This window comes from Oncorhynchus nerka, linkage group LG1 (genome assembly GCF_034236695.1).
Source record: "Oncorhynchus nerka isolate Pitt River linkage group LG1, Oner_Uvic_2.0, whole genome shotgun sequence".
Classification (NCBI taxonomy): Eukaryota; Metazoa; Chordata; class Actinopteri; order Salmoniformes; family Salmonidae; genus Oncorhynchus; species Oncorhynchus nerka.
In genome coordinates this window covers 11,001,741-11,062,688 of record NC_088396.1, presented here as the reverse complement: position 1 = coordinate 11,062,688, position 60,948 = coordinate 11,001,741, and the positions used below count along the sequence as shown (strand labels likewise).

At 41.8% G+C, this 60,948-nt stretch overlaps 2 protein-coding genes across 2 annotated transcripts; one reads left to right on the top strand and one right to left on the bottom strand.

Moving 5' to 3' along the window:
• Window positions 1-266: 266 nt before the first annotated feature.
• On the top strand, window positions 267-15,660 carry LOC115138997 (chondroitin sulfate synthase 2-like). Its single transcript, XM_029676206.2, has 4 exons — window positions 267-906; window positions 2,525-3,089; window positions 8,302-8,484; window positions 9,205-15,660. The coding sequence occupies exons 1-4, from the start codon at window positions 617-619 to the stop codon at window positions 10,465-10,467; spliced, it is 2,301 nt and encodes a 766-aa protein (XP_029532066.1). The 5' UTR covers window positions 267-616; the 3' UTR covers window positions 10,468-15,660.
• A 1,489-nt stretch (window positions 15,661-17,149) lies between these two features.
• Window positions 17,150-39,560, bottom strand: LOC135573452 (acid-sensing ion channel 4-A-like). The gene is made up of 10 exons (XM_065022939.1): window positions 39,213-39,560; window positions 28,359-28,503; window positions 26,512-26,639; window positions 26,247-26,400; window positions 23,832-23,885; window positions 22,160-22,313; window positions 21,563-21,654; window positions 21,245-21,324; window positions 20,651-20,758; window positions 17,150-20,332 (listed from the first exon to the last, which is right to left on the bottom strand). Exons 1-10 carry the CDS (start codon window positions 39,558-39,560, stop codon window positions 20,201-20,203), a joined length of 1,395 nt encoding a protein of 464 aa, XP_064879011.1. The 3' UTR covers window positions 17,150-20,200.
• Window positions 39,561-60,948: the final 21,388 nt, after the last annotated feature.

Here is a 60,948-nt window from a genome sequence, read left to right as displayed (position 1 = left end):
CCTACTTAAAACCGGGCCAAGGTCTCCAGGTCAAGTCAAAAACATATTTTATGAACAGTCTTGGAGCGAAATATTTGATTTATTTCACACATTAATCATGTATCGTGACTTTATAGTAAAAATATATATGTTTGGTTTTAACCCGCAAATCTGGACTTTGTGGTTGATTGAATGTGACTAGGTTGCCCTCTAGTGTGGCAACGCACCTCTAATAGGCTTTTCAGCTGAAGAGAGGATTTTCTTTTCTATAGCTCTTTATTTAAACCAACATTTATGTAGGCCGCAGTATTGTGATCTATTTGCCCATGGGCGAGGTTGATGGGTTTTATTTAACAAATTATGTGATTCAGTAGCATACTGAAAGGGTCCTGGAAACGCCTGCGCTTATGCATCTCTGACGGTTGTTTCATTGGGGTGGAGCTAGAGACCATTGACACGTAAGAATCCTGCTTTAATTTTATGGAAGAGGCTACGTAGGCCTACATCTTTTTAGTAGCGAAGGATGGTATTTTTTTATATAGCCAGCTACTAATATTTTGTATTTGGTTTGATGTACATAATTATCCAACGCGACTAAATTAGGCTGTAGAAAGGGCCTACATAGTCAACGTTGAGAATGAGATTCTCAATGTTTATTTCTCTGCTGAGGCCGATCGGGCCGGTTATTATCGGTATTTCTTTGGGCTTTACCTTAAGTTTACTTAGTGTGAATTGGGTGGAGGAATCTTGTTTCCTCAACGGGAAAGCGAGTGAAGAAATAAGTTTGTCCCAAGATGGGAATTCAAAAGGAGCAAGGAGACCCAATTCGATATCGACGGTCAAAGATGTGGACGCCGAGGAAGATTTTGAGCCAAGAATAGTGCCATATAAACCAGTCCAACAAAGCAAACCAAATCATTTTTTTCGGTAAGGATTCAAAGATCATGGTTGAAACCGGAATAGGTGAAATGTATTATTATAAACATGCCACCCTAGATCTTGTTTTTCCAGTTGACTGTCATGTCTGCCATTATTGCCCCCGATATCTTCAGCATGGATATTAGGCTATGTTACCAGTTAAACTCGTTACGATGTTGCCAATTGTCCTTCAGCAGTATGTGAGCCTAGGTTAATTAGGCATGGTTGTTTCCCCATCTTTATCCGTTTTTCAATTGGTTTGCAGTGTCTTTAACTCCTACACCTATTAGATGTCAAGCACACTTAAACAACATCAGACAGCAATTTATGAACAATATGCTTTTTTTATGTAGGAAATTGGCACAATGACATGTAATATCACATTGGAAATCAGTCAGTATTGGAGTAGGCTGTTATTGTGCCCACAAAAACAAAAATATATTTGAAAGGCCAACATTCCTGAAATGTAGAACTCATTTTTACATCCTTCACCCTATCAGTGGCATTCAGTCTCCAGCTACCAGAGTACACACAGTATTTTTCACCATAACAAACTTTTTATTGATATAGTCTACCTACTGTATGTGGAAGAATATCCTAAAAATGGCTTGCTTTGAACTTTGAACCATGTGCTTGACTGACCTTGTGTAGCATGCACAGCCAAGTTGTTCTGGTGTATTTACCCTCGACCATGAATTTATTTTCAGCAGTATTTGGGCAAATAACGATGGCTTAGGAGTAACTATAACTAAACAATGTTATTTTACAACTTTATTCTGTGCTGTAACATGACTGACTTACTTAGTCCTCCGGGTCCCTGGTGGGACATAAAGGCTGTAGCAACTTTCTGCCACTGGATTCTATCTTTGGCTACAGCTTGAAGAGAACCACCTCTACGAGCCCAGCCTGTAACACGAAGAACTGCCTAAATGTTATTAGACAAAATATGCAAGGATGTTTTCTCATCATAACCTTCACAACCGTGTCCGTGTAACACTGTTTGGTTTGATCTGAATAAAATGTAAAAAACAACAACATAAAAACAGGTATTTTTAGTTTTCAATTCATTTCATGAGGTTATAGGATTTTTTTTGCCCCTACTCCTCATGGACAGCTAGCCAGTAAACGAGATGTACTGGGTAGATACGTTTGTATTTCTATTATCACACAGACAGGTTGCTCCATTGCATGAGATAGAGCTTTGAGCTGCTGGGCCGGGGCTGTCCTCTGGTACGGACTCTTCAATCTTGGACTCTGTCCAATGACCAGGTTTCAAAGACAGACAATCCTTAATCATATCCCAGAAGAACACTGGACCTTGACTTCAATTAACCATAGCAAAACAATTACTGATAGGCATATCTACAGTGTGAATGATTGCAAGTGTTGAGCACAAGAACATGCATGAAAGGGTTGCTTTTGCAATGATGAACGAAGACTTTAAAAGTAAATTCTTTAAATCATTGAAATGCTGAGCTGCAATTTAATTACTAGTATCTTTGCTGTGCTGTCTATAAATATATGGACAATAACACGTGTTGTGTTTTTGTATACTTGTTTCTCTAGCTTTAACTTTTCACATTGAACATAGCAGCAATCACTTCATGAGAGTGTGTATGTTTTCCAGGGCTAAGTACATCAGTACAGAGCTGGGGATCCGGGAGCCCCTCTTCGTCGGGATCCTGACGTCCAAAAGCACCATCAACACATTGGGAGTGGCCGTGAACCGCACCCTCAGCCACCACCTGGACACTGTCGTCTTCTTCACCGGCATGCGCAACCGCAAAGTGCCCCACGGCATGTTCGTGGTCACCCATGGGGACGAGAGGCTCATATGGAACATGTTCCAGACCATCAAGTACATCTTGGAGCACTATGTCCATGAGTATGACTGGTTCTATCTGGCCCAGGACGACACCTACACCGAGGCAGACCGGATCAAACAGCTGGTGGCTCACCTGAGCATGGACCGGGAGCTTTACATAGGCAGCCCTGAGGAGTTTATAGGTGGGGAGATGGAGGGGAGGTACTGCTACGGTGGGTTCGGATACATTCTCTCCCGTACCCTGTTGCTCCGGCTCAAACCCTTCCTGGAGAACTGTAGGAATGACATCCTGAGCGCCAGGCCTGACGAGTGGCTGGGCAGATGCATCATTGATTATGCCAACACCAACTGTGTGGATGAGCATGAGGTAGGTTATGTATTATGGTCTTGTACAATTAAGTTGCAATGGCGAGAGTTATGTTCTATGGGTTTATGTTCCCTTTGTCCAAGAGATTAGGCCTAGTCCTAGACTAAGATGCATTCTTAAGAGATTCTCTATTCTAAGTGTTTTTGTTTTGTCCATGACTAGGCTTAATCTGTGTCCGAGAAAGCAGCCCCAAGTGATTGTCAGGAAGTGAATGTTTCTTTTGTCAACGTACCAGACCTGGGTTGAATACGTATGTTAAATACTTGAGCGACACTTGATTTAGTTCATCCAGTACAATGGAACAATTGGAATAGTCACAAAGTGGACATTTAAGTATTTTACATATGCATTTGGCTCAGATGTGCTCTGAGTTGAAACCCTAAGTCAACTGTCTTTCACTGGCCACTCCCCCCAAAAGATGAAACGGAGCCTGACTTTATGAGGCCTCATAAACTTTACACGGCCCTCTAACATGTAACTCAATCCGTTAGTGTAATAGGCTGGTTCCTGCTCAGTGAAAGCTGGACACACACACACACAATATAGCAAATATTGACGACGGTATACTACAACATCAACATAAGATCCATCTTTCAAGATCCACCAGCCTCATGTTCAAACACTTTATTTCCAATCCACTTTTGTCTTGAAATAAATAAATACAAATGATAATAGTGATATCTATAGAATAAGGCATGTTGCACCGTGGTAGTGCTATAACATAGTTATAACATCCATAAAGTGTTTTAACACTGCATGTTCTATAGAGACAGAGAGTTGTCTGGCTGGCTGTCTTTCTCTTCACACTGTGGCCCCTGATGGTCCTCTCTGCTGTGAAAGGGAGCTTTGCTTCTCCTGTTCTGCACTGACAGTCAGTGCCCCAGTGGAGTCCTGTCACAGTCACACCGCTTGTCCAAGTGACAGTTTAAAGACTGTGTACCTTTAAACTAACTACACTGATTTAATTTATTTGTATATGTTACCCTTTTTGGCTCATAGTGTGGCCCTTTCACATTACACCAGAATTTGTTCCTACACTACACCATTCTATAACAATACTATTTTAGAACCTTTTTACATAATGAGTAGTTAATTCAAGGCAGTTTGAGTGTGCCTAAACCTTTCTCTGTGGTATGTTAACTTCTATACCATTTTTCTCTCCTGTGGTCTGGCATTTGAGCAGGAAAACATTTTGTTTAAGAGTCTGTAGTGGAACAGAAACAGAGGGCCTGTTTCAATTCTGCATGGTTGGTCATCATGCCTCAGGGCCAGCACGACTCCAGCAGGGACCGACCTATCTATGAAGGGAGAAGTAGGGGAAAGGTCAGAAGAAAAAAACACGGGAGAGTGTTATTTGGAAGTGTGACTCACATTCCAAAGAACTGCGTTAAGAGTATATTAAAAAAAGGTTACTCAGTTATATGTAGCAGTGACATGTTCTTTAGATCTTTGCAACTCTTGAGATGTTTAGTTAACACATTTTACAGTCCGACGGTCGGTGACCTCTGCTCATGCGACTTAATTCTTTGGTCTTTTAATAGCTTGATCAGATCGGATTCACTTTTTCTTCCGACCCCTTCCTAATTGGTTAACTTCTTAAGGTGTGTACTGTGTTTATCCTAAATGGTCGTCGCTTTAGATTAAGTGGAGTCTTATTACTTATTATGGTCATTTAGGTGTTATTCGTACACTGATTCCTCTTAAGTTGTTGACACCATACATTCTAGCAGTGTTGTTCCTATGAAGCCATTTCAAAATGTTTTTTTAATAAGGGCATGTCCAGGTAAAAGGACCCATGAGAACCAACATGTAAAGTTCATAGAAGTTCATGTCAAATCTGGTGTCAGCTAAGTCTATATATATATATATATATAATTTTTTAAAATTAAGGCATATTCTTTTTTTCAACCATTTTCTATCCTAAATATTAGGAACAGGCAAGGGTTTTGATTTCTGGTCAAACAGATGGAAAAGGGATCTTTAAAAAAATTACCAGAAATATTCTTAAATGATTAGAAATACTGCGGGGTCCAAAATGATTGACACCCTTGATAAAGTTTAGCAAAAATGACTATAAAATAAATAATTAAAATACTGAGCTATATTGTATGCTAAACAAATTGGGAAATTATATTATTTTATACTAATACAATTGCTCAGAGAATGGTTTTGTTTAAAAACGTATACTTTTTGTAAGTCAAAAAGTTAGGGGTCAAGATTCACACCCTTGTTTTCAACACCTCACCGTGCGACGATGACGACACAGCCTCTTTATAAAATCCTTCCAGATACTTGATATCCTTCGTCTGTTCTTACTGACTGCACTCTTCAATTATGTCGTATACTGATTGAGAGGATCAGGTCTGTCTGTCTAGCAGCACAGCCAATGTGCCCATATAGTGTGAGCACTGGGAGTCTAGGCTACATTATATTAGCTCCCCACACATACTGCATAGAATTTAACACACTTGAATAAGGCAATATGTAGAAATGTATTTACTGTTCGCAAAACAATGTCCATGCTGTCTAGAACACTTTACAATGCAAGAAGATACCGGTAGCTTCCAGATTTTTTTAGGCTAACTTTCCTTGCTAGCTTACAGCAGAAGTGAACATCAATTCACTACCCTAGTACTTTGTTTATGATAATGCGAGCCATAATCAAAATATGCTGATTTCAAAGCTGATTGACACCAAAACACTTTTAATTCAGTTAATTGTTTCTCCCTCGCGTCTAAAGATGGCCTACATTTGTCTGTGTCACATCCTTCCCATCACCGGTCTCAGCTGACTGTGGGAATGTGCCTTGTGAATGACGTCATTACTTGGTCTTTCAGAGAGAGGGCACTTTTTATAATGTAATACATTTCTACTTCTATGAAAATGTTGTTGATCAGTACAATAAAATAAGTCCCAAATGGAAGGGACACAAATTGTTTGTTTAATCTGTAGCCCCATGAAATCAGTGCAAACAAGCTCAAAAACTCAATGCATGCACACACTCCTATTTAATATGCATTCACCTGTATTGTTAATAGCCCTGGGTTACTTCTTGATTTACACAGTTTATCAATAGAGATTTACCACTCAAATAAATGATTACCATTATGTAATTAAGTAGCTAGTCAAATGAATAGTTTTAGTGTATAATTGATTCATTAATGCAGACATGGCAATCTCAGAATTTATTTTACATCATATTTCAAATGTAATGATATTGAACTCAAAAGATGCCTAACAATTGAACAGAGCAGTAGCTGATTTTATTTGTCTGGAACATGTGCCATTCTGTGACTTTTGCTAATTTGCCTTTTTTGCCATGGTATTGTTTTGGTATCAAGTATCATGATGGTATAGAGTAAGTCAAAAAATCTGGTATCGTGACAACACTTTCGTTACGTGAAATGAGAATGCATGAGCAGAAAAGAACCCCATGCCCACGCCTGGATCTTTGCTGTTATGGGGCTATTTTGCTTCCACTGTTCCTGGGGCCCTTGTTAAGGTTAAAACATAAAAAGAAAACTGGCCTCCCGAGTGGCGCAGCAGTCTAAGGCACTGCATCGCGGTGTTGCGGCGTAACTGCCGCCTGGGGTTTGACCGGGAGTCCCATAGGGCGGTGCACAATTGGCCCAGCGTCGTCCGGGTTTGGCTGGGGGGGCTTTACTTGTCTCATGTTGGGGGCCGGGCGCCAGCAGGCTGACTTCAGTCGTCAGTTGAATAGTGTGTATTCCGACACATTGGTGCAGCTGGCTTCCGGGTTAAGCGAGTGGGTGTTAAGAAGCTTGGTGGGTCTTGTTTCATAGGATGTATGACTCAACCTTTGCCTCTCCTGAGCCCGTTGGGGAGTCACAGCGATGAGACAAGATCATAATCATGAAATTTGGGAGATAAAGGGGGTTAAAATTATTAAAATGTTCTTTCACATTTAAGAGCGTCTGCTAAATGACTTAAATGTAAATGTAAATGTAAACATAGCGTCCCCTCCCCAATGAAGGCTGTTTTTCTACCCAATGCATTCGCCAAGTAGCAGCCTATGGAAAAAGGATTTGGCTCGTAAGACTGTTTTGAAATAAATATGAATCCCCAAAGCATTACTAAAAGATCAAGTTTGGGAGCAGCAAAACAGTGAGCAGACATCACCCTTTGATCATTATTTCAGCCAGCTCCCATTATTATTTTTATTGTGCGTTAAACCCCCTCTATGTACATGTGTCCATATGCCCATCAGTAACAAGATATGAGATGATGCCGGTGACCCTCGTATTTAGAAACATTTACGTTATTTTCCTGTAACAATGGCTTGTTTTTCATTTGATTAAAAAGCTCAACTTTATGGTTGAGAACATTCATGGCTCACATGCAATGCAATTTAGAAGCTGTCTGCTATTCCTGGAGAAGTGCAAATGCCATCTGTATGATCCTTGCATGATTTTTATAAAACATTATATTTAGGAGCAGTAGTCTGTAACGGAGTGGACATTCCTCCCTTTCTCTTTATATTGGCTCCTGTGAGAAGTTTGGATGTGTGTAAAACCTACCATAGTCTACATTGTCTGGTGTTTGTACTATATTTTAACATAGCCTATTTAAAACAAGTTGTTTTGATTTATAATATTTTTTTCCCCCCCAGAAATATCAATATGTCCATGGCTCAGACATGGCAGAAATAACATAATTTACAGTAGGCCTATCCCCTATATCGGTGTGAATGCTATGTTAAACAGTGTTGAACTCTTGCAATTACATAGAACAATGTGAACTGCAAACACGTTCAAGATATTTAGCAAAGATAGGTTAGGCCTACATTAAAAAAATGATCTGTAGGCTATTTAACAAACTAGGCTATAACGGACTAACATTCAAATTGGAGTTGATGGCAATGCAAGACATAAAAGACCAGAAATATACACAACTTGAAGCAACCACATATTTAGCCCTGGAGCATGTTCTGATTGGCCTCAACACACCTACAACTTATTTATTCATCAAAACCCAGCCCTTTCTCGCCACCGCCAGCTACTGCGCCCATAATTCCAACTGTGAAAATAGCTCAAATATTTCTGACACACCCCTAGACCTTTAGCGCTACCGCCAGCACTAAGATTTACATTGCATTAGGTTTGTTGAAATACAGCCCAAAAATGTATAACTCAGTCTTTTTGTTTTCACCCAATTCCCACTTTGCTAAATGTGTGTCGATCTTTGTTTTCAGGGGCTGCAGTACTACCATTACGAAATGGGCAAGAACTCCGATCCGAGTAAGGAGGACAATATGCAGTTTAAAAATGCCTTGACTGTCCACCCGGTGTCTGACCCTGAGCAGATGTATAGACTACACAAGCACTTCACTGAGATCGAACTGCAGAGGACATACGATGAGATTGAGAAGCTGCAGGTAAAAACAGTCGAAACCTGAACACCACAAAACATCCTCTGTTCAGTGAACACTGACTGTAGTCTGTCTCCCTGTCTGTTTTAATTGAACATCAAGCGCTGAAGGCTTATTTATTTCAGTACTGTTCGGTAATGTTTGTTTTGTGAATGACTCAGCTGTCTTGGTTGAACATAAGCAGCATTTAATTGTAGCCATACAATATCACTGAGTACAGTTACATGAACACAATTATTGTGATAATAGAATATTGTGAATAGTCAGATTAATGTAAAAGTTTGATTTTAATAATTTACATGCTTTGCAAGAATTACTTTTTCCCTAATAATCCTGTTTACAAGGGCACATCTGAAAGCATTTGATAAATGCAGAAAATCGGCAATCAAAATCAAGCGACCATGTTAGTTTTGTGAAGCCTGAGTTTGGATATACAACGTTTGTATGTGAAAACTATTTCTTAGATGCATACTTTCAGTTTTTCCGAACTCACTTCACTCGCGCGAAAGAAGAACGCTTGCGTTGTTTATGCACATGCACAGATCAAATACAATTTTAATCGACGTGTGCTTACTTCGATTATGACCTTACACCGATTAAGATAAGCAGAGTAGGGTGTTTTATATGACTAATGCCATACTCGGCCTATTGCCATAATCAGTTCAATGTCAAGTTATTAGTGTGCATACTCACGGTCAGCTTTTGATTTTACATCTGTATCCACAGACGGAGATAAAGAATGTGAGTGAAGTGGCTTATGATGGCAACCGGAGCGCCCAGTGGCCCATTGGGATCAATCCTCCCTTTGAGCCCAAGTCCCGCTTCGAGGTCCTTCGATGGGACTACTTCACGGAGGAACAGGTGTATTCGTGCATCGACGGCTTCCCCAAGTGTGAACTGCGCGGTATTGATCGTTTGGACGTGGCCGACGTCATCGAGATAGCCATGGGGGAGCTGAACAAGAAGTACAAGCCTGTCCTCCACTTGAAGAAGCAGCAGCTGATCAATGGCTACCGGCGCTTCGACCCCACTCGGGGCATGGAGTACACCCTGGACCTGCAGCTGGAGGTAGTCAACCAGAAAGGTCACAGTAGCTCCATCACCAAGAGGGTCCACCTGGTGCGTCCCCTGAGTCGCATCGAGATCATCCCCATGCCTTATGTCACAGAGGCCACCAGAGTTCACATCATCTTACCGCTGAACGTTCAGGATCGAGATTACGTCAACCATTTTCTTGAAGTGTTGGCCGCAAATTCGTTTGAGACCAGTGAAAACGCCATCTTGACTTTCCTGTTCATCTACGACCCATTCGAGGCCCAGCAGGTCAACCAGAATGACATCTTCGCCAGTGTTAAAACCCAGATCAATGCCTACGAGCGCAAGTATCCAACAGTGAAGATCCCGTGGATAAGTGTCAAGACCGAAACCCCCTCTCAAATCAAATTCATGGACATCATCTCGAAGAAGCACCCAGTAGACACTCTGTTCTTCATCACTAACGTCAACACCAACGTCAACTCAGAGTTCCTCAACCGTTGCCGCATGAACTCCATCAACAACTGGCAGGTGTTCTTCCCAATCCACTTCCAGGACTACAACCCAGACATTGCCTTCCATAACCAGGAGCCCCCACCCGCAGTAGACCTGGTCAAGGACGCCGGACACTTTGACCGCAGTTCGTTCGAGGAGGCGTGCTTCTACAACACTGACTACATGGCAACGCGCACACGCATGGCCTCCGACATGCAGGAGAACGAGGAGATCCTGGAAACCTTGGATATCTACGATATGTTTGTCAGGTACTCAACCCTGCATGTGTTCAGGGCTGTGGAGCCAGCCTTGCACCAGAAGTACCACTACCAGGCCTGTAACCCTCGGCTCAGTGAGGACATCTACCACAGGTGTGTCCAGAGCAACCTGGATGGCCTGGGAGCCCGTTCCCAGCTCGCCATGCTGTTATTTGAACAAGAGCAAGGAAATAGCACTTGATCACACCTCGCTTAGAAACTTCTCCTTGAATGTGTGTGTGATTGGGTGTATGTGAATGTGTGTGTGCATGTTTGCGTGCATGTCTGTTTTAAAACTAGTGCAGTACATTCCTATATAATTTTTTTTTTTTACTGAATACAAAAAACCATGCTGGAACCAAATGGGGTGGTTTTGAACATTGAAAGTATTTTAAACCTTTGATTTGGTGGTCATGCAGGGATGCCTATATCAATATTTTTTTAATATATTAGAAAAGTTCTACATACATTTGATGTTGCTCTCAAGGGTATGGCTTTTAACCTGCACAGCTTTTGATACTTGGTCCTTTGCAGTTTAGTAATCACTACTAAAGCACATCTCAATATGTGTGCCTTTTAATGTCTGTCGGTCCTCTTGTATTTTCATGTCCCTTGTCACATCAAGCAAAATAAGTAGATTTACATGTACACATTTATCAATATTTGAGGCCTCATATTTCCACACTACACAATTCATATTTTAATGTGTAAGCTGGCATCTGAAATATAGATTCACTCTACTCAAAGAAGTTAAACGGAAGGAAGCTTTATGGCACTGACGTAATCAGATGCACCGTGAGATTACTGTTCGGTTAAGAGGATTGGACATTATGTGTCGGTACTGTAGGTCCCCGTAGGTGAGGTAGAAAACTACCCCTCTAGGGGTCTCTTTAGGAGGTTGCAGCATTACACATTCTTTAAAAAAATCAAATAAAAAGCATATGATTGTCTGTTATTTAGAATAGGAAATCATGTCATCTTTATCTGTTACATTTCTATCTGCAACACTCTAAACATTTCACCCCTCTGAATACACAGTTAGATACTGTATGTTTCTCTGACCATATTGCTGGAGAGTCCTTGAAAATAACTGAGGCCAACTTTGTGACTGGACTAGTTGACATAAGTTGCTGGTTTCAGTATGTACCACACTAAAATGTCATCTCAATATATTAAAGTAGCAATTTGAAAGCAGTTGCATTTTAAGAATGTCGTTATTGAGGGCAATCAGGATTGTGGTTTGTAATGTATACGTTGGTAGTCAACGTTGTAACATGAATGCTATTACATTTCTATTACATTTCTATTGCATCGGAATATACCTGAAGATATACAGTTGAAGTCGGAAGTTTACATACACCTTAGCATTTCAACTCAGTTTTTCACAATTCCTGAAATGTAATCATAGTAAAAATTCCCTGTCTTAGGTCAGTTAAGATCACCACTTTATTTTAAGAATGTGAAATGTCAGAATAATAGTAGTGATTTTTTTTCAGCTTTTATTTCTGTCATCACATTCCCAGTGGGTCAGAAGTTTACATACACTCAATTAGTATTTGGTAGCGTGGCCTCTAAATTGTTTAACTTGAGTCAAACTTTTTGGGTAGCCTTCCACAAGCTTCCCACAATAAATTGTGTAAATTTTGCCCTATTCCTCCTTACAGAGCTGGTGTAACTGAGTCAGGTTTATAGGCCTCCTTGACTTGTGTCATGCACAAAGTACATGTCCTAACAAACTTGCCAAAACTATAGTTTGTTAAGACATTTGTGGAGTGGTTGTAAAACAAGTTTTAATGACTCCAACCTGAGTGCATGTAAACTTCCGACTTCAACTGTACATAGTTTGAAATCCCATTGATATTGACATTTCCCTGCAACATTTCTGCCAAGTTATAATAATAATAATCAGAATTATTATTATAATTGTTGTATATATACATTTCCATGGTACCACATTGTAGCCCTCAATATGTAATAGTTTGGCATCAAGCAAATAGCTGTACACTGCAATTTCCACTCAGTATTGTGCAAACAGAGGCCTTTTGAGTGGGTGCAGCAGGTACCAGTAACCTGAGAAGTAAAATATGTGCAATACTGTATATGTATATATGAACAAATTCTAACGGTCCATTCAAGGACAGGGATTTTATTTGTTTGACATGTGTTGCAAATTGAGAATATGTTCTAAAGTTATATTTATAAAGCTTATACCAAGCCAATATCCTTTGTAACACTGAATGTGACATGGCCTACATTGAAAATAGACAGTGAAATGACGTTGCAACGAGCAGCAGCGCAGATGTTGCGATGAGACGCAAGACTTTGTTCTCATACAGTCACACACCGTATCTGCGCGTGTGTATGGGTTCGTACGGGACCGAAACTGCTGAGAAGTTTAGCCTCGCGCTACAACGCTCTTATTTGTTGCGGAAGTTGACCCACTATGTTGTTGACTTTGTGCATCTATGTCCTTTCGCTGAGTCTATAGTACCTTTTTTAAGACTTTACTGACATTACTGTTTTGTGTATAAATGAATACACTACATTTTTAAAGATTTGATTTGTATTGTATTATACTGAAAGAAACACTATGGACACTGAATCTATCATGAAATGAATACATACTAAAAAGAAACAACCAAATGCCCTTGTAAATCTAGATTTTACATGTACAGTGCCTTCAGAAAGTATTCACACCCTTTTACTTGTGTGTAACTGATCTACACACAATATCACATAATGTCAATGTGGAATTTGGTTTGTAGAACATTTTAGAAAGGAATAAGAAAAATGAAAAGTCAATAAGTATTCAACCCCTGTATTCAACCCCCAAGCATAGATAAGTTCAGGAGTAAAAATGTGCTTAACGAATCACATAAGTTGCATGGACTCATTCTGTGTGCAATAATAGTGTTTAACATAATTTTTGAATGCTACCTCATCTCTGTACCCCACACATACAATGAATTATATGTAACTTCCCTCAGTCCCACAGATTCAACCACAAAGATGTGGGAGGTTTTCCAATGCCTCGCTAATTACACTTTGGATGGTGTATCAATACACTCGAAAGATACAGCCGTCCTTCCTAACTCAGTTGCTGGAGAGGAAGGAAACTGCTAAGGGATTTCACCATGAAGCCAATGGTGACTTTAAAATGGCTGTGATAGGAAAAACTAAGGATGGATCAACAATGTAGTTACTCCCCAATACTAGCCTAATTGAGTGAAAGGAAACCTGTACAGAAAAAAAACTATTTAAAAAAAAAAAGCCATCCTGTTTGTAATAAGGCACTAAAGTAATACTGCAAAAAATGTGGCAAAGCAATTCACTTTTTGTCCTGAATACAAAGTGTCATGTTTGGGGCAAATCCAATAAAGCACATTATTGAGTACCACCATCCATATTTTCAAGCATAGTGTTGGCCGCATCATGTTATGGGTGTGCTTGTAATTGTTAAGGTGTTTCTGGATAAAAAAGAAACAGAATGGAGCTAAGTACAGGCAAAATCCTAGAGCAAAACCTGGTTCAGTCTGCTTTCCACCAGACACTGGGAGATTAATTCACCTTTCAGCAGGACAATAACCTAAAACACAAGGCCACATTTACGCTGGAGTTGCTTACCAAGAAGACAGGGAATGTTCCTTAGTTGCCGAGTTAGTTTATTTACTTAGACAACCAAAAAAAGTAGATTTAACAATGAAAATTGTTGTCTAGCGATGAACAACAACCAATTTGACAGAGCTTGAAGAATATTGAAAAGAATAATGGAAAAATGTTTCAAAATCCAGGTGTGGAAAGCTCTTAGAGACTTATCCAGAAAGACTCACAGCTGTAATCACTGCCAAAGGTGCTTCTACAAAGTATTGACTCGGGGGTGTGAATACTTATGTAATTGAGATATTTCTGTATTTAATTTCAAATAAATTATTACATTTTGAATTCAGTCTAACACAAGAAAATGTGGAATAATTTTAGGGGTATGAATACTTTCTGAAAGCACTGTATATGATTTTCCAAGAGGTTTTGCTAGAGACCATTTGAAATTACAATACATTATGCAAATTCAGAATGATGAAGCTCAAATAGAGATTTCCATTGTTTCCCTTGTATCTGATGTGTGTAAATATAATATGTAAGGGATAATCCACGAGGGGCTATGCGTTCTATGTGGAAGGTGTGACCTTCCACGGAGTTGCATTATTTTCCAGAGAATGCATAGAGCCCCGAGTTGATTATCCCTTTTATACCATGGCTATAATTTAACATATTTGCCACTAGAAATGTGTTAATTTGCCTGTAGAAATGTGTTCAACATCCACTGAAGTAGCTAGCGAGTTTACTAGATGGCTAGTTGCCATGGTCACCAAAAAGACTTGCTAGTTTAGCTAACCAAACCAATCAGTCCTAGCTTGTTATTATGAAAATCGAATTCAACAATACCAATACTGTTTTCAATTTGACTTTTGCTTTCAAAAGCAACTAAAAAAACATGTAAAAATGAGCTATTGCCATTGAATTCTACTGCGCATGTGTTATTTAAGCAATAAGTCACGAGGGGGTGTGGTATATGGCCAATATACCATGACTTGTGGAGTGCTTGGATACAGCCCTTAGCTGTGGTATATTGGCCATATACCACAAACACCCGAGGTGCCTTATTGCTATTATAAACTGGTTACAAACGTCATTAAAAAAACATTTTTGTCATACCCATGATCTACCACGGCTGCCAGCCAATCTGCATTTAGGGCTCGAACCACCCATTTTAAAAAGGCAAATAATGCCCACTCTAGGATGCTCTTTGAGCCAATCTGGAAGGACTATTAAACAATTCCATGGTATGTCATCTAATTGTTATGACAAATCTTCAGTTAGTAGCTTTGTTTAGGTGAGGCGATGGCGTAATCGACATTTCCTGCTTTGCATTTTACACTGTTGACTATTCTCTGTTTACTACCAGTGTAAATATTGGATTCAGTCGTTTTGAAGTGTCCAGTGTATGTTTCTAATGGTAGTGTTAACCTAGCTCATTATTAATCTAATTGAGAAACAGTGACCACTTGGGAATTCAATCCATATCATCCCCATAAAGAAGCTGACCAAAGTCTGTCCAGACCTATATTAAAAAGGTCCTGTGTACAGCACAAGCTGTAAATTGTTCCACCCCCCCGCCCGTCTATAGGACATCCGTTACAAAACAAATAACCGCAGAACACTTCCAACCTACAAATGGAAAATGAAATAATTATTGGTAAATCTTCTGTTACAAACATGTTCCATGTCATATTACTGAGTACATCACTATTGTGTAGATACAAGACTCAATGGTGTACTGAAATCCTCAATGAACTGTGAATTATTGTAATGATGGAATAAACAACTAATGTGTGAACATTTTGTCTTAGTTCCTTTTTTTTAAGTGTGGTTTGGTAATGAACTAGCATGTACAGTAGAAATGGTGAGCGGAGCATTAGCTTTGGGAGGCAGTGGAGTCAGCAAAGCTAATGTTGTCCTTTAGGTGTCAGCAAAAGAGCACAATCATTCAGCCATGGTCAAATGTCAGATGTTAATCAAACAGGTGAAAGACCAAGTTACTTATATGTTCAAAACTGCACAAGTTTCAAAGCCAATACACTATATTATCTTTGGTATATTCTGTATATATTAGCATATTCTGTATATCTTATCCTTCCTATTTATACTGAACAAAATTATAAATGCAACATGTAAAGTGTTAGTCCCATGTTTCATGAGCTGAAGTAAAAGATACCTGAAATGTCCATACGCACAAAAAGGTGATTTCTCTCAAATTTTGTGCACAAATTTGTTTACATCCCTGTTAGTGTGCATTTCTCCTTTGCCAAGATTATCCATCCACTTGACAGACGTGGCATATCAAGAAGATGATTAAACAGCATGATCATTGCACAGGTGCACCTTGCGCTGGGGACAATAAAAGGCCACTAAAATGTGCCGTTTTGTCCCAACACAATGCCACAGATGTCTCAAGTTTTGAGGGAGTGTGCAATTGTCATTCTGACTGCAGGAAAATCCACCAGAGCTATTGTCAGAGAATTTAATGTTAATTTCTCTACCATAAGCCGCCTCCAATGTAATTTCAGAGAATTTTGCAGCATATCCAACTCACCACAGATCACATGTAACCACACCAGCCCAGGACCTCCACATCTGGCTTTTTCATCTGCAGGATCGTTTGAGACCAGCCACCCAGACAACTGATGAAACTGAGGAGGATTTCTGTCTGTAATAAGAGCCCTTTTGTGGGGAAAAACGGATTCTGATTGGCTTGGCCTGGCTTCCCAGTGGGTGGGCTTATGCCCTCCCAGGCCCATCCATGGTTGTGCCCCTGCCCAGTCATGTGAAATCCATAGATTCAGGCCTGATTAATTTATTTAAATTGACCGATTTCCTTATATGAACTGTAACTCAGTGAAATTGTTGCACTTTGCATGTATACAGTATTTTTGGTCAGAATACTTTGTCTATAGGACAAAAGTGTTCTTGTAAGTTTGTTTGGGAAGAAACAGTGAAAAATGCTAAATGATATGTATAGAAGATGTAAGGGCCTCATACATACTACCCTCAGGCATGCTGTGAAACCACCTAACTATAGTGCAGCTGGGAGCTAATTGTATGTAATTATTTTGCACTCCATTTTACATAGATTGTTGGACTTTCTCCTCCCACAGGGAACAGTTCGTCTGAAGAATTCAAACTCGAGGTTTGCGTCCCAAACGGCAAATGTAAATTTAAAAAATACCTGACAGCCAAGCTCCTTAGAGCTCAAGAACAAAGCAAGAACAAAATAAGTGAATTAACAATAGATCATATAGGAGGCATTTCATTTACCAATCTAAACTTTAATATTTGTACTTACCATAACATTTATAAAATGTGTTCCAACAGAAGAAACAGTCACAATAGCAGACTTCTGTACAAAATGTATTCAGCGTTTTCCTGTGAATCTTATAGAATTTCCATTGATGCCATACTGTTTAATAGAATTGCTCTGATCCATTCTTGAACCCTCAACAGTGTAACGATGCATGCTTCATTGCCATCTCACTCTATGACCGATTTCTGTCATATATGGAACATTCAGATCATGATGAGACCAAGTCGCAAAACACAAACTTATTACTGAGAACTTGATTTTGATTGTGTGAATATACAATATGCAAACAGTATTTGCGAAACAGAAAATTGTGGAACTGAACAAGCAGAGTAGAGAAATGAAGTGAAAGAACAAGCAGAGTGGCAAATTTAGAAATTGTAAAATGTTCAGATTGTTGTCAAGGGGGGAATCCGGCAAGGTCAGATCTACAGCAACCATTTAGTTCCACAGTAATATGCACAGGTGTTGTTGTAATTTGCCCATACTAGTTGTAATATTACATACCAAATTCTTTCTGAATTCCATGGACACATTCTCAGACAGGCCGTACATGTATGCTATACACATAGCAAATACATTTCGCTGTAGAGACAGACTGGTTAGGCGTTTCTGGATCTATAAATACTTGACCGCCTATAGATAACTGTAACAAGTGATGTCAAGATTGCGTTTTGACCCCACATTCACCCTTGTACAGCATCTCATCTGTGTGTGTGGCCTGTCTTTAGTGGAGAGGATAGTGTTAGTGATGACCGAGGAGAAAGTTTGTATGCAGAGCCAGTACAGGATGCCATCAGAGACTGTGATTGGGAACCTTTGAAAATGTCATAGTGACACATGATTATGAATACTTAAAAGCCATGTTTAAAAGCCATGATTACTTGACATGGGCAACAGTGGATTCTCTACGCTGATGAATGTGTAATTTCATTGTGGACTTGTCTAACAAAGCACAGCTCGGAGCACTCGACTACAGTATGGTTACCAATATTAAGATCACAAACCAAATGATTAAGAAATAGTTGATAACATCTTGACATCTATTTATGTGATCATATACGCTGTAATGCGAGGTAAAAATAAATAACCCAGCAAAATCCAACAAAATGGTGGAGGTCTTAAACCCACAGTGGATTGTCAGATAGTACTCAAAGGTCTTTGATAGGTCTTTCACGGAGACTGTTTCACTTAGGAGAGTTGACAGCAGTTTAGTCCTAGATCAGCTTTTTCTTTATCAAATTCACTATTTAAGCCAAGAGAGTGTGCTTGGAGACATAAAACAATTATTTTGGAAGTCAGTTTACTTCCAACAGGGATTTTGGGAAAATAATATTCTGGCTCTTTCTTTAAATGGAGGAGATCAGGTACTACAGTCTGTTGAATGTGTTCAACGATGTGTGTTATAGTTCCCACACGCAAATGTGTGCCGAACTACAAACTGTTCCCCACAGGACTGGCATATAGTGAAAGGGAATGGTTGTTTGTTTGGTTCCAAAAAAATTCACCCTCTCATTTGTTGCTTTGGCTTTAAACTGTGGGAGCATTAACTTGTGTCACACATCTGTTATAGAATATATAACCTTAAGCAACCTTAATGGGGACTTTGTCATTGAAATGACCACAGCATTTGCAGAAGGGCCCAAATGATTCATCCATGTCACGCTTGTTGTTATTCATTACCTTTGAGTGCTGTCCTAATTTGGACGCCATAATTGCTGTAAGAACTTCACCTTTACCCAAGTCAGTAAATCTGAAAAATATATGAATTGCCTGGAGCAATGCAATTCCAATCATCACCTTTCCGACTGGTTTCACTAATAAGCAAGAAGAAGCTACAATCATATTATTTAAAAAATAATATTCTCTAAAATATATCAATAAATTACCAACATTTGTATTAGTTATATATTAAATGAATCATTATCCATTTAAAACAGTGCTTTCTCTTTGTACTCAGGTTGGAACCATGTACAGTACATATATAATACTAAACTCTAACACACCTTTACTATAAACAAGACACAGTGTGTGTATATAGTACGGGCCCTATCATCAAAGTAAGTGTAGTAGGGGTTTAACTCGCTAAAAGATCAGTGTAATATCTTCTCTGATTTTGTTTGCTGATATCTCTATATAATGGTTAGATTGAATATGACCACTTGTCTTATCGAGTCTCATCTTGTATACAATATAAAGGGGAAATTATAATATCTCAGTAAATAATTACATCATTTACAATGATATGATTCAAAATAGTAAGTGAGAACTTATTGACAAATAGTTTGGTGGAAACAAGATTAAGAGTGGTACATACATCAAGATATTGGAGGTGAGTATATCAAGATGGCTCAAGATGACATGCAGTCCTTGTCTTGTTCCCATGTGGTGACCATGTACCAAAATAACCAGAATAGGGATCGAAGGTGGGCGTCTCCAGCCGGACAGTACTGTGGGGTCCAATCTGTGCTTACATACAAGTGGTCTATTAGCAGCACAGGTTTGGTGTTCGACTTTGGCTGTAGCTTTTTCCACTGGTGACAGCAAGAAAGGTATAGAACTGAGGTCCCAGGGTCTGAGAGGACATATTTTAATGTCATTTTATTGTCATCAGGGTGGAAAGATGGCCACTGGGTCTAGCAGGCAAAGTCCTCAAACACTCCATGTGGCTGTCCTTGGTGGTGGGGGAGATGGTGATTCGGTAGAATCGTATTGGCGTAGGCTCCTTCTGGGTGACTTCTGGTCATGTCACTGGACTCCTGGTTGCCACAAAGACCACAATGTAATAAGATATACTAAATGGGTCAGTTTCCCAGACACAGATTAAGATTTGTCTTGAACGAAGAAGCACGTTCAATGGAGATTCTCCATTGAGCAAGCTTTTTAGTCTTGGGCTAGGTTAAATCTTTGTCTGGAAAACCAACCCTAAATTATGTACAGTGTGTTGGCTCAATAAACCAAACAATATTGCTTTTGAATAAACCAAAATGATAATACCTTTGATGTAATGGTAGATATTTCATGTAGATAATTTTTTTACGTCTATGGAAAATTGATGATTTTGGATGATTTTATATGGACTCAAGGAGTAAATTTGTTCCTCATGAGAGAGGGACCTGGGAATTGAAGTTGCCTCTGGGGGGATGTAATCCTGTACAATGGGATAAAACAATATTTTTAACAAGAGATTAAACTGATTTCCCTGAAAGATGTGCAGTGATATACAGTAGCTTGTAGTGATATAAAGATTGAGAGTGATAATAGTTGTAAATATATTGATTTACAACCATTGTGCCAAATGTGTTGTACATCAGTTACACAAATCGAGTGTGTATGGGGCCAGAGAGAACTGAACAACCCCATTTCAGGAGGCTCATTCCCCTTTGGGCTCTCCCTGCATGCACAGAGATGCGTAGGCCTACAAACGGCCTGATGCAACATGCCTGCCCTCCACAAGCAAACCACTCACCTTATTGGCTTTCACATCTTGCAGATCCACAGTGGCAACAGTGGTCGTTTGTTGTTTCTTCTCATCCTTCTGTGGCCTCAGCAGACGCTGCAGCCTGTGCTTTATCACCTGGGTGGAGGCAGGATGGAGGGAGGGATGGAAGAGTGCAAGCAGAGTCAGGAGTTCACTCTATCAGCACATCTGGCATGTCCCAGAGCTCAGCGAGCGATTTTCCATATCATTAGCCTCATATGACACAAGTGAAATCCTTCACACTCATAACTGACACATTAGCAGTGATAGTAGCGCTAGTCCGCGCATAACAGTTTAAAATGTCAAAGTGCCACTAACACTTATTGAGGCAGAAATTTTAGAACAAAGTCCTTGGTGTTTATAAAGCAAGACCAGCTGAAATGTGTGTAGGGTTGTAAAATTACTTTGCCAAAATATGCAGTTATTCCAGAAATCCCAGTTGGAATCAGGTGGGAATAAGCAGAAAAAGCAGAATTCTCCAACCAGAATTTCTGGAAAACTTGGGAATTTTGCAACCCCAAATTTGTGTCACCTCTTGTGAGCTTCATGCATATACACATATTATAAGGCTAGACAATGTACCTCGTAAACATAATCCAATATTTCTAAAATGGACAAAATACTGGCTCCAATGAACAAGCCCATCTGGCCTCCAATGTCACCTGAAAAGGAAGAAATGTAATATTAAGAAGGATTTCAGGTGATGCCAATAATTACTCATTCACTCATATTTGAAAACCATTGTCTGAAAATTCCATTTATTACTAGAGCCAAAGAACCAGTGCCAAGCAGTTTCCATATTAAGACTTATCTTAAACCACATGAAACCCCAATTATTATTATCTTTGAATAAAACAAGAGCGAGAGAGAAAGGGGTCATAGTAGAAAAGAGAAACTCACCTAGTAAACCTGCAACGTCGTACGCTTTCTTTTGTTCAATTGTTTCATAGTTAAGAGCCTCAAAGAAGATATCCAACACCAGAAAGTTGTCTCTAGAGATGGAGAAAATGAGAACAATATTAAACGATAACGGCATATGTTTAGTCTACGTTGTTATAACCAATAGTAAAGTGTTATTATGGAACATACAAAATTGCACTTTCCTTTTTACCTCAACCACAGCACTATAATATTACCAGGATAATATGTAAAAAAAAAAGATATATACTGTACCATGTCATTTTTGTGGTTGTTATAAATTGTCATGATGGCACTTTCAATTCAAATTCAAATGAATCAAGTTAATAATTCACAGATTATGGGGACTTTAAGATTGTAACAGCACTGGCTGGGAACATGAGAAGCATGGGCTGAGTCTCTAATGGAACCCTAATGCCCTTCTTCTGACCAGGGCCCATAGGGTTCAAGTCAAAAGTAGTGCACTATATTATATAGTATCTATGAATAGGTGTGTAGCCAACCCCCTGAGGGTGTCTCAATTTTCTAGCACGGATCTTTTCCAGGTCATAGTAATGTAAGTAATCACGTCAGTTCTACCTGATATACTCCTCAGACTTGTCGTACTTCCTGGACAGGTAGCGAGCGGAGCCCTTGCTGGGGATCTTGACCATGGAGAGCTCCTTGCCGTAGCGGGTCAGGTTACATGGTGTCTCACAGGGACAGCTGTCCCCAGTGCTCTTCTGGAGAAGGGCTGGGAACACAGAGCAAAGTGTTTTAGCCTAGGTCTGGGACACAGCTTGGAACACAGAGCAGAATGGAATAGACTGGGTCTGGGACATAGCCTAGAACATAATCTCGGTTAAACCAGAACTAAAGTCCTTTGTAATTGGTGAGATGCTCGATTAAGTTCTGGCTGCATACATGTTAAGGGAAGAGAGAGAACGAGAATTGGAACTGGAATGAAGAGCTCCACCCTCTGTCTTTGCATGTTACGGGGAAGTCTATGGACCAAATGTCCCCTCCACTTCCCGAAATTCAAAAGATGCTAACACCTACAAAATCTGGATTTTCCAAAGCACCGGAACTAATGCTGCTCGTTATCTTACGCATCCCGTTGTATCATGACAGATCTACGGTACCATTTATGTTTACGTAGCCTGTCCACAAGAGAACACCTAGAATACAGAGCAGACAGTTGGGGGCTCTTCTCCTGGGCACTAGTCTACAAATGGGATGCAAGCACATTTCAGCTTGCAAGTTAAAAGGGAAATTCCGCCACTTTTTAACCTCATATTCATTATCTCCAGCACCATACCTTGATCAATGTTTATTTACTAGCATGCTTAGTATGCATACTGAGATCATGGCTAGTCTCAATATTTATTTTGGCCACACACGCCCATTCACACACACACTTTAACACAAACATGCATAAACAATTGCTCATTCATGGCACTAAAAGAAAAAAAATTATATACTGCATCAACATAGACAACAATACATGCCTTACTCAACTCATCCCTCATTTCAGGACAAAATTCAATTTAGTTAGAAAAATGTGGTGAGTTGTGTGTTTTATAACTCTTATAATGAGGTTATTTGTATGCAGGGGCAACACAGAATCTATTCTTAGACTGAGGCACACAACAAGTCACCTACTGTATATAATATAAATAAATAAATCATGTTTTAATTTATTACCTTGAATTTATTCGGATTGAGTCAAGAATACAGCTAGATATAAATATGAGCCATTCTTGTAAGATATATATCTAGATTTAGCGCACCCACCCATGAAAAGGGCTTGAAATCCTTTTGAAGAAAAAGATAATTACATTTCTGGCTTATTAGGCTCGAAGATCATAATTGTACTGATACATCTCATCACATAATAAAGCGTCTCTTTTATGACCGCCATAATGTTGTGGAGACAAGGCACCTCTGCACAGAGATCACCCTGAGCCTGCCAGTGGGGAGTCAGCCACAGCACATGGAGTTGGTTCAGTGAAGGAATATCAAATGTATGGTGAAAGCTCAGAGAATGAAGGTAAGTAAGCAGTTAGGTAGCTTCGTTGTCACTCACAATTTTGCGCATTTTCGACTCCAACAATTGTCATGTCAACATGGAGGCAATGTCATTTTTGCAATCTTTGCCTAGGCAATCCCTACCAGAACATTGAAACACAATTTATCCTTATAATTGAAAATAATGATTCTGCATTTCACTCAGGGACCATTTATGATAATAAAAAAGAGAAACATGTCTTACCAAGCGCCTTGTCGACACACTTGATGTTACTGGGAGTGCAGATATCAGCAGTTCCTGGAGTACAAAACATGAAATGAGTTTGATTAAGAAAAAAACAAAAATGGCCACCATCCATATTATTACCAACATGAAAAACTCTCATTGAGAACAGAACACTAGCTTATCATTCATCTACAAACGCAAGTAGATGTGGGAAGATGAGTTCCATTCACACTTTTTCGGCCACGTTGGGCATCCTCCTCTGTTTGAATTGAGAAATGGAGCACCGGGGCCCAACCCCAAAGGCATATTTAGAAAGTATTTAAAAAACAATCAATGATTCACCTCATCACAGTGACAAGCACAGCACAGGGGCCACTAATGATAGGAATTCATCAGGAGCACAATTCATCGTGGGAAATATGTGTGGCGAGCAGACAACAAAATGTTCTTTGAGTTAATGTTTTAGGAACAGTAGCCTTTTCAATTTGCATTAGGGAAGATTGATTTGGGGACATTAACGTCGGGGGCACTGAGGAGCAGAGGCATCCTTATGATCAGAGTAGCATGACTGCACAGGAAATCTTTCACCCTACTCTCAATGGAGAGAGGTCAGGTGTCTCTCTACAGGGGATGTTACATCAAGGCCCTTCATTCAGGAATGAAAATAAGCAGATTTGTATACCAAATAAGACTCCTGCCATGACTACACATACAGTTGAAGTCGGAAGTTTAAATACACCTTAGCCAAATACATTTTAACTCAGTTTTTCACAATTGTTGACATTTAATCCTAGTAAAAAAATCCCTGTTTTAGGTCAGTTAGGATCACCACTTTATTTTAAGAATGTGAAATGTCAGAATTATAGTAGAAAATGCTTTAGTTCAGCTTTTAGTTATTTCATCACATTCCCAGTGGGTCAGAAGTTTACATACACTTAATTAGTATTTGGTAGCATTGCCTTTAAATTGTTTAACTTGGGTCAAACGTTTTGGGGAGCCTTCCACAAGCTTTCCACAATAAGTTGGGTGAATTTTGGCCCATTCCTCCTGACAGAGCTGGTGTAACTGAGGTTTGTAGGCCTCCTTGCTCGCACACGCTTTTTCAGTTATGCCCACAAATTTTCTGTAGGATTGAGGTCAGGGCTTTGTGATGGTCACTCCAATACCTTGACTTTGTTTGTCCTTTAGCCATTTTGCCACAACTTTGGAAGTATGCTTGGGTAATTGTCCATTTGGAAGACCCATTTGCGACCAAGCTTTAACTACCTGACCTGATGTCTTGAGATGTTGTTTCAATATATCCACATAATTTTACCTCATCATGATGCCATCTATTTTGTGAAGTGCACCAGACCCTCCTGCAGCAAAGCACCCCCACAACATGATGCTGCCACCTCCGTGCTTCACGGTTCTTCGGCTTGCAAGCCTCCCCCTTTGTCCTCCAAACAAAACGATGGCCATTATGGCCAAACAGTTCTATTTTTGTTTCATCAGACCAGAGGACATTTCTCCAAAAATGACGGTCTTTGTCCCTATGTGCAGTTGCAAACCACAGTCTTGCTTTTTTATGGCGGTTTTGGAGTAGCGGCTTCTTCCTTGCTGAGTGGCCTTTCAGGTTATGTCGATATAGGATTCGTTTTACTGTGGCTATAGATACTTTTGTACCTGTTTCCTCCAGCATCTTCACAAGGTCCTTTGCTGTTGTTCTGGGATTGATTTGCACTGTTCGCACCAAAGTACATTCATCTCTAGGAGACAGAACTCCTTACTGAGCGGTATGACAGCTGCGTGGTCCTATGGTGTTTATACTTGGGTACTATTGTTTGTACAGATGAACGTGGTACCGTCAGGCGTTTGGAAATTGCTCCCAAGGATGAACCAGACATGTGGTCTACAATTTATTTTCTGATGACTTGGCTGATGTCTTTTGATTTTCCCATGATGTCAAGCAAAGAGGCACTGAGTTTGAAGGTAGGCCTTGAAATACATCCACAGGTACACCTCCAACTGACTCAAATGATCAATTAGCCTATCAGAAGCTTCTAAAGCCATGACATAATTTTCTGGAATTTTCCAAGCTGTTTTAAGGCACAGTCAACTTAGTGTATGTAAACTTCTGACCCAGTGGAATTGTGATACAGTGAGTTATAAGTGAAATAATCTTTCTTTAAACAATTGTTGGAAAAATTACTTGTGTCATGCACAAAGTAGATGTCCTAACCACCTTGCCAAAATGACAGTTTTTTAACAAGAAATTTGTGGAGGGGTTGAAAAACGAGTTTTATGGACTTCAACCTAAGTGTAATGTAAACTTCTGACTCCAACTGCATATTGACAGTGTATGTGCGGTACATTAAATGGGTAACAGGGAATCATATATAATACCAGGTGATTAGTGAGTAGTGAGTGAGGGCTACAGTAAAGCCTTCTTACCAGGCATGTGTACCATCCTGCAGTTGCATTCCCGGAGCACCTCCCTGGTCTCGCAGCGCAGGCGGCAGGCACTGATGCTGTAGGTGTCGTATCCCGGGATCATCTGGTCGCTGGTGGAGCGGCAGTTCCCCCAGGGCTGGGGCAGGTAGGTCAGCTAAGCACAGAGTGATTGATTAGAGCCATGTCTGAGCCACACTGCTCGGGGGTGAGGATAAGTGAGTACTGAGAGAGTGGTAATCTGGGTGAAAGCGGTGCCGGGGCCTACCCTTTGTTCCTGACATGAAACAAAGGTCTGGAATCCCGGGGAGACTCCGAAGCCCAGCTGGTGGATGTAGGGAGGCTCATCCTGGCTGTGGATCTGCACGCGGATCCCTGCCTCTAACGACGTCTCATCTTCCGGGAGAAAAGAGGCACGTGTAGGCAGTACAAAAACACACGTACAGAGTGGATTCATTCAGCCTTTTATCCATCAATCCTAGGGGAAGGCTAATTGTGACAAGGCCCATCTCAGTGATTTGAGAAAAACAAGACACTGACAATGATCACATCTACAGTGAGGGAAGAAAGTATTTGATCCCCTTCTGGTTTTGTACGTTTGCCCACTGACAAAGAAATGATCCGACTATAATTTTAATGGTAGGTTTATTTGAACAGTGAGAGACAGAATAACAACAACAAAAATCCAGAAAAACGCATGTCAAAAATGTTATAAATTGATTTGCATTTTAATGATGGAAATAAGTATTTGACCCCTCTGCAAAACATGACTTGGTACTTGGTGACAAAACCCTTGTTGGCAATCACAGACGTTTCTTGTAGATGGCCACCAGGTTTGCACACATTTCAGGAGGGATTTTGTCCCACTCCTCCAGGACCTTAATTTGCTTCTTCTTGAGCCACTCCTTTGTTGCCTTGGCAGTGTGTTTTGGGGCATTGTCATGCTGGAATACCCATCCACGACCCATTTTCAATGCCCTGGCTGAGGGAAGGAGGTTCTCACCCAAGATTTGATGGTACATGGCCCCGTCCATCATCCCTTTGATGCGGTGAAGTTGTGCTGTCCCATTGGCAGAAAAACACCCCCAAAGCATAATGTTTCCACCTCCATGTTTGACGGTGGGAATGGTGTCCTTGGGGTCATAGGCAGCATTCCTCCACCTCCAAACACGGCGAGTTGAGTTGATGCCAAAGAGCTCCATTTTGGTCTCATCTGACCACAACACTTTCACACAGTTGTCCTCTGAATCATTCAGATGTACATTGGCAAACTTCAGACGGGCATGTATATGTGCTTTCTTGAGCAGGGGGACTTGCGGGATTTCAGTCATTCACGGCGTAGTGTGTTACCAATTGTTTTCTTGGTGACTATGGTCCCAGCTGCTTTGAGATCATTGACAAGATCCTCCCGTGTAGTTCTGGGCTGATTCCTCACCATTCTCATGATCATTGCAACTCCACCATGTGAGATCTTGCATGGAGCCCCAGGCCGAGGGAGAGTGACAGTTCTTTTGTGTTTCTTCCATTTGCGAATAATCATACCAACTGTTGTCACCTTCTCACCAAGCTGCTTGGCGATGGTATTGTAGCCCATCCCAGCCTTGTGTAGGTCTACAATCTTGTCCCTGACATCCTTGTAGAGCTCTTTGGTCTTGGCCATGGTGGAGAGTTTGGAATTCTGGATTTTTTATGTTGATATTCGGTCTCTCACTGTTCAAATAAACCTACCATTAAAATTATACACTGATAATTTCTTTGTCAGTGGGCAAACGTACAAAATCAGCAGGGGATCAAATACTTTTTTCCCTCACTGTACATATACTGAACAAAAATATAAACACAACTGGTAAAGTGTTGGTCCCATGTTTCATCAGTTGAAATAAAATAACCCAGAAATGTTGTATATTTTTGTTCAGTGTATATGACTTACAGCACTGTCAACAGATTTATCCCTTACAATAATAATTTTAACGAAAGCATTCAGGATAGTGACGACATTGCAGAAATGCATCACTAGTGTCCTATACAAACATGATTCAGAGATGGGCTAGAATACTGTTGATTTATGACAACAGAAACAGATCCCGTAAACAACATGTAAGGTTTATGACTTACTTGTCTCTTTCCAGATGGGAAGATACTCATCCTGTTGAATATCCAACATTATCTCCAGCCCATTTCCCATTCCACCTTGCTTGGTTTTCCTGGATGTCGACTTGTTCCCATTGAAAGTGTAGCATTTTCCATATCTTGTATAGACCTATGGGAGAATATATTAATATCAGACATGTCATAATAAACATGACAATATCCATCTCTGCTGTAACAGACTCATACAGTACTTGTATGGTGTAGCAATGAAGTTGGAGGTATGGACCGGAAAATGAAGATGGTCTACGTGGTCTACATTCTCTGTCTGTAATGGCTACCCAGAATATTTTCAATGAATTGTAATAACTTTACCTACATGTACATATTACCTCAATTACCTCGACTAACCGGTGCCCCGCACATTGACTCTGTACCGGTGCCCCCTGTATATAGTCCCACTATTGTTATTTTACTGCTGCTCTTTAATTAATTTGACTCTTTTATTTCTTATTCTTTTTCGTATTTTTTAAACTGCATTGTTGGTTAGGGGCTTGTAAGTAAGCATTTCACTGTAAGGTCTACACTTGTTGTATTCGGCGCATGTGATTAATAAAATCTGATTTGATTTAAATAAACCTAAGAGATGTGTGTTGAAGGGAGAGTGATATACCAACAGTCTTGATCTTTATTATACCATAGAAACATACAAAATATAACTTATTAAAAATGTATACCTATATACTTTACATACTTACAGACTATGATAAAAATGTAGCTTGCTCTTCAAATTTACAGAGCAAACACCCACTAACGATCCATTAAGGATTCCACAAACTGATCACACAAAGTTAAGTGTTCCCTTTCTTATCTACGTTGATAAGAGAAGATAAAAGACAGAAGCATTTAAAATTGAGGTAGAATATCTGTTGAAAGCTTGACAGCAGCCTTTTAGGGAAACATAGAATTCCTTTGTTTATGGGCCTCATCTCGCTACAGTACAAGCCAAAGTGACACGATTATATTATTTTGTCTTGACACCGTGAACCTTGTGGAGCATTAGAATGAAAGATGAGGAAATCACATGACAAACAAAATCAGCAGATGAGACAGTGGGGTTGACAGTAAAATAACAATGGTGCCAAATCCAGGATGTTGCTGTAACAAGTCTGTTTTAACTTCAATATCAGCACACGTAGGGTTTCACAATTCCAGTCATTTTCTCAAAATGCCAAGGTTTTTCATAAATTCTGGTTGGAAGATTCCCAGAAAATGAAGGAATAAGCAGGAAATCCAGAATATCCTCCAACAAGGGATTTCTGGAAAAACCTGGGAATTCCAGAATTTTTGCAACCCTAATCACAAACTTTACAATAAGTGGTGTGATGACTAAATTAGGGTTGAACATCAGACAACACACAAGTACTAATTTACAGACCACAGGGTGTGCTCTGATCTCAGATAGTTACACACAAACCAAACCTTTACACTGTCATATGGCTCTGCAGCTGGCTGTTGTACACCATACACAACAGTCATTAAGAGTGGTTTTGGTGTTGTTTGAATCCCATATTTCCCCTTTAAGCCACTGTTTACCAAACTGGGATGTTTACTAAAACACAGGCATGTACAGTACAGTACACAGCCTGTATATGATTATGCTGTCCCCTAAATCAGGTAGGCCCATTCCCCTATATAATGTGGGAGTGCCCTGCAGTTAAATGCTTCTGGGGCAAAGTTTCAAAATTCATTTTGAATTGCATGAATGCTTAGCTCTTTGAATCGCTCAATCAATCAGGCAACAGCACTGGCAGGCCACTGGATAGGGACATGTTGGCTGGTTTGGGAGTTTTCTTTTCCTGTTTATACTGAATTCATCATCACTTAAAGTATTTCTTACTGTCTTTTTAAAAGTATTTTGAGTGAAAGCCTACAGGTACATGTTTCATAAACTTAGAATTTGAATTGGATAATGTACCTGTAATTCCGACCAAAAAATAACAAGCAATAATAATAATCGTCCCCCCAAATAATCTACTCTGTGATCCTTCAAGAAATGGGTACATATAGAATATGTAGCCTAGTATGTAGGAAGAAAAATAAGTCATCAAATTATTTAAAGCCCTACTGTGTAGTTGTGGCTAAAGCCAATGGTGTACGAAGAGGACAATAGTGTGCAACCCGCCCTCTTTGACTGACGTGCTATTTGTGTGAGTTGGTTTAATCTGTGGAAGGCGGGCACAGAGCAGCAGAGGAGGTAAGCTGCACCCCATCATTGATTTAGCCTGCTTTATTGACATACTTAAGCTTCCACCACTGCACTCGATTTACAGAGGAAGAGGAATTATAGAAAGAAAAAAACACACTTACAGGGATAGTCCTGAGTTCTGCTCTAAAACTTGTGATATCGCTGGGGTATTGGCAAATTATGTCCACAGAGAGCAGGGGAAGTTTTGCCATCGTCTCAGCCTGGAAATGTTTGTTGACAGAGCCTCCACTGATTCATTTCTCAGCTTTAGCCTCTCTCTCGTCTCTCCAATAGCCTGTGTGATTGATGGAGCGTTTCCCCCTTGTTACATCTTGCACCAAATTTAGCAAAGGTAACAGGGCTGACTATCAATTCCAAGGAGGATCATGGTATCGTCTCTGAAAAACCAAACATCCTGTAGCATAGTCACACTAACAGTTTATTCTAAAATAATCCCTCACATGTATCTACAACAATATACACCTTTACAATAAATCGTGTTGTGGACCAGTGATAAACTTTTAATGAATGTAATAGATAGCTACATTCACAACAAAGGTTAGAAACAAAAATTATTTTAAAAAAAATGTATACGCCAACACTGGTACGAACAGCTGGATAGTTACATGCTATACACATTAAAATGCAACCAGAGTCCTTAGCAGTAACTTTGCTTTGGAAAGATGCCCAACTACTCTAATTTGCATAAATCTCTCTTGTTCTAGCGGCTAGCACCCAACTTAATTGAGCTTAATGTCAGTCCATTAACTGTCTTTTGGCAGTATTTTCTCCTCAAATTGCCTTGTTTCTCCCCTGGTCTCTCCATTTGAAATACATTAAGAGGCTCACCGCTTGCCACATGTAACTCCTGAGCCCTTGTGTGGTATAACCTAAAACATCCTCTTTACGGCAGTCGTCTGACAGTTCCCGGGTGTTTTCCTTTTAAATAACCCACAAGAATCACTTGAGCGCTTCTCCTGAGGACATCCATTTCTTAGCATGTGGCCGTGTGTCAGCGGCCGGGGCTCTTCGTGTATGGATGAGGAGGAAGATTATAATTCATTTCCGATGGTGGTGGAACACGCTGCATGGCAGATTAGCAGTTGAGTCCCATTAAGGGCAGCTCATGCAGGTTTAAAGGTAAGAGAACGTTCCCTGGTTTAATGGCTTCATTACAGCCCTCTGGCAGAGTGCTAGGGATCACACAGTAGCATACATTGATGGAATATCTACATGAGCTAACTAATCTTGTCTCTTGGTTGGTTCCTCGTGTTAAGTTGCAAGTAGGGTTGGAAAACTCTGGTAACTTTCCCCAAATGCCCAGGTTTTCTAGAAATTCCCCACTGAAGATTCCCAGAATCAGGAGGGAATTAAACAGGAAATTCTGAATCCTCTGACCAGGATTTCTGGATAACCTGAGAATATTGAGAAAGTTACCAGAATTTTGCAAACCTATTTGGAGACATGTGTTGGTTGGTTGATCTTGTGTTAAGTTGCAAGACAGGAATGATTGAGTAGGGACATCTATGAAGGAGTCTCACCAACACCTGAATTTCACATACAGTAGCTAGGTGCCAGAGTAATGCAGGAACTAAGGGGAGAGATTTTACCTCACTGCTCAAGGTGCCCTCACTGCTAGACGGTAGTTTAGTCATTTAATTCTTAAATATCTTTCAATCGAAGTATGCCATTAGAGTCTATCAGAGGCAACGCGAAACAAATTCGATTTGTCATGGGTCAATACATTTAAGATCCTAACATACTGACGAGAAGGAAGCGCTCTAATTGAGGGAACAGAGGTGGTGCCCCAAATGGCCCCCTATTCCCTATGGAGTGCACTACTTTTGAACAGGGCCCATAACGCTCTGGTCAAAAGTAGTGCATTAGCTACATAGGGAATATGGTGCCAAATGGGACGCTGACAGACACTCCACTCCAGATGTTTAAAGACAACGACAACGTGGTTTGGGGTAAACGGAGTAGACATTGAAGCGTATCATCCAAACAGTGTGGATAAGAATGTGAGGCACGCAAGGTTCTGCACCATTTGCTCCTGTCTCATGGGTAAGCCACTCAACTTGGCGTATAGGGCACCACTTTGGCACACATTCAGACGCATGACATTTATTGTATATCAATTCCTAACTTAACATTAAACAACTGACTGGAAGCATCACTTTACTGGTGGCCTATCCCTCTAGCATACAGCACAGTAAGCAAGACGTGTCATCGAGGACTTGTTTGCATGGCAAATAGAGCGGACTACGGCAAAAAAACGAAAGGATTTATCTCATCCCTTTAATTGGAGATATGTAGTAAATTATATAGTTAACGGACACACGCAACAGGGGTGAAATTATCCTTAAACTATTGAGTCTGTATCCACTGTTGAATGTATGACTCGGTACACAAAGAACCATCAGTATTTGCACACCTTCAGTTACATTTTATTTGAAGAAATATAGAGAACACGTGCTGAAAGGAATGTGAACGCCAAAGTGAATACCAAGAAATGTCAAAAATGAGCAAGGTAGTTCAGCATAAAGAGTACTTTGTCTTAGCTACAGAAATGAAGCATCCCTATGCTGATAGATCAATCACTCTGTCACCATATTCTGGGACTTTTATTCGGTTTCTCATCTTCACTCAACCCAAAAATAGGAATAAAGAAAAACATGGGCGCTACACTCCCTAGAAAATACACACATTGTTCATCTCCAGAAACTAGGAGGCTGTAGCCCTCCTTCCTATCCTCATGTTGGATTATAGCACGCTAATGAAGCAGCACATGTGCACTCGACAGAGTCTCTGTCCCAAATGCACTACTTTTGACCACGGCCCATACAAAAAGGAGTGCCCTATGAAGGCAACAGGGTGGTATTTTGGACTGACCAAACAGCTCAGACAGAAGGGGGGGGAAATCTACCTTGACAGTGTTGACAGTGTGCCAACATCAAGCAGCCTACACGGATACATAAATGAGCCATTTTGGAAATGTGATTAGATACCAGTAATATAACAGAGATCAATTAATTTCTATCACCAGTGGCACACTGTTCTCTAAGCAGTCTTTGTCAGTAATGGAAATGAGTCCTCGCTTGCTTGTAAAGCTTTGTTAAATGTCTCGGAGGACTGAAACAACCGATTGGGCACAGAAACGATGCCCCCATAATTTCCTCTATAAATCAAATGATTAAATCTTCCAATTTCTTAAACACCCAAAGGCTTCTATAAATGTGCATTGCAGAACATTAGATACGTTGTTCATTTGTATGTACTGCTGTAGTCATGTCATATTTTCAGATCTGTATTCAAATTAGTTTACTGGATTGTGCATCATACACGTGTCTAAACTACACTAACCATTTGTGACAGTTGACTTATGTGCCCTTTCTTGTAGAGGTGGTGAACGCAAATGGACCCCTCGATACAATCTTTCGCTCTTTTTTTACACTTGGATGGTCAGCATCATAGCACTGATGAAAAGAGCAGGGCAGATTAACATTACTACTACGGCAGTGCTGATTGAATGTTATCATAGGTCACAAGGGTCCCTCACTAGACTTATATAATCCACGTTTATCAATGTACCAGGCTATTTCCTTTTGGGTCGATTTGCTCTCTGTTCTTATTTGTGATTTGGTTTGATAATAGCTAATAGAGCCTGGAGGAAAGAGGATAAATCTGCCCTGGGCAGAGTATGCAGCTAAAACCCTGCCTGAGGCATTTGTCTAACTGTCGACTATTTTTCTGCTGCTGTTTAGGTTTTCTATTTGAATCAAGGCACCTCTCATTAACATAGACCTTCACTTCTCCAGCTCTCAATCTTCCACCTCCCTTGCTCTCTGTCCTCCAGACTCCTCTATCGCTCCAAACTACTCCTACCACCGGCGTACCCGGGTGCCCCCTTTTGCCTGGCAAACGTTTATTTGCTATTAATCCGATGTGAGACACCTCTGGGAATGTCTGGGGAAACCATATCTATTGAGGCAAAGCCCAATGCCGAAGATTGACAATTCTATATTGGAAGAACAGCAACGACTACATTGCCATGTAAATCATCAGTGTACAATATATGGCGTTCCAAGGGTTTAGTACAGGCCTTTCTCTGGTCATTAGTCAATGGGCATTTTAGAGTTTAGACCTTGATTAAACACATTCATTCTACATGTATGGATTATGGTAATTTGGGCAAATTTCCTCACCCAGCATTAGTACACATTTATTACAAAGGTTATTAAATATGTTAGACATAGAATACGTATAGATCCCCTTAGCACCATGATGTGATCGCTAAAGAGACATGCAACCCTAACTTTATTCACAAGGTGCTGCAATAGGTGCAACATACAGTGCCTTCAGGAAGAATTCACACCCCTCAACATTACACATTTTGTTGTTACAAAGATGGGTTAAAATGGACTTCATTATTTTTATTTTGTCAACAATCTACACACAATACTCTATCTTTTCAAAGAGGAAGACAAATTATTCAATATACAGTGGGGCAAAAAACTATTTAGTCAGTCACCAATTGTGCAAGTTCTCCCACTTAAAAAGATGAGAGAGGCCTGTAATTTTCATCATAGGTACACTTCAACTATGACAGACAAAATGAGAAAAAAAATCCAGAAAATCACATTGTAGGATGATTTTTAATGAATTTATTTGCAAATTATGGTGGAAAATAAGTATTCAATAACAAAAGTTTATCTCAATACTTTGTTATATACCCTTTGTTGGCAATGACAGAGGTCAAACGTTTTCTGTAAGTCTTCACAAGGTTTTCACACACTGTTACTGGTATTTTGGCCCATTCCTCCATGCAGATCTCCTCTAGAGCAGTGATGTTTTGGGGCTGTTGCTGGGCAACACGGACTTTCAACTCCCTCCAAAGATTTTCTATGGGGTTGAGATCTGGAGACTGGCTAGGCCACTCCAGGACCTTGAAATGCTTCTTACGAAGCCACTCCTTCGTTGCCCGGGCGGTGTGTTTGGGATCATTGTCATGCTGAAAGACCCAGCCACGTTTCATCTTCAATGAATACATGTTAGAATTCCCTTTGGCAGCGACTACAGCTGAGGCTATTTTGGGGTAAGTATCTAAGAGCTTTGCAAATCTGGATTGAACAATAACTTGCACATTATTCTTTTTTAAATTCTTCAAGCTCTGTCAAGTTGATTGTTGATCATTGCTAGACAGCCATTTTCATGTCTTGCCATAGATTTTCAACACGATTTAAGTCCAAACTGTAACTCGGCCAATCAAGAACATTCAATGTTGTCTTGTTAAGCAACAACAGTTTATATTTGGCATTGTGTTTTAGGTTATTGTCCTGCTGAAATGTGAATTTGTCTTCCAGTGTCTGTTGGAAAGCATACAACGTGTTCATCTAGGATTCCTGTGCTTAGCTCTATTCTGTTTATTTTTATCCTAAATAACTCCCTAGTCCTTGCCAATAACATGATGCATGCTTGAAATATGAAGAAGGTGCTCTGTGATGTGTTGTGTTGGATTTGCCCCAAACCTAACGCTTTATATTCAAGACAAAAAGGTCATTTCTTTGCCACAATTTTGGCAGTATTACTTTAGTGCCTTATTATATACAGGATGCATGATTTGAAATATCTTTATTCTGCACAGGCTTTCTTCTTTTCACTCTGTCATTTAAATTAGTATTGTGGAGTAACTACAATGTTGTGAGCATCCTCAGTTCTATCACAGCCATTAGACTGTAAATTAGACCTTGGCCCAATCCCAAATGGACCTCTAGACCCTACGCCCTCTGCACTTGTGGAGATATTAGAAGATTTGATTGGTATAAGCAATGGTGAAACTTTAATTAACCTAGCCTATCAGATGACAAGGTGGAGCTATTACCGCATTGATTACAACGGTGAAATCCTCTCGGATTATAGGGCGAAGGGTGTAGGGATCCATTTGGGATTGGGTCCCTGTTTTAGCATGGCCAGCGCCATTGATGACTTTCACCATCCTGAAGTAAACAGCTGGGTGGGACTTCCACTGGGTTAAGCCAGGTGGGCCCTCTATCCAACTCTATGCTCAACACATCAAAGAGTGGTGGAGTAGCCGTCCAATCCAGCAAGATCCAGATATATCCTCAGCTACTGGCAGCATGACTGGGTGCCATCCTCACAGATGTTTGACATGCAGACTTTGGAGCTGCCAAATTGGGACCAGGAGACACCAGGATCTTCCCCAAGAGGCCTACAGTATGAAGCTCCCAAAACATCAAGGGTAAGTTTGTGGTCAGGCAACACCCCAAAGGAGCCTAACATTCTGCTAACAAGGTTACTATTTTTTACTGTTCAAGTCAGACTGTTCTGAGAGGATTAGTACGGTAAATATGTGAACGCTCTTTATATTTTGTTGCAGCGGCAACCCCATATACTGGTATGAATGTTGCCACATCTGAGTAGACTACTACTGTCAGTTGAGGGACTCACCTAGTATACAGTACGCAGGTTGGAAGGGCTCATGCAGTTACAGCGCTAACTGTCAACGAAATCAAATCAAATTGTATTTGTCACATGCGCTGAACACAACAGGTGTAGGACCTTACAGTGAAATGCTTACTTACAAGCCCTTAACCAAAAATGCAGTTTTAAGAAAAATAAGTGTTAAGTAAAAAAAAATAGATAAGCATAAAATAAAAAATAAAATAAAAAATAATTTAAGAGCAGCATTAAAAAATCAGTAGCGAGGCTATATATACAGTGGTACTGGTACAGAGCCAATGTGCGGGGGCACAGGTTAGTCAAGGTAATTGAGGTAATATGTACACGTAGGTAGAGTTAAAGTGACTATGCATAGATAATGAACAGAGAGTAGCATAAAGAGGGAGGGGGGACAACGACAATGAAAATAGTTTGGCTAGCCATTTAATTAGCTGTTCAGGAGTCTTATAGCTTGGTATCAGAAGCTGTAAAAAGTCTCTTGGACCTAGACTTGGCGCTGAAGTACCACTTGCCGTGCGGTAGCAGAGAGAACAGTATATGACTGGGGTCTTTGACAATTTTTAGGGCCTTCCTGTGACACTGACTGGTATTGTTTATTATTATTTATTTTTTCTTCACCTTTATTTGACCAGGCAGGCTAGTTGAGAACAAGTTCTCATTTGCAACTGCGACCTGGCCAAGGTAAAGCAAAGCAGTGTGACACAGACAACAACACAGAGTTACACATGGAGTAAACAATAAACAAGCCAATAGCACAATAAACAAGTCAATGACACAGTAGAAAAAAAGAAAGTCTAGATACAGTGTGTGCAAAAGGCATGAGGAGGGAGGCAATAAATAGGCCATAGGAGCGAATAATTACGATTTAGCAGATTAACACTGGAGTGATAAATGAGCAGATGATGATGTGCAAGTAGAGATACTGGTGTGCAAAAGAGCAGAAAAGTAAATAAAATAAAAACAGTATGGGGATGAGGTAGGTAGATTGGGTGGGCTATTTACAGATGGACTATGTACAGCTGCAGCGATCGGTTAGCTGCTCAGATAGTTGATGTTTAAAGTTGGTGAGGGAAATAAAAGTCTCCAACTTGTCACGCCTTGGTCATTATATTTTGTGTTTTTGGTATATGTTTGGGTAAGCCAGGGTGTGACATGGGTTTATATGTTGTGTTTCGTATTGGGGTTTGTAGTAATTGGGATTGTGTTGATTAGGGGTGTGTCTAGTTAGGCTTGGCTGCCTGAGGCGATTCTCAATTGGAGTCAGCTGCTTATCGTTGTCTCTGATTGGGAACCGTATTTAGGTAGCCTGAGTTTGCGTTGTATTTTGTGGGTGTTTGTCCTGTCTCTGTGTTGTAGTCACCAGATAGGCTGTAATTAGTTTCACGTTCCGTTTGTTGTTTTGCTTTGTATGATATTGAGTTATTTCATGTACGTATTCTTTCATTAAAGTCATGAGTAACCTACACGCTGCATTTACAACTTCAGCGATTTTTGCAATTCGTTCCAGTCACTGGCAGCAGAGAACTGGAAGGAAAGGTGGCCAAATTAGGTGTTGGCTTTGGGGATGATAGGGTAGCCTAGTGGTTAGCTGACTTAACTGACTTGCCTAGTAAAATAAAGGTAAAATTAAATTAATAAGTGAGATATACCTGCTGGAATGTGTGCTACAGGTGGGTGTTGTTATTGTGACCAGGGAACTGAGATAAGGTGGAGCTTTACCTAGCATAGACTCATAGATGACCTGGAGCCAGTGGGTCTGGCGACGAATACGTAGCGAGGGCCAGCCGACTAGAACATACAGGTCGCAGTGGTGGGTGGTATAAGGTGATTTGGTAACAAAACGGATGGCACTGTGATAGACCGCATCCAGTTTACTGAGTAGAGTGTTGGAAGCTATTTTGTAGATGACATCGCCAAAGTCGAGGATCGGTAGGATAGTCAGTTTTACGAGGGTAAGTTTGGCGGCGTGAGTGAAGGAGGCTTTGTTGCAAAATAGAAAGCCGATTGTAGAATTGATTTTGGATTGGAGATGTTTAATATGAGTCTGGAAGGAGGGTTTGTACATCACCCCAGTGATCACCCCAGTGATGTACAAGGCCATACGCACTACCCTCTGTAGTGCCATGCGGTCAGAGGCCGAGCAGTTGCCATACCAGGCAGCGATGCAACCAGCTCTCGATGGTGCAGTTGTAGAACTTTTTGAGGATCTGAGGACCTATGCCAAATCTTTTCAGACTCCTGAGGGGGAATAGTCTTTGTCGTGCTCTCATCACGACTGTCTTTGTGTGTTTGGACCATGTTAGTTTGTTGGTGATGTGGACATCAAGGAACTTGAAGCTCTCAACCTGCTCCACTACAGCCCCGTTAATGAGAATGGGTGTGTGCTCTGTCCTCCTTTTCCTGTAGTCCACAATCATCTCCCTTGTCTTCATAACTTTGAGAGATAGGTTGTTAGCACCACACAGCCAGGTCTCTGACCTCCTCCCTATAGGCTGTCTCATCGTTGTCTGTGATCAGGCCTAACGCTGTTGTGTCAAACGGCAAACTTAATGATGGTGTTGAAGTGGTGCCTGGCCATGCAGTCATGACTGAACAGGGAATACAGGAGGGGACTGAGCACGCACCCCTGATGGGCCCCCGTGTTGAGGATCAGCGTGGCAGACATGTTGTTACCCTGGCCACCTGGGGGTGGCCCGTCAGGAAGTCCAGGATCCAGTTGCAGAGGGAGGTGTTTGGTCCCAGGGTCCTTAGCTTAGTGATGAGCTTTGAGGGCACTATGGCATTGAACGCTGAGCTGTAGCCAATTGATAGCATTCTCACATAGGTGTTCCTTTTGTCCAGGTGGGAAAGGGCAGTGTAGAGTGCAATATGGATTATATCATCTGTGGATATTTTGGGGCGGTATGCAAATTGGAGTGGGTCTAAGGTTTCTGGGATAATGGTGTTGATGTGGGCCATGACCAACCTTTCAAAGCACTTCATGGCTACAGACTTGAGTGCTACAGGTCGGTAGTCATTTAGGCAGGTTGCCTAAGTGTTTTTGGGCACAGGAACTATGGTGGTCTGCTTGAAGGTATTACAGACTCAGTCAGAGACAGGTTGAAAATGTCAGTGAAGACACTTGCCATTTTGTCAGCGCATGCTCGGAGTACACGTCCTGGTAATCCATCTGGCCCTGCGGCCTTGTGAATGTTGACCTGTTTAAAGGTCTTACTCACATCAGCTACGAAGAGCGTGATCACACAGTCGTCCAGAACAGCTGATGCTCTCATGCATGCTTCAGTGTTCATTGCCTCGAAGAAAGCATATAAATAATTTAGCTCGTCTGGCAGCCTCGTGTCACTGGGCAGCTCACGGCTGTCCTTCCCTTTGTAGATTGTAATGGTTTGCAAGCCCTACCACATCCGACGAGCATCGAAGCCAGTGTTGTACGATTCAATCTTAGTCCTGTATTTACTCTTTGTCTGTTTGATGTTTCGTCGGAAGGCATAGCGCGATTTCTTATTAGCTTCCGGGTTAGAGTACCGCTCCTTGAAAGCGTCAGGTCTACCATTTAGCTCATTGTGGATGTTGCCTGTAATCCATGTCTTCTGGTTGGAGTATGAACGTACAGTCACTGTGGGGACGACGTCATCGATGCAACTTATTCATTATGCCATTGACTGATGTGGTGCACTCCTCAAAGCCATTGGAAGAATCCCGGAACATATTACAGTCTGTGCTTGCAAAAAAGTTCTGTACCTTAGCATCTGCGTCATATGACCATTTCTTTATTAATCGAGTCACTGGTGCGTCCTGCTTTCGTTTTTGCTGGTAAGCAGCAATCAGGAGGATAGTATTATGGTCAGATTTGCCAAATGGAGGGCAAGGGAGAGCTTTGTACGCGTCTCTGTGTGTGGAGTTACGTTTTTTCCCCCTCTGGTTGCGCATTTAACATGCTGTTAGAAATTAGGTCAAATGGATTTAAGTTTCCCTGCATCAAAGTCCCCGGCCACTAGGAGCGCCGCCTCTGGATGAGCGTTTTCCTGTTTGCTTATGGCTGTATACAGCTCATTGAGTGAGGTCTTAGTGCCAGCATCGGTTTGTGGTGGTAAATACACAGCTACGAAGTATATAGATGAAAACTCTCCTGGTAAATAATGTGAGCAATACCTAGAGATTTCCTTACTATTAGATTTTGTGGACCAGCTGTTGTTTACAAATATACACAGACCGCACCCCTTGTCTTACAGAAGGCGGCTGTTCTATTTTGCAGATGCAGTGTGAACCCCACCAGCTGTATGTTATTCATGTCGTCGTTCAGCCACGACTTGGTGATACATAAGATATTACAGTTTTTACTGTCCCGTTGGTAGGATATTCGTGATCATTGTTTGTCTATTTAGTTGTCCAAGGATTGTACGTTGGCTAATAGTACTGATGGTAGGGGCAAATTACCCAATCACCGTCGGATCCTTACAAGGCACCCCGAACTATGTCCCCGATATCTCTGTCTCTTTCTCATACGAATCATGGGGATTTGGGCCTTGTCGGTCATAAGAGATGGTGGTGTGGAGCAATGACACATTTGACACACACAACCAAACCTCTCGGAGCTAGTGCTGATGTCATTCTGCTCTTAGGGAAGATGAGTTGGAGGTCAAACTGATCATTGCCATTGCCTGGGTCAAGAGAGGGGGGATTACTTATGAGTAAAAAGGGTCCACTGTTGTATCAACACCAAAGAGGATGATCAAAATGAATTCAATTTAAAGTTGGATTTGACTAGTACACACATAAGCAGTGAGGCATGGCATACAAGCAGCCATTCTTTCAGCAGTTTTTTTCTCCTTATCGTTGGGTAGTTCCCGTAAGGTAAATGGCTGTGCAATATTCTGTCAAATCCATTGTGAACTGAATATTAGGGTAGAACATTTTCGATGAGCAATGGAGTTGCTAGCGAATCCCATACAGGGCATAAAACAAAATAGTCTTAGCAGAATGAACATTCAAAACAAAAATGTTCCATAAGGGATTATTATATTACTGTATTATGTCATCGACGAATCCATTTGTAAGCTCTTAGCCTCTGACTTTGTCCACGTCCCGTGGATTCAGACTTCTAAAAGTTACATAAATACCTTAGGAAATGGGAGTACACAAAATCCCTGCAATATCGACACAGAGGCAGGTCAAAGTCTGTGTCCCAAATGGCACCCTATTTCCTATACAGTAAACAACTTTTGACTACAGCCATAATCAAAAAAAAGGGCACTATATAGGGAATGGGTGGAATTTGGGATGCAGAAAAAATCTTGACTCACCTGGTCTCGCTGCGACAGCCGTTTGTGTGGCATGTGGAGAGATGATATCACACATACTTTACATATCTACAATTTCATCACCACAGTGGAATGCAGGGATCTATGTGATAATCAGATATGGATTTAATAGATTTGAGGGACATGAACGGGGAAATGTCATCCATCATTTGGCCCTTTATTTTGATAACAAACCATTTGATTACTTCTTCAGTAAATCACAAGGTCATGGAGAGAGAGATATATAGATAGAGAGAGAGAGAGAGAGAGAGATGCTAGATGATGGAACAGAATTAATCGGGGAACACAGGCTCAACATAGCATAAATTCCTCTCCCTGGAGCCTTGAGGGTTCATATCGCATTTTTAGCATGTGTGACTGACTACAAGTGAATGACAGCTACTGTAACAGAGATGAGCAGGCGTCTTGATATGAAAGAGACCTCACACTGTTCACCCTCTCCCTCCCCCTCCCTTGACAATAATCATATTGCTACTCACAATAGACTGAAAAGCAAAGTCAAAATACTATTCGTTGCTGACACTATGACTAATTTGGGTCCTCTGAGCCACCTAGAAAATGGCCAAAACACATTCCTTTAGTCTGAGGAAATTTGCAATCTCCCATTTCCAGTGGCCTTACTCTTCCATAAAATGTGTTTCAAGATCATTTTAAAGATTGAATGAATACGCCTGAAGACAGACAAACTACTTAGTGTTGGGCCTGCAGCCTGTACAGCGCTGCTCTCTTACCCACTCTCAATGTAAATGAAGCATCTACAACAGATCAGGATTGGATCCATTGCGTCCATCTATGTGTGTGTGTATAGGGATAAAGAAATCAATGTCAGTGGATTCCCATAACGCCTCCATGCCTGCCAGCAAGGCTTCATACAGGGATGGAAAGTCACCAGCTGAACTCACCCAAGGGGATTAGCAGACATTTGATATTGATGTTTGAAGGGTGTCTGGTGTCAAGAAAGACCCTTGTAAAAGCAATGGTAACAGATTACTCAAGGAACCATGTCCTCCCTCTGCTCAGTGAAACACTTTGGCTTTCTCCATTGGTCTTGTTTGAAGGGTCATTTTTAAATACAGCAAGGGATGGACAAACAAGCGGAAGAGCTGTGAATGACCATCCATCAAACCCACACTTCTTTGTCTGGCTGTCTATCCATCTATCTTGTGCGTGATCGTAAAAATAAATAAAAACGACCAATGTAATTGAAGGAGAAAATAGTCTTAAAAGGCTTAAGAAATGGACATCCACAACTTCAAAATGCAGACACAAGGACTGATTTGTAAAAAAGAGATTCGCTACAGTACAACTGATTTGATGCATTTAAAGGCATGTGTTTAAATGATGTTTATTTCCTCCATTAAATTACCATAAGTGCTGTGTAATGGCTGATTAACAGATGTTTGGTTAATAAATTATTATTACTGGTTATAAGAGAGTTAAAGCAGATATTCATTATTTAGAAGGCAAAATGCTTAATTGTCACGCCCGGACCTGAGATATCTCTGTTTTCTTTATATTTTGGTTAGGTCAGGGTGTGACTAGGGTGGGTACGCTAGTTTTTGTATTGTCTAGGGGTGTTTGTATGTTAAGGGTTTTTGTAGGTCTAGGTGATTTGAATGTCTATGGTGGCCTGATATGGTTCCCAATCAGAGGCAGCTGTTTATCGTTGTCTCTGATTGGGGATCATATTTAGGTAGCCATTTCCCTTGGTGTTTGTGGGATCTTGTCTGTGTAGTTGCCTGTCAGCACTCGTTTGAAAAGCTTCACGGTTCGTTTTGTTATTTTGTTAGTTTGTTCAGTGTTCATTCTTTAAATAAATAAGAATGGACGAATACCACCCTGCGCCTTGGTCCGATCCTTATAAAGAACGTGATCCCACCAAAAATCCCACCAAAAATGGACCAAGCAGCGTGTTCAGGAGGAATGGACCTGAGAGAAGATTCTGGATGGAGCAGGACCCTGGACGCAGGCTGGGGAGTATCGCTGTCCCAAGGAGGAGATAAAGGCAGTGAAAGCGGAACGGCGATATTACGAGGAGTTGTACCAACGAGACAAGCACGAGAGGCAGCCCCATAAACATTTTTGGGGGAGGCACACGGGGAGATTGGCTGAGTCATGTTGGAGACCTGAGCCAACTCCTTGTGCTTACCGTGGGGAGCGTGTGACTGGTCAGACACCGTGTTACGCAGTGATAAACACGGTGTCTCCAGTTCGCATTCATAGCCCGGTGTGCTCTATTCCAGCTCCTCGCATTTCCCAGGCTAGAATGGGCATCCAGCCAGAACGGATGGTGCTGGCTCAGCTCTCCTGGTCTCCAGTACACCTCCTTGGACCAGGATATCCTGCGCCGGCTCTGCGTACTGTTTATCCGGTGTGTCTGCACAGCCCAGTGCATCCTGTGCTAGCGCCCCGCACTTGCCGAGATCGGGTGAGCATCCAACCAGGACACATTGTGCCAGCTCTACGCTCCAGATCTCCAGTGCGCCTCCACAGTCCAGTACGTCCTGTGCCTGCTCCCCCACTCGCCCTGAGGTGCGTGTCATCAGCCCGGTGCCACCTGTACCGGTCCCACGCATCAGACCTCCAGTGCGCCTCCACAGGCCAGTACGTCCTGTGCCTCCTCCCCGCACTCATTCTGAGATGCATGTCATCAGCCCGGTGCTACCTGTACCGGTCCCACGCACCAGGTCTCCAGTGCGCCTCCGCAGGCCAGTACGTCCTGTGCCTCCTCCCCGCACTCATTCTGAGATGCGTGTCATCAGCCCGGTGCTACCTGTACCGGTCCCACGCACCAGGTCTCCAGTGCGCCTCCACAGGCCAGTACGTCCTGTGCCTCCTCCCCGCACTCATTCTGAGATGCGTGTCATCAGCCCGGTGCTACCTGTACCGGTCCCACGCACCAGGTCTCCAGTGCGCCTCCACAGGCCAGTACGTCCTGTGCCTCCTCCCCGCACTCATTCTGAGATGCGTGTCATCAGCCCGGTACTACCTGTACCGGTCCCACGCACCAGGTCTCCAGTGCGCCTCCACAGTCCAGTACGTCCTGTGCCTGCTCCCCCACTCGCCCTGAGGTGCGTGTCATCAGCCCGGTGCCACCTGTACCGGTCCCAAGCATCAGACCTCCAGTGCGTCTCCACAGTCCAGTAAGTCCTGTGCCTTCTCCTCGCACTCGCCCTGAGGTGCGTGTCATCAGCCCGGTACCACCAGTGCTGGCACCACACATCAGACCTCCAGTGCGTCTCCACAGGCCAGTACGTCCTGTGCCTCCTCCCCGCACTCGTCCTGAGATGCGTGTCATCAGCCCGGTGCCACCAGTGCCGGCACCACGCATCAGGCCTCTAGTGCACCTCCACAGTCCAGAGCTTCCGGCGACAGTTCCCAGTCCAGAGCTTTCAGCGACAGTTCCCAGCCCAGACCTTCCGGCGACGTTTCTCAGTCCGGAACCTCCAACGACGGTCCACAGTCCAGAACCTCCAACGACGGTCCACAGTCCAGAACCTCCAACGACGGTCCACAGTCCGGAACCTCCAACGACGGTCCACAGTCCGGAACCTCCAGCGACGGTCCCCAGTCCGGGGGCTCCAGAGACAGTTCCCAGTCCGGGGACTCCGGCGATGATCCGCAGTCCAGAGCCTCCGGCGATGATCCACGGTCCGGTTCTACAAAGGCAGAGGGATCAGCGTAAAGAGGGGGGGCTGCGTCCAGAACCGGAGCCGCCACTGAGGGCGGGAGTCCGCACCTTTCGGGAGGAGGGGGGGGGGGGGGGTACTGTCACGCCCTGACCTTAGTTATCCCTGTTTTCTTTATATTTTGGTTAGGTCAGGGTGTGACTAGGGTGTGTATGCTAGTTTTTGTATTGTCTAGGGGTTTTGTATGTCTAGGGGTTTTGTATGTCTAGGGGTTTTGTAGGTCTGGGTAATTTGTATGTCTATGGTGGCCTGATATGGTTCCCAATCAGAGGCAGCTGTTTATCGTTGCCTCTGATTGGGGATCATATTTAGGTAGCCATTTTCCTTTTTGTGTGGGATCTTGCCTATGTCGTTGCCTGTCAGCACTCGTTTGTATAGCTTCACGTTTCGTTTTGTTATTTTGTTAGTTTGTTCAGTGTTCATTTTTTAAATAAATACGAATATAGGCATACACGCTGGTCCGATCCTTATAACGAACGTGACATTAATAAATCAATGAATCAACATTAAGGACAAGACAAACCAACACGAACGCCGGCCATGCGTAGTAGATCACCTGCTGGGTGTCGACGAATATGTAGAATAGTCAGTAAATTAACAGAAAATGAGGGCCAATGTTCTGTGGTCAAAGGAGATAGGACGGCCACCAGCTGCACACGGATGTCATACCTCAGCCAGCATACTGTAAAGATCAAGAGGATATGACGAAACTTGATTATACAGTATAGAATTATTCCACACACACTTTCATCCCACTAGGTATTATTTTGGTATTATTCTGAACTTTTTTCCACTTCTTGCTATAAAATTACCCACAAGCTTATTGTCTAACTTATGCTCCAAACATTTAAACTCGGCATCAAAAGGAAGAGGTACCTGTGAAATGAGGTGATGAAATCCCACATCGATGTGCCAGGGAACAAAATATTCAATTCGCTGGCAATCCTTTGTGATGCAAGATAGAGTAAGGACAATGTGCAAAAGTGACTAGGAAAAAATGTATTTGTCTGAACCTTTGTAGGATTTCTTTTTTACTGTACCATCTTTTTCACCGTATTATCTGAAGATATTACAATGCACAAATCTCTTATTGCACATCTCATCAAAACGGGCGGTGACTAGTCCCCAAAGTGGTGACCCTAATAGTCTGAACATGCCTTAGGAGTTATTACAAAGAACATAAACAGATAAATACGTCCAAACTCCCAGTTTAATTAAAGACAAGTCCCCTGTTTAGTCATTTGAAGTCTCCTTTATTAGAAAATGTAAAAAGTCCTCCTCCCCAGAGTCTCAGAGTCACAGGGAAACTGTGCACAATATGCTTTTAATTTCCCAGGAGACCACAGCACGGTAACTATTTAACAATGGGAGGTGCGGCTCCACTGAACGAAACAAAAAAGTGCCATCAAGTGTGTTCAGTTCATGAAATGTTTTGACTGATTTAGCTGACACTCATTTGCCCTTTAATTATCATTCAACTCCAACATGGACCTAATTTCATTCATCAACTAACTCTGATATAGTGTACAGTAGGGGGTCACTGGGTTTGGCACCGTAGACCTTTACCTCGAACATCAAATGGACAAACCTTATCTGTAACCAGAGACATTTGTCTAAAAAAAAAGCATAATTGGCCATTTCTCTAGAAATAATCCATTAATTGCTCTTCTTGCGGGGCAAGAAAAAAGTTCTATTGATGTTTTCCACGTAGTAAAATTACTGGAGGGGTGAGGCATAGAAGATCAGTAGTCTGCCAGTGGTGCCAGGGACCAGCTGCACCAAGGAAGTCCTTTGATTCTGTTTGACATGTGTGGCATCTGTACTTTGTTTCATGGAGACCGACAGAGACAGACAGGGAGACCGAGAGACAGGGAGACCGAGAAACAGGGAGACCGAGAGACAAAGAGAGAGAGAGAGACAGACACAGACAGACTCAGGCAGGCCTTGAACTCCTGAGAATGCCATGGCTGGCCAGCCTGGGACACGTTGTCAGCACATTGTCAGGCCTCATGATTTCCACTCCCCTACGAGGCCATGGAAAGGACACACAGAACCACGGTCGGCTGAGGTCACCAGGACAGGTGGGACTCCATTTGAAGTCAAATAACCTTGACGATTAATGTCATGCATTTCATCATTCAAAGAGCTTGTACGTGTCAAACCAGCTTATGAGGAAAAGACAGACCGCCTCTCAAAATGTAGTGTCATGGATGAGACTGAATTTCATCTTTGCTTACGAAACTAAGTGGGAAATTCAATTGGATTTTGTAGGCTAACTCACAGAGCCCATTAAAGATCTGTGAAATTGATCTTAATGTTGACCAACAAGACACCTTTTAATATCCGATCTTATTAATAAAGAAACTATTTGAAATCCACCTTCATGAAACTGAAATAACAGAGGCAAGCAATCTGAGGGAGTAAGACATTGAGCTATGGCCTGGATTTATACCCTGTTTTTTCCTATAGTTCAAAGTCAGGTGGGGGGCAAATCTACCCTTGACTTCCAAGAAGCCTCCTGTTTGAAGCAGCTGTTTGTATGAGAGATGTGCAAGTCCTTGACCACTCTCTTTGCCTTTTGTTTAAATGTTGGCAGATACTGTCTTCCTAATCTGTCTGTAATGTAATGCATGTACAGTGGGGTCCGAAATGATTGACGCCCTTATTAAAGATGAGCAATAATGATTGTGTAAAATACATCATTCAAATCCTGAGGTATATGGCACAGTACGCTCAATTGTTTTTGTTGCATTTGCAGTTTGTTTTGGCTGTGTACCAGATTATTTTGTGCCCAATAGAAATGAATGGTAAATAATGTACTGTGTCACTTTGGAGTGATAAGAATAGAATGTTTCTGAACACTTCTACATGAATGTGGATTCTACAATGATTATGGATAATCCTTAATGAATTGTGAGTAATGATGACAACTTTATACAACTTTAATACACATGAGTGATATGGTCCCAAAACTTTTGGTCCCCTAAAATGGGGGGACAATGTACAAAAAGTGCTGTAATTCCTAAACGGTTCACCCGATATGGATGAAAATACTCTAAAATTAAAGATGACAGTCTGTCACTTTAACCTCATAGTCATTGTATCATTTCATTAGAAGTGCTGGAGTACAGAGCCAAAACAACAACAAATGTTTCACTGACCCAATACTTTTGGAACTCACGGTATATCATGAATATAAAAGTAAAAACATTGATGTAGCAACTAAGGATTGTAAAGCTTTAAGGTCTTTCACACACTAACTTCAAATCTGTTGAGTGGTCTTTAGGGTAGAATTCGTATTCCTGTCAACGATGGGAGGGATTAGGGGTAAGATTTAAAAGCTTCTTCCTCCAACGTTCGCCAGGAAAGGTGGGAAAAGGAACAAAGGAAGAACGAGTTTACATTTTGAGTGCAGACACCCCGATGCATGGCGTAAGGAACATCAGAAACGGGTGGGGAAAAAAAGTGGCAGGTGACAAGCCATCGGTTATCCTTTACCACGGACATCTTTCAACATCAGGTGTGAAAATAGAAAACTGCACCCAATAGAGAAGAAGCTCATTCTCCTGTATCAGGATTCACAACAATCTACAGATACAAATCACTTTAGTCCACAGTCCCCATCACACCTTGCTAATATCAAGATTCTGCAAGCAGGTTATGAACTGGAATGAATGTAGAATGCCCAGTCAATTTGGACAATTACAGAGTGCAAGCTATAGGGGGGTAAGTGTAGGAGTGTGGCTTTATGTAGAAATCATAACTTTCCATGACATTATAATTGTATTACCGATAACAGTAAAATGTGTTCCCACTTTCCACCAAGTAGTGGTTCAATTGTTTTATATTAACGTATGCCGAGACCTTCTCTCTGGTCTTTAACGGAATGACAATATAGTAATAATGACAGAATATGTGTGGTATAATCCACTACCGTGTATGCCTGAGTGATCATTTTAGCTCAATTTACTCCAAATTAAAGCTGATTTTGTGTCAAGACGTCCCTGCCTGCTCCCTCTTCACATCAATCTCCAGCTCAAACGCTGGTGTTTGTTGCTATTTTTAGGACCAAGTAAAACGGGTAAAATAAGAAACATGGTTGATGTTAAATTATTCCCCAATCCTTGAAGACATGGAGTTATGACTCAACTCACAACTAAGAGAGGATCTGAAATTGGCACAGTGGAAAGTGTTGGCGTGTAATTGAATTGAAAAGCACAAAGCCATTGTAGATCACACAAAATTCCTCAAGCCCTCAAATTCAAAACCAAGCCACGATCCTGGTCCCCCATAAGTGCCATCCAAGTCAAATCCCAGTTGGTTGCATGTGTGTCTCTGTCACAAGCAATCCAAATTCCCCCATCAATTGGGCAGCGGAAGAAACGATCCCTGGCAACTTTTCACATCAGCCAGGGATTAGAGGCAGAGGGGTTTACACTGGCCTTACCAGAATGGTGGATACCATTTTTTGATTCAGCAATTTAAACTAATTTCAAGGCTGGCTCCGCAGCAATTTTCTGGATCAATGGAACGTCATAGCTCACTTGGTCACTAGCCCTCTTATCGTACCTACAGCAAAGGGATGTAGGGGGGCCTATGCTAGAAACTGAGTCTGAAGGGGTGAAGGTGGCATGTTCCTATAACAGGGCATCTCTGTCCCTTTCCTGCCAGGCAAAAATCCTAAACAAATTGGATTTTTTTCTGTAATTCAGAGGACTTAAGAGAGTTTATCCTAAAAAGTGCCATTAGTAATGCTTTACTTGAAGTTGCCGCTAATTACTATGTAACTACACAGTAATAACTATAGTAACAACATAGTAGTTACATAGGTGTTACTACGTGATTGCATGGTAATAGGGTTGTAGTGGTATCAGTTATTAGGCCTACACAATTGGAACAAGAACTGTAAATACATATCCACTTGCTGAAGATTATTCCACATGTGTAATTACTGATGTTATTACACATTTCTTGTTCCATTATGTAACTAATGTTTTGTAATTACATGTTTGAAAGTTACCTGTGCATTTCCATGTTATTAACTCAAACAAAAAGCTCACCTTGTTACAAGGTGCCACTACCATCAAGTCCACAAGTCATACCAAGGTTGATAAATCGGCTAGGACCTGGTAACAACAATTATAACAAGGCACACCCTGTCATTAACTATGGGTTATTTTCAATGCATTTATTTCTATGTCATGACCTTGCTCAAATGCTATACCAAATCCAAGTACAATATAAGAACAATGTAGATAAAAGAGGATATACGAGTAATTATCATGTATGCACTCAGAAGCAAGCAACCTAATATAAAGTGAAACCCAGTAGGGTATAATCTTCATAATTACCTTGTAACAACCTTTGCCGACAATAGGCTAACAAAGACAAATTAGGAGACAGGCAAACATAAGGTATAACCCGTTTAGTTACATTATTCGTACACTATAACCATCTTTAACAGTCCTTAGTCCTTAGTTAGTAGGCAGCTAAAGGTCTACTTCCAAGAAAACAACATCTCAAATGGAATGCAATCAGGTTTTAGGTCTGGCCACGGCACTGTTTCAGCAACATTGAAGGTGTTAAATGACATCCACTGTGCTTTTGATAAGAAGTTACATTGTGGGTCTGTTTTTATTGGTTTGCCAAAGGCTTTTGACACCGTGGACCATGCTGTGTTAGTGCAAAGGTTAAAATGTTGTGGAATTACTGGTCATGCTCTAGATTGGTATATAAAGGATCTATCAAATCATACACAATGTGTAATGGCAGATGTTTGTAAGTCCATAGAGTTGTGCTCAAGTGTTCCACAAGGTTCTATTTTGGGCCCACTGTTGTTCATTTTGAATATCAACAACATTGGGGATCTTATTGAAACAGCGGATGTTCATTTTTATGCAGATGATACTGTTCTTTATTCAAGTGGTAGTAGTTTATCTTTAGCTTTTGAAAATGCCCAAAGAGCATTTAACATCATACAACAGAATCTGTATGATTTAAAGCTGATTCTAAATTCGGGTAAAACAAAATGCATGGTATTTTCAAATGCCAGGCATGTTAAAAATCATGACATTGGTACATTGGCTGGACATACCATAGAGCAAGTTAAAGTGTACAAATATTTGGGTGTGTGGGTTGATGATAAGCTGAGCTTCACTGTGCATGTAGAGAAGTTGAGAAGGAAGCACAAGCTGAAAATAGGATTTTATTACCGGCATAAGGCTTGTTTTTCTTTTGAGACCAGGAAGGAGCTGGTACGATGTACATTACTGTCGGTTTTAGATTTTAGTGATGTTATATATATATATGCAGGCCTCAGCCACTACCCTGAGAGCACTTGATTCAGTGTATCATGCAGCCCTCAGGTTAATTTCAAATCAGAAACGTCTAACACATCATTGTGATCTCTACAGCGCTGTTGGCTGGTCGTCATTGACCTTGCGTAGGCTCAAACACTGGTATACACTGATTTATAAGGCCATATTGGGTAAAATGCCTTTTTATCTCTGTTCTTTTTTAGTCAGGTCAGTAAATAAATATCAATTACGGTCCCATTCGGATTTGCTTCTAACAGTACCAAAAATTAGAACAGGACATGGTAGAAATAGTTTTAGTTTTAGCTCAGGGGTCCTGGAATTCTGTCATGAACATTTTAAAATGTGATGATCTAGTTTTGTTGGTGGAGTTTAAACACTTGATCGATGTATACATCATAGAAGAGTGTAATTGTTTTTAGGCCAGCTGTTTTTAGTCAAGACGTTTGTGTTTTTAATGTACAATGTTTTTGTTGTACTGTATGTGTGTTTATAGTTTTGTTTAATGTTGTGTTAGTGTGTGTAAGTTGTTTTGTCTGAAACGTTGTTCCCTCTGCTGCTATTGGACCAGGTCTCTCTTGGAAAAGAGATGTTCTCTCAATGAGAAAAAACCTGTATAAATAAAGTCAAATTAAAATAAATAAAGATAAAAACAACCAACTTTGTAATGACAATGTTGTTACAAGGAATATACAGTATCAGTCAAAAGTTTGGACACACTCAAGGTTTTTTATTTGTTTTTACTATTTTCTACATTGTAGGATAATAGTGAAGACATCAAAACTATGAAATAGCACATATGGAATCAATTGTTAAACAAATCAAAATATATTTTAAAATAAAAAAATTACTCAAAGTAAACACCCTTTGCCGTGATGACAGTTTTACACACTCTTGGCATTCTCTCAACCAGCTTCATGAGGTAGTCACCTGGAATGCTTTCCCAACAGTCTTGAAGGAGTTCTCACAGCGGTTGGAACCAACAAGACTTATCAGACCAAAGGACAGATTTCCACTGGTCTAATGGTCATTGCTCGTGTCTACTGGCCCAAGCAAGTCTCTTCTTATTATTGGTGTAATTTAGTAGTGGTTTCTTTGTAGCAATTCGACCATGAAGGCCTGATTCATGCAGTCTCCTCTAAACAGTTGATGTTGAGATGTGTCTGTTACCTGAACTCTGTTAAGTATTTATTTGGGCTACAATCTGAGGTGCAGTTAATTTGCTGAATCCTGAGGCTGGTAACTCAAATGAATTTATCCTCCGCAGCAGAGGTAATTCATCATGAAAGCCAGTTTCATCATAGGTTTTTGCGACTGCACTTGAGGAAAGTTCTTGAAATTGTCAGGATTTGGCCAGGGTTGTTCCGGTTTTTGGTCACTAGATGCCCCGCCCCCATTGTGCTTTTTGACCTTTTGTTTTCCCTTGATCCCCATTATTATTTGCACCTGTGCCTCGTTTCCCCTGATTGTATTTAAACCCTTAGTTTTCCTCAGTTCTTTGCTCTGTGTTTGTATGTTAGCACCCAGCCCTAGTATTCTGTGAACTCTTGTTGATCCCGGTGGACTCTCTTGTGGAATTCTGTTTTTGTTCTTGTTTATTTATTTTTGAGTATCTTTTGAGGCTTTTTATGCTATACCTACCACCTTGTGGATTTACCTTTTTGTCTTGGAGGATTACCTTTGTTCTTGTGGAATTCCTTTTGAGGTTGTGGAGTTACATGTTTTCCTGAAGGACTTCACTTTTTACTTCATTAAATACACCGTCTCAAGTACTGCTGTGTCTGCCTCATCTTCTGGGTTCTGCTGACTATTCGTGGCTCAGTTGGTTAAGTGACTGTTTCTCACTCCGGAGACCCGGGTTCGTAACCGGGTCCTGACAGAAACACAGAGCCCAAAAATGAACCCAGAGGCAGCCAGTTCCCAGGACCTTGTTGCCATGCTGTCCCACCACCAGGAGACTGTCCAACGCCACGAAGCCGCCCTGGTTCAGCAAGAGGCCTTAATGGCTAGACATTCTCATCTTCTGTCGGAGATGCTGACTTCCATAAAGCAGATATCTGATCGACTTACCCCGGCAACAGTTCCCGTCCCAGTACCTCAGATTCACGTACCCATGGCAGGTAACCCCCTGGCTGAACCTCGTCTTCCACCTCCCCAACGGTTCTCAGGTGATCCAAGTGCTTGTAAAGGGTTTCTCACCCAATGTTCTCTCTCCTTCGAGCTGCAACCCTCGTCGTTCCCCACCGACCGGTCTAAGATCGCATATATCATCACCCTGCTGTCGGAAAAAGCCCTGGCCTGGGCTACTGCAGTGTGGGATGCCCATAATTCCTGCTGTGCCAGCTACTCTGCCTTTGCTGAGGAATTCAAACGCGTGTTTCAAGGCCCAAGCAGTGGTCCTGACTCAGCCAAACAGCTCCTGACTCTCCACCAAGGTCGGCGCAGCGTGACGGACTATGCCATCCAGTTCCGCATGGTAGCAGCAGCGAGTGGCTGGAACAACGAGGCGCTCACGGTGTGCTTTCTGAAAGGCCTTTCCGACACTATCCAAGATGAACTGGCCACTCGGGAACCACCGGACAATCTCGAGTCCCTGATCAAGTTGGGATCACGCATTGACCAGCGTCTGAGAGAGAGAGAACTCAACCGTAGACCTCTAGCCCCTATCAGTCCCAGCTCCGAGTCCCCACCTTTATCCTCGCTGGCTCCACCGGAACCCATGCAGATTGGACGCATCTCCCAGGCTGAGAGAGACCGCCGGATGAGGGAGCGACGCTGTCTATATTGCGGCAAACCGGGCCATTTCCGTTCCACGTGTCCCGGGCTCCAGGGAAACGCTCTGTCCCGTACAGACCGGGGGGAACTGTAACGGGAAACATAACCTCCTCCCATCCGTCCAACTCCCGTCTGCTCATTCCAGTCACCCTTTCCTGGGACAAGCACAAGCTTCACCTTCAAGCCTTGGTAGACTCTGGAGCCGCAGGTAACTTCATGGATGGTGTCTGGGCGAAGGAGAATGGCGTTCCCTCTGAACCTCTAAGTGACCACATGAGGGTTACTACATTGGATGGAAGCCCTTTGGGATCTGGACTTGTCACTCATGTCACTACCTCCTTGCGACTTTCAGTTTCACAACACCAGGAATTGATGAACTTTCATTTGATCTCCTGTTCCGAGTTCCCTCTCGTCCTTGGATACCCCTGGCTTCACAGCCATAACCCTCACATCGACTGGTCTGTGGGCACTATCAAGCAGTGGGGTCCTACGTGCCAAGCTACTTGTATTTTCCCGAATTCCCCGAGTTCTACTCCCGAGTCTTTAGAATCCATCGACCTGACCCGAGTTCCCGAGTGGCCCACCCCCAAATCCGTTAAGGAAGTTCAGCGTTTCCTGGGCTTCACAAACTTTTACCGCAAGTTCATCAAGAACTTCAGCTTGGTGGCAGCCCCTCTCTCAGCTTTAACCAAGGGTGGCAATGCAAGGTTTTTGTGGGGAAGAGAAGCTGAGACGGCCTTCCAAGGACTCAAGCAGCGCGTCCTCCCTGCTCCCATCCTGATACTACCGACTACGGATTAACCGTTTGTGGTGGAGGTAGACGCCTCAGAGGTTGGTGTTGGAGCTGTCCTGTCTCAGAGGGGTGAAGACAAGAAGCTTCATCCGTGCGCTTTCTTCTCACACCGGCTTACCCCGGCTGAGAGGAACTACGATGTGGGGGATCGTGAACTCCTAGCGGTTAAGATGGCATTGAAGGAATGGAGACACTGGCTCGAGGGGGCTTCTCACCCGTTTCAAGTGCTTATGGACCACAAAAATCTGGAGTATATCCAGCAGGCGAAGCGGTTGAACTCTAGACAAGCTAGATGGTCTCTTTTCTTCAATCGATTCCAGTTTATCCTCACCTATCGGCCCGGGTCGAAGAATCTCAAACCGGATGCCCTGTCCCGAGTCTACGCTCCTGCCATTCGAGATGACACGGACATGCCTGTCCTTCCTGCTGCTAAGATCGTGGCTCCGATCTCGTGGCAAGTTGAGGATACCGTGAGACGAGCTCAAGCTATCGAACCGGACCCGAAAGGAGGTCCTGCCAATCGGTTGTTTGTCCCCAAGGCAGTGAGGACTCAGGTTCTTCTGTGGGGGCACTCCTCTCGCCTCACCTGTCACCCGGGCGTAGGTCGCACCTTGGAGTTCATCCAGCGTAAGTTCTGGTGGCCTACCATAAGAGAAGACGTTGCCACTTTCGTCAATGCCTGCCCCATGTGCTGCCAGGGCAAATCTTCTCACCTCCGCCCTCAAGGACTCCTTCACCCTTTACCTGTTCCCCACAGACCCTGGTCCCATATCTCGTTGGACTTTATTACTGGCCTTCCTCCATCCCATGGCAATACTACTATCCTAGTCATAATCGACAGGTTTTCTAAGGCGGCCAGGTTCGTCCCTCTGACTAAGTTACCTTCTGCCAAGGAAACTGCTGAGTTGGTAATTAATCATGTGTTCCGAGTCTTGGTTGGTTTCTGACAGAGGTCCCCAGTTCACCTCAAGGTTTTGGAAGGCCTTCTGCCAACTCATGGGGGCTTCTGCCAGTCTATCTTCAGGGTACCATCCGGAGTCCAACGGTCAAACAGAGAGGATGAATCAAGAGCTGGAAACCACCCTCCGATGTATGACTTGTAACAACCCGTCCACATGGTCGTCCTTCATTGTTTGGGCCGAATACGCGCACAACACCTTGCGCTCCTCCTCCACTGGTATGTCCCCGCACGAGTGTCAGTTTGGCTATGCCCCCCCATTGTTCCCGGACCAGGAGGCAGAAGTCAGAGTGCCTTCAGCCTTGAAGTTCGTCAGACGCTGTCGGCTTATGTGGAGGAAGACCCGTCTTAATCTTATGCGTTCCTCACAGAGGTACCAACAACAAGCCAACAGACGTCGCCGTCCCGGGCCTACCCTGCGCCCCGGCCAGAGAGTCTGGCTCTCCACAAGAGACTTACCACTATGGGTGGAGTCTCTCAAGCTGTCCCAAAAATACATCGGTCCCTTTAAGGTTGCCAGGAGAGTTAACCCAGTTTCTTATCGCCTACACTTACCCAGATCCCTTAAGATTAATCCCACGTTTCACATTTCCTTATTAAAACCTGTTGTTTTTTCTCCCCTTGTCCCGGCAGACAGACCTCCCCCTCCGCCTCGTGTCATTGGAGGCCAGCCGGCTTATACCGTCCATCGGATACTGGATTCCCGCCGGGTGCAGCGGTCCTGGCAGTATCTGGTGGACTGGGAAGGCTACGGTCCCGAGGAGCGCTCCTGGGTTCCTGCCAAAGACATACTGGACCCTGACCTCATTCGTCAGTTCAGGGCCCTCCACCCCAAGAGAGCTGGTAGGAACGTCAGGAGCCGTTCCTAGGGGGGGGGGTTCTGTCAGGATTTGGCCAGGGTTGTTCCGGTTTTTGGTCACTAGATGCCCCCATTGTGCTTTTTGACCTTTTGTTTTCCCTTGATCCCCATTATTATTTGCACCTGTGCCTCGTTTCCCCTGATTGTATTTAAACCCTTAGTTTTCCTCAGTTCTTTGCTCTGTGTTTGTATGTTAGCACCCAGCCCTAGTATTCTGTGAACTCTTGTTGATCCCGGTGGACTCTCTTGTGGAATTCTGTTTTTGTTCTTGTTTATTTATTTTTGAGTATCTTTTGAGGCTTTTTATGCTATACCTACCACCTTGTGGATTTACCTTTTTGTCTTGGAGGATTACCTTTGTTCTTGTGGAATTCCTTTTGAGGTTGTGGAGTTACATGTTTTCCTGAAGGACTTCACTTTTTACTTCATTAAATACACCGTCTCAAGTACTGCTGTGTCTGCCTCATCTTCTGGGTTCTGCCGATTATTCGTGGCTCAGTTGGTTAAGTGACTGTTTCTCACTCCGGAGACCCGGGTTCGTAACCGGGTCCTGACAGAAATGTTCTGGATTGACTGACCTTGATGTCTTAAAGTAATGATGGACTGTCATTTTTCTTTGCTTATTTGAGCTTTTCTTGTCATCATATGGACTTCATCTTTTACAAAATAGGGCTATATTCTGTGTACCTACCCTACCTTGTCACAACACAACTGATTGGCTCAAACGAATTAAGAATGAAAGAAATTTCACAAACTATTAACAAGGCACATCTGTTAATTGAAATGCATTCCAAGTGACTACCTCATGAAGCTGGTTGAGAGAATGCCAAGAGTGTCCAAAGCTGTCCTCAAGGAAAAAGGTGGCTATTTGAAGAATCTCAAACATAAAATGTACATTTACAATTACATTTGGATTTGTTTACTACATGATTCCATGTGTTATTTCATAGTTTTGATGTCTTCACAATTATTACACAATGTAGAAAATAGTAAAAAAAAAGAAAAGAAAAAACTTTGAATGAGTAGGTGTGTCCAAACTTTTGACTCGTACTGTACATGTATTTACAATGTAATAACCCAGGAGCAAGCAATTTAATGTACATGTAAAGTGAAGTAATGTTTTGTATTACTCTGTTGTTGCAATGTAACCACCTTAGCAGACAACAGGCTTAACAGGAGAAGTTATCTTGGAGACGAGCGAACATTTTTCAGTTTGACTTTTCTTTAATGGATTCGACAAAAATTAATATTCAAATGGTTCAATTCCCCATTTCAGACGCAAAGCAGTAACAGGTTGGAAAGGAAATGTTCAATATCTTCAGAGTCTGGGGGAGGATTCATTATTTTTTAAATCTAGTCCAGGGGAGGCTCATTATGTAATTTGTAATATATGAAATGTCAATATTGCTCAGGGTTTTAGAATTAGTTGCTTTCTATATCTCAATGTGGGCCTGAAGCTGCTTAAACGATAAATGGTTTCCGTAATGAATACAACACTGCTGTTCTGTCTGTTCATTTGTTTGTAATGTGCAAAAGTGCAATGTAAGTCTCAAAATAATGAAATGTCATTGTTAACGAAATATTTGAGTTTCATGATGATTTTGTAACTTTTATTGACTGAGTTGGAAAATATGTTAACATTGTGCCAAGTGCTTAGCTAGCCACAAATGCTAGCTAGCTTTACCACCCATGTGTTAGTATGTTTTACTAACACAAATAGTTGGTTATTGCTTTAGTCTGTTTGAATATCAATCTTTTAGTCTATTTTCAGACGATAAAGCTAAGAACACTGATGACATGGAAGAAATGGAAACATACAGTATTTTACAAGAGCCAATGTCACTCCCTAGAAATACAACCTTATGGCACAATCCTTGGGCAACTTTTCAGAATTCATCTAAATTGGCCCACGTGGAAACTAAAGGCATAGAAACGTGACTTGGTACAGTAATAGAATATACATTAACGGCTCTCGTCGAAAGGAGTGGACCAAAGTGCAGCGTGGAAAGTGTTCATGATTGTTTACTCAAAAACACTCAAACAAAAATGACAACCGCGAAAACGAAAGCACACTGCTCTGTCAGGTACAGACACTAAACAGAAAACAAGATCCCGCTAAACCCAAAAGTAAAATGACAACTTATATGTGATCCTCAATCAGAGACAGCGATAGACAGCTGCTGCCTCTGATTGGGAACCACACACACACATGGCCAAAAACAAAGAAATAGAAAACATAGACTTTCCCACCCAAGTCACACCCTGACCTAACCGAACATAGAGAATAATGAGGATCTCTAAGGTCCGGGCGTGACACCATAACAAGTTTAAAAAGTAATTTTGGGTTGACCAATGTCGATACTTTCAAATAGATCCAATTTAAGTTATATTTCACAACCTTTTGGACATCAATCTTGAGGGAATACAATTTGAGTCCGAAAAGGATTTTCATGTGATAGGTAAGCTTTAAAAAAAGAGTGAGGGAATGTTGGAACTTAACTAACGACATTACAGTTAACAGAAATGTATGCTTAATCCAGTGTAAATTCATGTATAGAATTGATATACAACAGTCAAAATTCACAAATTCTACAGCACAACTGCAGAATGATGTCTAAAGTGTACAATTGCTAATAACACAATAATTCATGCCTCCTGGGTTTGCTATCAAATGTAAAAGTTATGGGCAGAGTTAGAAAGATGGATGTCAGAGGGATTATAATAATAATTATAATAATTTAATCCTTGTAAGAATTCCCTGTCTTAGGTCAGTTAAGGATCACCACTTTATTTTAAGAATGTGAAATGTCGGCCTCCTGGGTGGCGCAGTGGTTAAGAGTGCTCTACTGTAGCGCCAGCTGTGCCACCAGAGACCCTGGGTTTGCGCCCAGGCTCTGTCGTAACCGGCCATGACCGGGAGGTCTGTGGGGCGACGCACAATTGGCCTAGCGTCGCCCGGGTTAGGGAGGGGTTGGCCGGTAGGGATATCCTTGTCTCATCGCGCACCAGCGACTCAGTGTGCGCTAACCAAGGTTGCGTTTCCTCCGACACATTGGTGCAGCTGGCTTCCGGGTTGGATGTGCCGCTGTGTTAAGAAGCAGTGCGGCTTGGTTGGGTTGTGCATCGGAGGACGCATGACTTTCAACCTTCGTCTCTCCCGAGCCCGTACGGCAGTTGTAG

Bases quoted from the DNA above. Each gene is read 5' to 3' on its own strand.
- LOC115138997 (XM_029676206.2), top strand. From the start codon at position 617: ATGAGATTCTCAATGTTTATTTCTCTGCTGAGGCCGATCGGGCCGGTT. The intron at 907-2,524 runs GTAAGGATTCAA...TATGTTTTCCAG, and splicing joins AAACCAAATCATTTTTTTCG to GGCTAAGTACATCAGTACAG. The intron at 8,485-9,204 runs GTAAAAACAGTC...CTGTATCCACAG, and splicing joins ATGAGATTGAGAAGCTGCAG to ACGGAGATAAAGAATGTGAG.
- LOC135573452 (XM_065022939.1), bottom strand. From the start codon at position 39,560: ATGAGACAGCCTATAGGGAGGAGGTCAGAGACCTGGCTGTGTGGTGCT. The intron at 26,401-26,511 runs GTAGGCCCCGGC...CTCTGTGCTTAG, and splicing joins TTTCATGTCAGGAACAAAGG to CTGACCTACCTGCCCCAGCC. The intron at 21,325-21,562 runs GTGAGTTTCTCT...CTTCCTTTTCAG, and splicing joins CGACGTTGCAGGTTTACTAG to GTGACATTGGAGGCCAGATG.